This window comes from Thalia democratica, chromosome 3 (genome assembly GCF_965202585.1).
Source record: "Thalia democratica chromosome 3, ktThaDemo2.hap1.1, whole genome shotgun sequence".
NCBI classification, from domain to species: Eukaryota; Metazoa; Chordata; class Thaliacea; order Salpida; family Salpidae; genus Thalia; species Thalia democratica.
The window spans coordinates 20,775,812-20,847,900 of record NC_139167.1 but is presented as its reverse complement, the minus strand read 5'-3'; positions in this window follow the sequence as shown (position 1 = coordinate 20,847,900).

The following is a 72,089-nucleotide window of genomic DNA, read 5'->3' as shown; positions in this document are numbered from 1 at the left end:
AAAGTAAAAAAAAAACAAGTATGTTTTATATAATAATTTTATTCATTTTTTAAAAATGTGCTTGAAAAAATTACTTGCAGCTTATTAGTTGCATTTTTTTAAAGTCCGCTTATATCAACAAAAAAGTTTTGAACACTAATCTTAAGCAGTGATTCCTCACAATAAAACAAATGTAAACAAGAAAATAAAAATGTTTTGAAGTGGAATGAAAAATTATGAAGAATTAATGTCTAAATGCTACGCTAACTTTTGTGTCTAAGTTGTGATGTTGTCCTAGCAATATATGTACAATTATAAGTTGAAAGAAAAGTTTTTAGACTTCGTAAAAAGTAACGGTGTTATAAAATACCCGGCAATAGGATTCAAATAAAATGATAATTTAATCCGTATAATTTTTTAACACTTCACAATTCTTATTACTACGAAGTCTTTGAAAGGAAAAGTGTCTCTATTTGTCATAATTGCATTAAAAAACTACTAAAACTTAAAATTGCTAGTTTGAGTTTTATAAATTGTAGGTAAAAAACTCATCTAAAAAAGGTTTCTTTTGAAACTGTCTTGTAACCTATGTTTTAGTTCATATTAAATCGAAATAGTTATAACAAGAAATTTATTCTAACAGTCAATTAGTAATTAAACCCTTTAAAGTAACATGTTTATTGTTCATTCAGTATAAATGATTAGAGAAATAGTAATAGAAAAAAAAAATATATATTATCAAAATATAAATCAAAAAAAAATTAACGGCAACTTTGTTTTTTTAACTGAATAGTACAACACTTATTTATAAAAAGTTATCTTAAACATAACTTTTGGTTCAATTGCTTATATATTTAAACTGATGACCTTATAAATATTACATTCCGTAATTTAAATAGTTGTTGTGTAGGTAACTGAAAAAAAACTTGTTTTCTTTAATGTTTTATAAATAAAAACTGTTTTTCAAGTTAAAAATATCATAAAGTTATGGATTAAATTTGAAAAATAAGTTCAAAATGTGTGTATGTATTGAAAAAGGTTAACTTCAGTAAAAAAATTTAAAAGAAAATCATCATAGTATTTTGTGATATTTATTTATAGAGCACAAAAAAAAACTCTATTTATTTTTTTAAATGATTCTTTTTTAATAGAATAGAGAGTATTAGTTTTATGATTAAAACTTCAAATATGCTTTAACTATGATTGTTCACAGCACAAATAAAAATGAATTCTACAAATTTAAAATGATGATACCTTGTTACAAACTACTTACTTTATATAGTGAGACTTTAAATTAGCTTTTGTGAGTAGGTATACTTACGTAAGTTGAATATTTAAGTAATTCTTTTAGTATAGGATAATTTTATTTAGCTACTTCACAATAAATTTACCTAACTTTTTTTGAATTAAAATTTTGTAAGGAGTATATTAACATTCCTTTTGATAAGCGATATCATTGTTGAAGATAATAGTTTAGTGTTAAATATTTTCTGATTGAAATCTGAGTTATTGTAAAATGATATATATTTAACTAAGTTGATATTTAAAATAAAAGTTACTAGTACTTAGGAAATTAGAAATTTTAATAGTATTATTATTACTATTACCATTATTATCATATATATTATTATTATTATATATAATACATACAGTTTTGAAATTTATTATATTCGTAATTTGTCGGAAAAATAACTTTTATTGTTTCCTAAGTTTTCAGACAAGTTAGCTTAAGAGAATATACTAAGATTAACACTTTTTAACTAAATAAATAAATAAAAAGTATATTAATTAATTAAATCGTAACACACAACACGCTTAATTAAACACCTACACAATACGTTATAGTTAAATTATTTGTTGCCAAAACGGTAAAAAAAAAACAATTATTTTATCTACAAGATTTACCTGGTTAAAAGATTACAGAATTTTTTATTTAGTGTAAAAAATTTGATAAATCAAATAAAAAATTTTTGATTTAAATTTAAATTTTTTCAGTTTTTTGATTCATAAGGTTATTTTAAATGAAAATTTAGGTATTAAAATCACCTTTAAAATAAAATCAATTGATAAAAACACGAATGTAATGAAATTTAAAACTAATCAATAGGTCAATACTTGTAAATAAGTTAAAAGTTCAGTTCAATTATTTTTTTTTGTTTGACAAATATTTATGCACAAACAAATACTTCCGTTACGTTTATAGTTTTTTTGGTTAGACTTGCTGAGCAAATTTTTTATAAAATAACAACAGCACCGATAGTATATATAAAAAGTTTTAGTTTATTTAGTAATATAATTTTACTTAGTTTATTTAAAATAGTATAATTTTAAAAACATTGTTTTTGAAAATTTAAATTGAAATTATTTATATTAACAAAACAACCTTAAAGTTTAACATTTAAGTCAAGTTCGTAACAAGTAAACAATAAAACAAGCAAGAAGCTTAGTTACTTTAAACGTAATCAAATTCAAAGTCTTTATATTAATAAGTTGTTTATATGATATTATAATATATGAAACATGTAAACAAGTTTAAATTTCTTTTTTTTTTGTTGGTTTAAATGCTGTACGAGTAGTTCATTTACAATTTACTTTTAAACTTCTCTATTCTAAATTAAAATGTATACATATCATAAAGAAATAGAAGTTTAATAGATATCTTAGATAAAAATTATATTCATCGTTTAGTATCATATTAAGATAGTTCAAATACGTTTAAATACTTTCACTAGGTTATATGTAATTTATAAGGTTTTGTTTTTAATTAATTTGAAAATATTTGTATTAGTAAAACAACATTTTAACTAAGTACGTAAATCAAGTATAAATAGTGTCATAAAAACAATAAAATAAGTAAGAAACATATTTTACTGTTTTTCTAGCAGGCAGTTCAAAGTTCAAAGTCCAAATTTATAAATATAAATATCGATAAATAAATATAGATATAAATGTGTCGTTTTTAAAAACTTTGTAGATGTTTCAACAAACTTATTGTACACAATTATCATTAAGACTATTTTTAATTCGTAAACTAAAAAATATATATTAAAATGCACATTTAGTAAATTGCGAAAAACTAAATTTATAAAGAACAGCACGTATATTTCATAATAAAAGTTTTTTTATCCTTAACTGTAGGTCGAATTGAATTGCACTTTGTTGTATTCTTTTTTTTATTGTTGTTTAACAAAGTTTAATTCAATTCGAACTGAAGCTGAATTTCATTGCTTTTATGAATATTTTTTATATAATATTATATAGAAAATATATATAAAATGTATATATGTTATATTTTTTATGAAACAATATCGCTTTATGTAAGTAAATATTATTATTGTGACGTATTGATACACCAACAAACGTTCGTTTTCAAAAATATAAAAACATGAGAGTTTTTGTTTCGTCCAGTTTTATCATTACAAATCCTTTTTTCTATTTTTAGGCTGCTGTAAACACGGCCAGCAGTTTATAAAAGAGTAGTAGTATAACGATTATTTATATTTGTTCTAGTGAAACTATCTAAATTTTTCTTTTATCAGAATAAAATCATACTCGAAAAAATTGCGAAAGGAAGTTGCAAAAGATTTTTTCTACATGATTAAATAAAAACATTTTCTTTATAGTAAACAATTTAATAATGATTGTAATAACGTGAAAGTATTTCACAAAATTCTTTAATCATTTTTCTTAATACTTGTTATTTCTATCAATATAAGTATATCATTTTTAAAATAATATTGTCTAGAAAAGTTCCAGTTGTTGAAAATAAGTGATAAAATTTATTGTTTTTTCAAGATGTGAATCTGATTTTTTACTACTTATTAAAATGTTACAACGTGTATTGTACATAATAGGATCTAAAGTTTTCAAAATGAAGATTTTATTACGTTATTATGTAGTTTGTACCAGTTATAAAAACAACTTAAAACTATACTAAACAAATAATGTCAAAAAATATATATATTAATTTACAGTTATTTTGTAACATATTTTTTCAAAAACTTATACTCTCGATTTCTAAACAAATTAAAAATTTACGTCTAAAAGAAACTATTGCCAAACAGTTAGTTTTATGCTGACAAATTTTCATTTAAATACTAGATAGTTAAATAACGTTAAGGGCATCATGAAGTTTAAATCTGCTGCGTTTAATCACTGTACAAAGTTAAACTTGTAATTTAGTAACCATGAAAACTATTAATAAAAGATTTTGACTATCAATAAGAAATAATTTCGTGATCGTGTATATGCTAAATTTACGCAAGAAGAATTTACTAAATTTATAAACTTATAAAACATTTTTATTTCAATAATCAACTAATATTTTTAAATGACTAAAAACTTAATTCTTAAACTAAAAAAGGAACATATCTCACTATAACAGAAATACGACTAAGAAAATTAATGCGTAAAAGATCTAAGTGATATTTTTCACAGTTTAACAATTTTAACGACGAAACATATTCAGCTATTTGAAACAAGTTTTTTTAACATTATGCTGTCAGCTTAAAAATTATTTTACTTTAACTTTTTTTTTCAATAATATTTCTTTTTATGGACATTTTACAGCCTTAAAGTCTGTTGTTATTTTTGTTTACATTGTACACAATGTTTGTTTAGACATTTGGTTTGAATTGTTAACGCTTTTAGCTTATAGTTATTTTATTACTAGTAATTTATATTAATACAAACTTCATTTTAAAAATTTAAACTATATCTTTAAAAAAAAAAACTTAATAGTTATTGTTTTACTATTAATACTTAAACTATTTAGAAAGGAAGTCTTTACTGACTCTAATTCTCAAAAAAAAAAGTTTTGAATTAATTTCATTTGAATTATTAAAAAAAAAAAAAAGTGTTTTAACATTCATAGCTTAAAAAAAATATTCAAAAATCGGAGAAAATAATATATTTAGTTGCATCTTGAAATATTATTTTATCAAAACTTTCCTAAAGTTTAACTGCATCTAATTTTTTGAAGCTTTTTATATTGATAATTTTTTTTTATTATTCATTATAGATATTTATTATTAATGTTATTAGTATGACAAGTATACATAAAAGGTATTATACATATAATTTTTTAATAATGATTACTCTGAGTACAAATAAGATGAATAGAAGAAGAAAAACTTAAAACAATTTACTGAGAGTTTTTAACGTTTATGTTTTTATTTTGATTACCATGTATTTATAAGTTTGTTTCATAAAAATACTTTTTTTTAAAAGAAAAAGCTGTTAAGTAGTTTTTTGTGTAACGTAATTTTTTTTTATTATATTTGACTTATTTTTATTATTCTAACTGTTTATACACTCTTTTAAATAATATTGTTAGTAGAAAAATGAGTTAAGTGTCAAATATTTCTACTTATAGCATAAATCAAGAAATTTATTTTAGGTTTACAGTTTCAAATTTTAAGCTTAATTGATGCTCATATGACAAACGTATATTTTCATATTTGAAAACTTATGAACGAAAATGAACGAAAAGTTTTGTATTAAAGTTTTTAAGTCATATAAACTACTAGTAGTTATTAATAATAATTGTTATTACCTGTAAAACCAAAAGTTAAACTTAATTAAATCTTACAAAAAATTCACTAGTTTACGTATAATTTGTAAAGTTTCGTTGATGTTAAAGTTTAAAGTATTTGATTTTTGATACAACAAGTAAATTATTGTGCAGCAATTAAAAAAAAAATAAGCAACAATCATTAGTAACTTTACATGTAAACAGTTCAAAGTCCATAATTTTAATGCTTTTGTTTAGACTTTAAAATGTATGACATACTTAACTTACTTATGCTTTATCAAAAATATTTAATTATAATGTGTAGTTGTAATTGAAATTATTTATATATTTTGATATTTCATTTAAAAAATTATGTATCAAAAAATATTTTACACTGTTTAATTCAGATCAATTTTAAATGGTGGTTAACAAAATTCACATAAATAGCCTTTTTAACCAGTTTACTGCGAAAACTCGAATTAAAAAAAAAATAGTACATATGTTTAATAAAAGAGTTGTTTTTAATCCTCAGCTGTATTTCGAATTCAATTGCTCTTCAATAGTATATTATTGTTGTTTAGCAAAGAACGAGTCAATTTTAAAGTGCAGCTAAGAATCAAATACATTTTGTATTTATGTACTTAAAAAAGTTGAAACATATTTTTTAACATTACATTAATTGTTTTATATCATTTGACTAAATTTTATTATTCTTAAAGTTTATACTACTTTTTAAAAAGTATTCTTATTAGAACAGTAAGTTAATTGTCAAATAATTTCTACTTGAGGTATAAATCAAGACCATTCATTTTAGCTTCACTATCTTAAATTTAAAACTAATTTATGCCTAAATGATATACGTATACATTTATATGTAAACAAACTAATAAATAGAAATAAATATGTTTCAAACTATTTAATTTTTTAATAGAAGATAAAACAACCATCTTACAAGTACTACTAATTATAATTATAATTTTAAAGTACGTAAATTACTAGTAATTATAGTAATTGATGTTACCTGTGAAAACGGAAACGTAAATTAACTAATGTAACTAACATAATTATTAGGATGACATATAAATTGTTATCAAACTAAAGAACGATCAAGAATCTAATTTTTGCATTTTATTTGGTAATTTTATTTTCAAACTTTATTTCCAGTTTGGAATGTTATCAAAAATTTTTCAACATGAATGCTTTTGTATCACTACTATATTATAAATTATTTAAACATTTTAGTTGCTAGTTACTATACAACAAAATTAAATAACACGTTATTGTATTTTGTATCTGTATAAAAGTTTAAAAACCAAACTTTTAGTGTTTTATTTGTTTTGTATTTGTACAAGATATTTCAAGGTCAACCAGCTTAAAATGAAACTTACAAATTTTTTTCAGTAAAAACTTGTAAAATTCAACTGAAGTATATAATTTTTAAAGCGGTGAGTTTAAAATTCAAATAATTTTGCTCAATTATGACCATTTTCTGTTGTTAAAAATAAAAAAAAAAAAAAATTAAATACGAATTGTAGTAAACAATTAAAACTCATTTTTAAATAAACTTATGATGTTTTATTAATTTATTCTAATAACTAATTAAAAATTGAAAAATATATTTTTTCTATAATCAATTAACATCAGATAACATATTTACACTCATACAATTTTATTATCATATCCATTAAAGCTCATATCCATTAAGAAATGTTTTTACGAACCTATCAGTAAAACTAGAAAATAAATTCTAATTGTTTATAAATGCCTTAATCTAGTTTTTTCATCATTTATCAATACAGCCTAATAACAGTACGTTTCTCTATTTTACTTATAAAATAAAATTTGTTACAGGACAGTTTTAAAAAGTAACACTTATCTACAAAATTAGAAATAAATATTTATGTTTATCATGTAAACTAGATAAAAATAACTCCTTTGTTTCATTAATGACTGCAATTAATTCTGTTTGTGTATATTTAGCATTAACTTGTATTTAAAAATGACATGTATTAATTGTTTTATATGATAGATGCTTGTATTGTTAGTAAAGGCATTTTGATAAAGTTTAAATATCTAATGAAAATTTAGATAAATGCATAAAAAATTAAAAGTTTTATTTGTTATAGTTAGTTTACGTTTCTAATTAATTTTTTTTAATGATGTTTTGTTTTTCAATTTGATATACTGTTGGAATTCTTAGGCTTATGAATGCTTAAGGCATAAAGCATCAAAAAATAATCACCTAAATAATAAATGTTTTTCTTTTACATAATTTTATTTTACAGATATTTTTTTCAGAGTTATAAAATTTAATTTTAACTGATTACCGTTATTTAACACATTTGTACTTTTTTAAGATGAAAACTATATGTTATTCAAGTAACAATTGGATTGTTAAAAAAACATTTAAAAACTGTTGTTTGTTATATGATCTCAAAACTTTATTTAAGTTGACGTTTGTATAAAGATTAAAATAAATGAGATAACAAAAAATAAACATAAAAGTATATCAGAAAACTTTTTCATTGGTTAAAAAGACATACCTGTATGAAAAGATTTTTATTTAATTTGCGCTTACTTATTTTAAACTATAATTATTTGCAGTACAAATATAGTACCAACTGGTCTCATCAGTAGACATTTTTAAAGATATTATGTTTGTATCAATATGATTAAAAATTCGTCTATTTGATACTTTATTTAAATATACTGTTTTCAATGAAAAGAGAAACATTTATACATAATATTGTGTTCAAAGTATATAAGTTGTTTTATTTAAGCAGAGCTCATATATTTTAAACTGTGTTTTACTCACAGTACAAATAAGTATCCAAATTTTTTTAGGCTAGAAGTTAATTTTAATCTTTAAACTTAGTTAATTATATACTTGTATTAAAACATTTGTGTGTAACTTTAGTTGCTAAATTTCGATTTACACTTTTTAATAAAATAAGCAATAAAAATATACGCTTAATTAAACTGTTAAAATATGTTTTTTTTTTCTAGCAAGTATGCTTTATTTAAGCTACTTAAAATATTTGTTCTTATAATGAATAAAATAAAAAATATATTTGTTATGTGCAAGATTTACCACGGTAAAAGCTACTAAGTGATTTATTAAAGTGTAAAATATTTAATGAGACAATTTTAAAACTATTGCTAAAATTTAGATTTTCTCAATTTTTCTTGGAATTAAGTTATTTTTAAATTTAAATTTAGATATCATTTTCACCTTCTAAATAAAATCAAGCGATTAAGTGTGAAGCTGGTGAATATTAAAACTAATCATATAAGATTAAGTTAAGACTTGTGAATAAGTTAAAGGCTTATTTTAGTTCTATTTTTACTTTGACCAACATTTATGTACAAATTAATACTTTTTTTTTCTTTATAGTTGCTTATCTTTGTTAGTCTTGCTTAGTAAACTTTTAGTAAATTGAAATAGTATCTAAAATAAATATAATTTTTTGTATTAAAGTTAAAATTTTATGTATTAACAAAACAACCTCCAAGCTTAACAACTAATTCAAGTACATCACAAGTGAACAACAAAATAAACAATAAACTTAATTACTTTAAATTTAATCAAATTTAAAGTTTTAAACTTTACTTGTTTGTTCAACTTTATGCAATGATTTTATGTGATACATAAAAAGTTCAGCTTTTTTCTTATCTTATTTGCTGTACAACTATTTAATTTACTTTTTACTTTCAGACTTTGTTTGTGTAGATCTAAATGTTTACATAAAACAAAGAATTAGAAAGATAAATACATCTTAAATAAAAAGTATAGTATAGAACACCTTTTAAAGAACTTCACTAAATTAAGTTTAACCTGTTAGGTTTTGTTTTTATAAAAGTAGAAAACAGTTTCATAAAAAACAACATTTCAACTTAAAAGGTAAATCAAATGTGCAGTAATAAAAACAACAAAACAAGCAACAATCACCTTTTACTTTACATGTAAACAGATCAAAGTCTAATGTTTTAATTATCTTTACTAAATTTTTTAATATACGACATACTTATACTTTATCAAGTTGAAATTATATAAGCATACATATATACTATTGAACAATAAAACTGTGAATTTGTTTTAATTTAATTTTATTTTATTTTAACTAGGATTATTTATAATTTGTGATCAACAAAATGTATACATAAAACATATTTAAATTATTGAAAAATTTTAATTAAAAAAAAACAGAAGCAAATATGTTTCATAAAAAAAAGTTTTTAATCTTCAGCTGTAAATCGAACTGTATTGCACTTTATTGTATATCTTTTGTATTAATGTTAAGCAAAGTGCTATTCAATTAGAACTTAAGCTGAGAGTTTGAAAAAATATTATTGTTTTTATGATACATAAGTACTGTTTTTCTTTTAATTCGTTCTTTTAAAATAAACTACTGAAAACACTTAAAGTGGGTTGTATGTGGATGGTTTTTTATTATTCAATGATACTTTTTTCTAAATGTTTATTATTATATACGTAGTTTTAATTACTAGTAAGGAAGAATTATATTTTTTTTCTCTATAACTTAACAGAAAGAATCAATTGATAAAATAATAATAAAAGTTAAAAACAAAAATCTGTTTATGTAAGTAAATAGTATCATAGTGACGTTTTGATTGTACCAACAAACGTTCGTTTTCAGTGAAAAAATCAAAAACATGAGAAATTTTGTTTATTAAATTTTGTCCTTTGATTTTCTTGTTTCATTTGTAGGCTACTGTTAACACAGCCAACAGTAAAAAAAATTATATTTTATCTAATGAAAATATCTGAATGAGTTTTTTTACTTGTAAATAAAAAAAACTGAAATATTTTGAAATCGTAAAAAAGTAGTAGATGGTAGTAGTTTAGTTTTTTTCAAGAAAAAATACTTTAATACTCAAAAAAACTATAAATAACTCAACCAACTTTGAAAATTTTAATAATAATTTTTTTTATTTTAATTTCTAAAATTAGTTATTTATACTTGCATAAATATATCAATCTTGAAATAAAATATATATCTGTAAACATTTTTTATTACAAAAGAGTAAGTTTAAGAACTTAACAAAATTAATTTTAATTTTAGCACTATTCAGTTAAACAACGCAAGGCATTATTGATCTTCTCTTTTTAGTACAACCTTCTAATGACTTCTAATCTAGTCATTAAAACCTTTTAGGGTAAAATTTTTTTTAATATTTTATATATTCAATAAAATAGTGATTGTGTGTACGCTAAAGTTACGCAGGAAAAATTTTACTAAGATTTAAAGGTAGTTTTTAAACATACAACTTAATAGTAAACAAATATTTGTTTTTAAAACCTTAAATAATTAACTTAAACTAAAAATGAAACACTTTATTGATATTAAAATTCAATGGTTCAAAATTACTATGCATATAAATTTCAAACTGTTATAACTTACAGTACAAATAAAATGCCTAGGTGGATAAAAGCAAAAACAATTTTTTGCTTTACGTTTTGCTTTACAATTTAAAAAAATGCGTTTTTATTTTAAAAAGTTGTTAGGTATTTTTTTAGTGTAACCTTAATTTTTTTAAAAAATTTGACTATATTTTATTATTTGAAGTGTTATATTCTCTTTTTAAAAGTATTCTGATTAGATTAATGAGCTAAGTATAAAACATATTCTACTCATAGTACAAATAAAGTCATTCTTTGCTATATTAAGCTTAAAACTAATTTAATGCACCAATTATATACATAAACATTCATAATTAATTAAACTAATAAAAAAATTAAGTTAAAATTTTCAAAGTTGTAATAATAGAAACATCTATTATTTAACAACTAAAAAGATGAGTATTAAAGTTTTTAATCTATGATAAATTCTAGTAGCTACTTATAATAATTCGTGTTACTGTAAAGACGGAAGTTTAAAATAACTAATTTAAACAAGTAATAGTATGATTAGTAGACTATAATAAAAATTAACAATAATCAAGATTATCTTTTTATTACAGTTTTACGCAAAAAGCTCTTTTTTCTTTTTTTTTTTTTGCAATTTGCAATGTTATTACTAATTTTATAAACAAAAATAAATTACGGTTTTGAGTATTGAGACAAAGTTAAAAACAAAGTTTTCAATGTATTATTACATGTATTTATATATAAAATTGTCAAACGAACAAAGTCCACAATTTAATTTTTTTTATTGGACTTTTGAATTCATAAAACATTCAATTTAACTATAATAGTTTTATATATTTGTTTTATAATTTGAAATTATATATACATATAAATATATCATTTTTAAAACTGTGTATATGTTTAAACAAACTTTTTGTACACAATTTGTATTAAGATTATTTTTAATTCGTAATCTAAAAGTTATATATTTAAATGCACATTTAGTATATTGCTGAATTTTGAATTTGAAATGAACAGTACATATTTTTCATAAAAAAAGTTTTTTATCCTCAACTATAGGTCGAACTAAATTGCACTTCATTGTTTATCTTTTTTATTATTATACAGCAAACTACAATTCAATTCGAACTGAAGCTGAATATTAAAATGAATTTTATTGTCTTTATTAAACATATTTAAAGTTCTTTGTTTTTAATATTTGCAAATAACTATTTTGAAACCATTGAAGTAGGCGCTGTGGAAGGTTATTTAGTTTATTTGATCGTACTATTTTCTAAAAAGATATTAATATAAACGTACATTACTTAGTTTTAATTTTTTAATTACAACTAAGGAGGAACTGTAAATTTAAAATAAATTTTTAACAATACAGAAACATTCATATGATATAATAAAAACAAGAGTTAAAAACATAATCGCTTTATATAAGTAGATAGTGCTACTGTGACGTATTGATTAAACCAACAAACGTTTGTTTTCAGTAATGAATTAAAATCATGAGCGTTGTTGTTTTATCAGTTTTGTACTTTCATTTTCTTGTTTTATTTGTAGGCTTGTGTAAACACGGCTAACCGTTAAATAATTTAAATTTTATATTTATATGTAAATTTTTATATAATTTATATTATCTGATGAAACTATCTGAATAAATATATCATTATTTTCTAAGTTCAGAAACTACAATACTTTAAAAATGTTGCTAAGTAGTAGATAATAGTAGTTTAAATCTTCTTCATAAAAATACTTTAATACTAAAAATTAATAACAAATATTTATACATTCTTTAACCGTTTTTATTAGAAATAATGATTTTAGTGTCAAATACTTCTACTTCGAATATAAATAAAGATTTTTTTAAAGTTTAAGAGTTTTAAATTTTAAGCTAATTTAATGGTCATATGATATACGTATACATATGGCTGTATATATTACTGTATAAAAAAAATTAATGAACATAAATAATTATATTTTCAATTATTCAAAGGTGTAATGAAGGGTAAAACAATTATTATAAAAGTAAAAAATTATATATGAAAATTTATAAGCTACTTATAATAATTGTTATTACCAGTATAATCGAAATTAAACAAATCTCCTAAACAATATGCATACTTATTATTTTTCATATTATTATAACAATATCTAAAACCTTTTCAAAACTTCACTAGTTTATATATAACTTGTAAGATTTCGTTTCTGTTAAAACTGAAAATATTTGCATTTTGATTTAACAACTAAACCAAGTGTGCAGCAAAATTAAGCAACAATAATCAATTGCTTTACATGTAAACAGTTCAAAGTCCAAACTTTTAAATGCTTTTTATTGGACTTTTAAATATATGACATACTTACTTACTTTTGCTTCATCAAGAATATGCAGTTGTTATGTGTAATTGTTATTGAAATTATATACACATATATAATATATATATATTACATATATAATACACATATATAGGCGTTTTAAATAGTTTATTGCGAAAAATTAAATAAAAAAGAACAGTTCATAAGTTTCATAAAAGAGTTGTTTTTAAACTTAGCTGTAGTTTAAACTGAATTGCTCCTTATTGTAAATTGCTGTTCTTTAGCAGAGAAGAATTCTATTCGAAATGCGGCTAAGAATTGAATTTATTTTGTTTTCATTAAACATATGTACTTTTTAAATTCATACTTACGCAATCAATTATTTAAAATCCCTTTAAATGGGCTCTGTAAAAGATGATTTAATTTATTTAATCAAACATTTTTCTATATTGATATTTATATAAACGTAATTTTAATAACAACTTAAGAAAAATAAAATTAAAAAAACTATAACAAAACTGAAATACTGTTATGATAAAATAATTACAATAATTGAAAACAAAAACGTTTTATGAAAGTAGATAGTATCATTTTGACGTATTGATTTTACCAACAAACGCTCGTTTTTAGTAAAAGAAGTAAAAATATGAGGATTTTTTTACATACGATAACCTTTTTTCTAAAAACTTGATATTTTTTTATTTGTAGGCTGCTGTTAACACGGTCAACAGTTTAAATATTTTATAATTATTCTAATAAAACTATTCGAATATATGTATGTTTTTTTTTAAGCTCAGAAATTACAATAGTTTAAAAATGTAGTTAAGTAGTGGATGATAGTAGTTTAATTTTTTTCTTAAAAATACTTTAATACAAAAAGTAATAACAATAAATAATTTATCAACATCAAATTACTTATAAGTAGTTCTTTTCAGCTTATTTTTTAAAATTTGTTATTTATGTTTGTATAAATATATTAAACTTAGGTTAAAGTTAATTCAAAACATTTTAATTGTTCAACAGTGATGATTTGAATATAGTTTACTAGTAATCAAGTTCAAAGTTTATCTGTTATATTTTACTAATTTCTATAAAAAATGAACATTAAAATGTCTTTGATTTATATCCCTAAATTTTTATATTGTTTTATACAAGTTATGGGTTTTTTAAGAAAATATAATAAAACAGCTTAAAATTATTTACAGCTAAAAAAGGTGGAAAATAAATCTTTACAGCTATTTTGTAACATGGTTTTATATCGTAGACTTTCTTTTTTAAAAAGTAATAAAATTTAATTTTTTTTTAACAATTATTTAATACAAAAACGTTAATTTAAGAGCTTAAGAAATTTAATTTTAGTTTTAATGATGTTTAATCAAACAACGAAATGCATCATTATATTTATACATGCTGTGTTTAATCAGGGTACAAAGACTTTTAGTTTAGCCATTAAGACCTTGTAAGTTAAAACTAAATTCATTTTGATATTGACTCGTAAACTAGCGATTGTGTGTACGCTACATGAACGCAAGAAGAAATTTACTAAGCTTAAAAGGTTTCTAAAAACAACAATTTAATATTTTTGTTGCATAAATGTTTAACTTTAAACAAACAAAAAAATAATGATGTTAAAATGTAGTTATTCTAAAGATTTAGTAGAACATCAAAAGTATAAAAATTATTAATAACCGTTTAACTTTTTAATGATCAAAAGTATTCATGAAAATTTGTTATGCATATCAATATTTAATTGTGATAACTCACAGTACAAATAAATACCTAGATGATGAGAAGCAAAGTACAAATTATTAAAACTATTTACTTGATATGTTTTTATATTCAATTGAAGTTGTGTGTAAAATTGTTTAAATAAAAATACATATTTACTTAAAAGTTTGTTAAATATTTTTTAGTGTCAAGTTAATTGTTTTATAATTTTGACTAAACTTTATTATTCAAGTGTTAATGTACGCTTTATAAAATATTCTTATTAGAATGATAAGCTAAGTATAAATTATTATCTACTTGAAGTAAAACAAATTCATTTATTCTAACTTCGCTTACACTATATTAAATTTGAAACTAATGTTTATGTACAATTGATATGAATAAATATTCATATTTGAACAAACTTATGAACATAAATAAAATAATTTTTAAGTGTTTAAATTTTAAATAAAGGAAACATCTTTTATTTAACAAAAAGCTATTAAATTTTCTAATCTATGATAATTGCAAGTAGCTAATTATATTAATTCTTGTTACCTGTAAAGACAGGAACGTAAACTAGCAAATTTAAAGAAGTATTAAAATGATTAGTTTACTATAGATAATTTTTCTTCTTGCTTTTAATACTGTTTAAGTAGTTTAATTCTAAATTATTCTTTTAATTTTACTTTTATGAACTGTATTTTTTATAAAAACTATTTTGTTTGTTGTTTTCTAGTAGAAGTAAAACAACTACTAAAAATCTTTAAATACATTTGTATACAAGTTTGATGTTTAACTAATATTTCATTTAGTTTGTAATTACTAGCATTTAATATTTTTTTCAAGCATTACTTTATCATATAAGTTGTTTATTTATATTAATTTAAAGTATTTCATGCTTTGAACGTAAAATATCAAAACATAAGTTTACAAGTTTCTTTTTCAAAATCAATGCATTTTTATCATATAAACTTTTACTATTCAATAAAATTTGTTTATATATAATTATTTGTTTCGCAGTATTCTAAAAGTTAAGCTTCATTTGTTTTGAAAAGTACTTAGAAAACATTTTACTTTATAATTTTTTAAGTATTATATTATTTTATAAAAAGAGCTGATAAAAATTAAAATAACTTATGAAAAGCTAAATTATTGAACTACAAACTAAAAACACAATTCGTTTGTTACAATAGAAAAAAAATTGATTTACTTATAAACAAGGGGTAATACAAATTTCAACCACATGATACATTAGTCAACAAAGCTTGCATCTGAAAAAATCTTTTAAATAAATTCACGAAAATATTTTGATTTAATAACGCTCACTTCTTTAAACTATGATTCCTCACAATACAAATAATATTAAATTATAATTAGAATAACTTGGTTATTTTGAAGTACTTTTATTATATTTTTGTGTGTTACAATAATTTTCTTCGCTTGTTTTTATATTATAAATTAACTGAATAATTTACTCATTGCCTTATAAACTTTATCTAAAACAATGCTACACTTTACAATTAATTATAGTATCATTGTTTAATGTGCAATGTTAGACTCAGGCATTAAAACCGGAGTCACATAAAGAAGAAACATGAAAAAAAATGGAAATAAAATTTAGTGATAAAAGTAAGATAAAATGATTTTTAAAAATATAAGCATAAACAAGAATATATTTGTGACGAACTCAATTTACAAAGTTGTAACTTATGCGTTCAAAATAAAAAGCGATAGTTTAGTGATTTCATCATTTGCTGTGACATAAGGATATTTTATTTATTTTTAAGTTCTAAATTCCAGTTGATTACATTTGTGTTAGGTTTTTTAATACTTTATTACTTTTAGTTTAAACAAAAAAATTATTAACTTGATATAAACTGATAAAAAAAAATAAAAAAAAATGATAAAAATAGAAATTTATTGGTTATTACAGTCTATTTACTAACTGTGTTAGCAACAAGCTTTGACATTTTTCAAAGTTGAGTCATAAAATTCACTTAATATATATTTAGTAAATGTTTGTATATTACTTATTTGCAATGTTACTTATAATGTTTGCATTGATTACGATTTTATATAAATAAACACAAAGTTTTTGTTTGAAAAATTTTCAAACAAAATCAAAAACCAAAAATTTCACTTAGTGTTTGTTTGTAAAAATCTTTATTCAAATATTTCTAGGATAACTATACACTTTGAGTTTATAAAACTTATATAAATCATTTTGATTTTGATTTTTTAAATGCAATGAAAGTTAAACAAAAATCAACTTAACAAATCTGAAACAAAAAAAAACACTTTATACTTTTGCACATGATATATATCTTGTGTAACCTTGAAAAAAAAACATTATACATGTTTTTCATTCTATTTTTTCTGGAATAAAAATCAAAAAGTTGAGATTTGTTTTTTAAGTATTTATGAAACTGTCTAATTTTTTCTAAATAAAATTAAGCTAGATCTATAAAGAAAACTTTATACCAATTTAATTGTAAAGCTAATAAAATGCATAATACTAATTTTAAATCTATAAAATCTATGAATTCTCTAATAAACCATGAGTTCAAAAAGAATAATAAAAAGTTTATTTTAATTTTTTTTTCAAAATATGTACATTAAAAAAGTATTTTGTATAATACTAAACATATTAAAGTACAAAAGAATAAAATTTGAAAACAGAAACAACACAAGTGCTTCTAAAATATTTTTTTTAGTTTTGCTAAATTCGGATGTAGAGTTTAATATACTTTGATGGCTTTAAATATTAGATGTATGAAAAAAAAAGATATTTCGGACAGCAAAAAAGTTTACTTAAACAAAGTTCTAGAAGGGTAGTGTACTTTTATAGCTTACAATACTAAGATTACTATACAATTAAAACAATTGTTGTATTATTCTAGAATAAAAAAATAAACTATAGTATTCTAAAAATATACTTTAAGCATTTACTGTTGATCAAAATAAAATTTCAATTTCATCAAACTAAAACTCACAGTACAAATGACAAAGCCAATGATCAATCAACAACAAATCGTAACTTAATTATTTAGAAAATTTTATCAAAGATTTATACACGCTTGTAAGCACAATTTACGTAAGCATAACTCTTAGCATAATTAGAAGCGTTTTGTTATTACTTTATACTTCTTTTTTTTGTTTACTTGTATTCTTGACTATTCAATAATCTTTATTTTGAAAACGGAAATAAAATATATTAACTTGTAATATCGTTGTTTTTATGCAGTTTTCCAAGTTTGTATTTATGTAGTTTACTATAGTTTTCACAATATAAAAGTTTTACAGAATATAGTTTTTATTTTTAATTTTACTATTTACCAAAAATTTCAATTTCATGTCTAAACTTACATCTATATTATTGGTACTCAATTTGCTATATTTTTAAGTGAAATCTACCTAGAATAAGTTTTTTTTTTTAGATATTTAACGTAGATTTTAAACGAACAATTGTTTTCGATAAATAAGCATAGTTTTATAAATTAAAAAAAAAGAATTATATAAAACTTATTAATTTAATTAAAATACATATACTTTTCTTTTAAAATATTTGAAAGTTTTTTAGCGTGTTTGCTGATAAAATTTAAGTAGTATACTATTTCAAAAGTTATTTTAATAGAACTTAAACATAAAGTATTAAAAAACTTTAGAAACAATATAAATTAATAAACTAAGAAATTTATTTTAAGATAAATAACAAAAATTTTATGTAAATAAATAAGTCCAAAATCTAAGTTTTTATTGCTTTGTTTGCTACTTAAAAATCTATTACTTCGTAAAAGTTTATATTAATTAATACATTATATCAAACTTTTTTTAAAATGGTGACTTAGTATTGTATAAAAAGTGTGTTAAACAACTACATATGTCATTAATGTACAAGTAAAAATACTTGTCGAAACTAATTCAAATTTAAATCTAAATAAAATTATAATTTATACTAAAGTTTTTTTAAAAACTATTTCAAAAAATATAAATCTATAGTGAATGTTATAATACTTTACGAAATGTTTTGTTAATACTTAGTAAAAATGTATTTATTTTTTTAGACAATTATACCTAGTTAAATTGTTGTTCTTTAAGTTCACTTCATAATTTTTGTTTAACGTTTAAAGCTATTAGATCTATAAAATACTTAATAGTCTTGTAATAAATAGAAGAAATTATATTTAAGATATTTTATAAGTGAATATCTATAACTAAGTAATGCAATAAATCTATAAAAACACAAAAAAGGAACATATAATAAAAGCCTAAATACAAATCAACTGATGAACTTTGAAACGTAAATTAAATAAATATTGAGTTTATCATTAAGTTTTATTAGTTGTAAAGTAAAAACTAGATGACTTACTTAATTTTTGAGGTGTTGCTAAAACAAATGCATTTAATTAAAAACTAGTTACTTAAGTACTGTTAGAACCTATAAAATAAAATTTTATAAAATGCTTCTTTGAAAACTAAAGTATTTTATATAGATTTATGTATTAAAATTACATTAATGTTAAATAAGCTGGTTTAAATTTTGATGTTCAATAATAACTAATTAAATAAGTTATAAACAAACTAACCGAAACTAAAGTCCCGAAAATTGTAATTTTTCAACCAATTCTTTACTTTTGTTTGTTTTATCTTACTCAAAAGTTTAAAGTTCAAAATAAACGTAGATTAAATTAAGAAAAGATGTTAAAATGTGTAAAAGATATTTCATACTAACAAATTTGACTTCTTAATTGACATAAAACTAATAAAATGTTTCGATAATTGAGTTAGTTATAATACTAATTTTAAACTCAAAGTTAATCTTTTATCTATATGTATTACATTCTGTTCAACTCAATTTTTAATGCAACATAAGAGCCAAAATCTTGAACTTCACTCTTAAGTTTTTATCAATATTTGACATAAAGTTTTTTGTTCTAAAACAATATTCTTATTAGGTATAATATCAGATTTTCTTAACAAAATTTACATTTTAATAATTTTTTATCAACTTTATTTACTGCTTTAAAAAAAAAAGAATAATATAAAGAATTAATAGAACTGCTTAGATTACAAAGTTTCTTTTTAACTTTTGTCAGTAAATAATTCTTCATACATATATAAAAATTCAAAAGGTAGTCTATAAAAAACCATAAAAACCATAAAATAAATAATCAATTTCTATTTAATTTAATGTTTTATCATCACAAAGCTTTTTATTTGTACTTTAATTGGTTATAGATTTGGATATAAATTAAACTTTAAGTATAGCAATTTTTTTTATAAAACCAGCTTATTAAAAACTAAAGATTTATTTAGTTATTTGATTATGATTTAAGTTGTTCAACGAAACTTATTTGAAACTTTTAAGATCATTATACAAAACTTAATAAAAAGAATTAATAAAACTGCTAAGGTTACAAAGTTTCTTTTTAACTTTTGTCAGTAAATAATTCTTCATACATATATAAACATTCAAAAGGTAGTCTATATAAAAAACATACATTAAGTAATCAATTTCTATTCAATTTAATGTTTTATCATCACAAAGATTTTTATTTGTACTGTGAGTGGTTACAGATTTAATTATAAATTAAACTTTAAATATAGCAAATATTTTTTGTTTATAAAACCAGCTTATTAAAAACTAAAGAATTACTAAGTTATTTGATTTTGAATTAAGTTGTTCAACGAAACTTATTTGAAACTTTTAACATCATTATACAAAACCACTTTTTTTTCCTGATGTTTTTGAAAGTATGCTTTAAAATATTAAAATGTTAAATGAATTTATAACTCAATAACATTATAACAAAAGCCAAATACTGATCAACTTTTTACGATTAAAGTTGGTAAAAGGTTAATTTTATAAAGTTAGCTCAACCGAAATTTTTGTAGATATAAAAATTGTTATGAAAATGGATAATGTTATAGTAAAGTTTTTATTTTACTTTTAACATTCGTTATTAGTTTTAAACATAGTCAATATTTTTTTAAATACTAAATTAATAAACTAGTTTAGTTATTGGAAATATCTAATTAAAAAGGTAAAAAAAACTTTGATCACATAAACATATTAAAAGCTAACTGTTTTTTTTTTGTTTTTTGTAACTTATTTTTATGCTGTGTAAATAACGTTGCTTAATAAAAAAATTAACATTTTGTCCAGTAAATTGTTCTTTTGATGAAGTTTTATTTTTAACCGAAATGAAATTTACACTAAATAAAAATTGAAATACTTAGTAGAATTTATAGTTTGTTTTATTGTTATTTAGCATTATTTGTAGTTTTAATTTAATATATTTATTAGTATTAATAAAATACTCACATACTAGAACCTTAAATTTTTTTTTTACATCTATACAATTTTGGACACTAATTTTAAACTGATTTTTTAAAGCTTAATCTGTCAAAAACAAATTATTTATTAACTCCTAAGTTTTCTGCTAATTTAGCGACAAAGAATATACTTGAGCTTTCACCTTTTAATAATATAATAAAAAAGCACATAAAAATGCCTTATTATTTAAAAAATAACAAACAACACGCTTAATTAAACAGCTACAGTATGATTTTTATTCTAGCAAGTATGCTTTAACTAAGCTACTTAAAATATTATTTTGCTGTAACAGAGAAACAAAAAACTAACATTTATTATGTACAAGATTTACCATGATACCGATTACAAAATGTTCTACTAAAGTGTAAAATACTTAATAAAACAATTCTTAAACTACTTCTTTAAATTTAAATTTTTTACATTTTTATTGCACTTAAGTTATTATATGTTTTGGTTTTGAAAAAACAATTAGAGAGATCTCAACTACTGTAGGAGAAATAATGAATTTATTCTTTCAAAAACTTATTTTACAACCTAAGTTTCGGTCCGAAAGTTAGTTTGTAAAATAAATATTTGAAAGGATAAATGCAATTAAGTTTTTTTTAAATTAAATCTTAGGTATCATTTCATCTTAAAAGTAAAATCAAGCAATTAAGGGTAAAGTTATTGAAAACTAAAACTAATCATAGAAGTTTGGTTCAAGCTGTGTGAATAAGTTAAAATTTCAATTTAAATTCTTTTTTACCTTACCAATATCTATGTACAAATCAATACTTATTTTACTTTTATAGTTGCTTGTTTTTGTTGGTCTTACTAATTAAAATTTTGATAAAATAGAGATAGCACTTACAGTAAATACAATTTTTTGTAGTTAAGTTAAAACATTATTTATTAACAAAATAACCTTCAAGCTTAACAAATTATTCAAGTGCGTAACAAGTAAGCAACAAACTTAATTACTTTAAATGAAATCCAATTCAAAGTCTTCAACTTCTTTTGTTTTTTCAACTTTGTTTATTTATATGAAATGATATAATATGATAAATTTAACGAGTACAAAGTTCCAAAGTTGTTTCCAAATAAAAATCCAAAAAAGTTTCCAAAGTTGTTTATCCAGTCAGATAAGTGCCTAGCTGAAAAGTTGTCTAAAGCTGATAAGGAAAATATGATAAAGTATTTTATGTCAGCTATATGTCCAATCGAACAAAAAAAGGAAAGTTGAAGAAGCTTTTACGCTTAAAATAGATGATTTTTTAGTGAAAATTGAACAGATTTACTCTGGATCTCACTCGGAGATTTTAGAAAAAGCTCAAGAATTTCGTTATGAGCAAAGATCGCAGAATTTTCATAAAAAGAAACAAAATAATAATAAAAATTCGCATGTACAGCAATCTTCGCGTCGCCCTTATAGACATAATCAAAGTAATCAAGTTGAATTCGATCAACAAAACGATTATAATAATCAAAACACGCGTTACGACAGTAATGTAAACTATCAGAACGTAGCGAACAATAACATGGGGTTCGGCAACGTTCAGCCGAACCATATGCAGTATCAGAATGTAATGCCACCAAACGGCCAAGTTTTTAACCAGAACCCCGTTCAGGTTAACAATAGATATAATAATTCAGGGGTATACCCAAGGTCCAAGTAACTTCCAAAGTCAAGGGCCTCCATTCAATCAAAGTTTTCATAGTCAAGGGCATTCCCCAAACAACCAAAATTTTCATAATCGGCAGGGCCCCTTTAATCAAAAAAACGGGCACCCCTCCTCCCGACAGTAAGAGGTAGGGAGGAGAGGGGAGAGCCACCTCTTGCTAAGACAGTCGGCTGTGTGTTTAAAACATCTGAGCAAACTGATTTCGACTCAGAATCAACCGCGTTAAAGCACCTTAGCGGCGATATTAGTAACCTTAAGACTTCTTTAAAATCGGGAAACGAGTCAACAGAAGCAGAAAATTTTAGCAAAACAGATGATGTTCAGGTTGATGTCGAACGACAGTCGACTTCTTTCGCGCTGGTTACCGATAGTCATAACGACAGCGCGAACGCGTATAGTGACGTCACAAAAGTACAAAAATGGGGATTCCAATTAGATCAATGTTTTGTCGATAATCCAAAAGACCTACCACAACACTTAACGTTCGTTGTGGATAGAGGGTCTAACTTTCTGTTTATGATAGATACCGGCTGTGAGGTTAGCATTATACCTAAGTCGTTCGTTAGTAAAGTAGAAAAAACTTTTCCTCCTTATAGTTGGTCGATCAAGGGTATAGGAAACGGCAAAATGTACGCTATAGGAAGTACAACTCTTGAACTTCAATTAGGCGATTTACCATTAATAAATCATGAGTTTTGGGTCGTAAAAGGGCAAACACCTTTTGGGATAATCGGAATGGACGTCCTTAAAAGTAATAAATTAGTAATAGATCTCGCTAACTTAAAGCTAACAAATAATATTTCGCTTAAGACAGCAAAGCTTTTTTATCCAAATGATTTACCAGTTTCGATTATTAGAACAGTGAACTTCGCCGCAAAACTGTCGAATGACAACTACCGCGAGTTAGAAACTAAATGTCAACAGTTGGTTAATCAGTTCCCAGAGTTAATCCAAACGCCAAATTATAACACACCGCCGAAGCATAATCACAGGCTCGAAATTGTGTTAAATGATTACAAACCTAGAGTAATAAAAGCACGTAAGCTAAATAGAATACGTCAGTAAGAAGTAGATAAACAGTATGCTGAACAAGTAAGAAGAGGCGCCTTAGTGAGAACTAATCTCAATTCCGGTATGAGCGTATCACCTTTACGTGCGTAAAGAAAAAAGATGACACGTTACGAATTTGTGTAGACTACACCTACATAAATTCGTTCACGCAACCTTTATCTTATCCTTTGCCGCGCATCGACTCAATTCCGGAAAGAATCCCGGGGGGCACACGTTTTTTTTCAAATTTAGATTTAAAAGAAGCGTTTAGGAGTTTACCACTGCACCCAAATTCGCAACGTCATGCAGCGATTATTACATTGTCAGGCGTCTTCGTACCTTTACGGACACCTTTTGGACTGCGAAATGCGCCCGCAGGGTTCCAAAGGTTTATGGAGGACATCCTCCTTCCGTGCCAACATTTTGTAATGGTGTATATCGATGACATATTGATATTTAGCAAAACCAAAGATGAGCATCTTGCTCATTTGCGTCAAGTTTTAGTTATATTATCTAACAATGGACTTTATTTAAATTTAGAAAAGTCTAAGTTTGCGAAAGATAAACTTTTGTTTTTGATAATACTGTAGGAGTTAATGGTATAAATGTAGTAGATGAAAAAGTTAAAGCGATTAAGCAATTGCCATACCCAACGACACGCAAAGAATTAAAGCGTTTCGTTGGGATGGTAAATTATTATAATCGATGGTTGCCTAATATAGCTCGTATAATGGCACCTCTAAACGCGCTGACAGGTGGACCAAAGTCTGCAAACAGAACACTGATTGTTATGGGCGCAGTAGAAATGAAAGCGTACGACGAAACTATTTCAGAATTAGCAAATGCAACCACGCTAGCTTTCGAAAATCACGAAAAGCCTCTCTGCTTGTATACGGACGCCTCAGATACTCATGTTGGGGCTGTCCTACAACAAGAGAGTGAAGAAGGCGTAATGCGTCCATTAGCGTTTTACAGTAAGAGTTTAAATATGCTGCAAAGAAGCCGTAGTGTTTTTTATAAAGAATTGCGTGCCATTCACCTCGCGTTAAAACACTTCCATCACAGAATAATAGGACGAGAATTAACAATTTTTTCAGACAGTTTATCGGTAGTAAACGCAATTCAAAAAGGCCCAACTACGCAACCCCCGAGTGAACAACGTTGGTTGTGCGTAATAAGAGAATATAGTCCGCACGCAGAACATGTTAGCGGCTCAATGAACGTAGTTGCTGATTGTTTAAGCAGACCACCACAAGTATCGATAATGTTCGGCAATGCCAGTTACGATAGTGATTACGCGTATACTTCTGAAAGTGACAACGATTCAGATAGTTCGGCAAACGACTCTATAGGAGAGAAAGAAGAAAATTTAATAATAAACACAGATGATGACACAGTGGCGACTGATAATCGATTTTGAACTTGTGACGTCGCCGCAATAACAGAATTACAAACCGAAGATCCGGAAGCTATTAACTCGGCCGAAATGCAAGATAAAGTAATCGAGTATGTCGGTCCGGAAAAAATGGCTGTCATCAACGATGATAATAATCGACGAGTGATTGTCCCAAAATCATTACGATTAAGCGTTTTCGATAGTATTCATAACCGTTTCCATTTAGGTATTGATAAAACAATTGAGAAAATCGCGCAAAATTATTGGTGACCTGAGTTAATTAAAGATGTGAGTCACTGGGTCCGTAGTTGCGTTATTTGTCAGGCATCGAAAGTAAAGCGACATAATAAGCCAAGTATTGGCTTTTATCCGCGAAAGACGCAGCGATTCCAATACGTTCATATCGACCTCATGGGCCCGTTAAATATTGAATCCAGTGGGTTTCAATATATACTAGCAGCTAAAGATAGGGCTTCAGGGTTTCTTGTAACCGTGCCCATCGCGAATAAAAAAGCCAGTACAGTAAAAGACGCGTTTTTACAAAATTGGGTAGGTCATTTAGGAATTCCACAGATTGTGGTTTCCGATAATGGTAGGGAATTTATAAACACTATCCTAACAGAAACTTTTGATATGCTCGGAATTGATCATAGACTTGTACCGCCGTATACTCCGCAGTGTAACGGCTTTATCGAGCGGCAACATGCCGTAATAAATGTCTATTTGCGTTCCTTGCGAAATAAAAAAGAGTGGGCGTCGCACTTGCCATTGTTGACGGCTAACATAAATAACACACTCATTGAAGGTTCTCCATTTACACCATCGCAGTATACCTATGGTACAGGTACGAACTTGTCGGGTCGAGTATTATTTAATCGCATATACAACGAAGACGACCTAAATCCAATTAACGACGATAGCGACACAAGAATCTTTCTATATAACATGTCTAAAATTTCTAGAAATTTTCAGCGACGTAGTAGTGAAAACGTATACTATGAAACAAATATTTTTAATTGTCAGTATGTTTGGGTCAAGCAGCATAATAGGACTAAGTTAGAGCCTCTTTACCACGGGCCTTATAAAGTTCATGCGAGACATAATCAGAGTTTAATAATTTGTAAAAATTCAAGGTTAGTAAAAGAGAATATAAGGAATTTGAAAGCATTTGTTAAGCGGGAAGAAATTTATAATAAAACAACAATCGATTCTTCGACGAATTTACTGCATGATTATAATTTACGAGAGCGAAAAATTAATATAAATTACGCTGACGAATCGAGCGAAAACGAGTTTTAGTTAAGATAACATAGATCGAATAAGCACGTGCGAAGTTTTAAATCACCCTTAACACTCGCAAGTCGTTTCTCAAAAATGCAACATCGAACGCACTTGAAATTATTTCCTACAAACAAGCGTTACTAACAGCTTAGTCTTAACGTAATCAACACTATATATTTTTTTTTCATTCTCCTCGAATGAAGGGTCAAGTTTTTCAATAAACTAGTATTGTTAATTGTTTGTGTTATTTTTTTTTTCTACCTTTTAAATATTAGTGTTATATTCTTCTTTTGTTTAAACGTTATAAATTATTTTCTATACACTTTTAAACATATAATTAAGCCTAAAATAGGTTTGAAATTGTTACAATTTTAAAGTGTAATAATTAAGATTTTTCTTTACCTTGAATTACCAAATTTTTTACTACTTCAAAATTATGCTATATATAAATAAAAATTGCTAAACAAGTCATGTAAGAAATTGATAAGTCTATGTACGTAAGTAAACAAGCATATATTAAGACTTTTTTGTTTAAATATCAAATGTTTACTTTTGATCTATTTTTTAAATAAATAGGAGTTGTTGTTCAATTATTGTTTCAAAACAACTTATTTCCTGTACTTGTTTTAAAATGCAAAAAAGTGCTTTGATTTTACTCCCACATTTTATATACTATAATATGTTTTTTGACAATTTATTTCTTAATTGTTGTTTTACTTCTGATTATATGAAATAAATTAAAAAGTAAATATACTATGAAATTTAAAAACCTATTTGAGAAATATATCTAGTCAAAAAATTTAATATCCTGCATTGTTGTAGTGAAATTATGCAACAATAATTCTGAACTGCGATCGATGAGAATTCTAACTGAGTTAATTAGGAGCAGTGTTTTTACCAAAACACAATTTTTAAACATTTTTGTAACAAATGACTTTCTTAACTGTTAAGGTCTTTAAAAAAATCAGTTAGAGTTTTTTCTGTTTCAGTTCAAAGTCTATAAAATGAGTTGTAAATTATTAACCTTTTTGTCATAATTATCATCTTTTCTTGTATAAACGTAATATTGCGAGAAGGCTTCAGCAATAAGATTTTTTACGACGTGTAGCAATAATTGTTGCTATTGTTAAATAAATATCATACCTCGTTAAGTAAATTGAAAGCTAATTATTGTTGTGATATTTAGATAACTGTTAAAAAGATAAAACTGAAGTTATTTCAAAAACAATAAGGCTACATTTTAATTTTTAAAACAAAAACTGTATCGGCCGGTTGAAGCATTCTTCAGTTATTGTTTGACATCAGTGCTTACTTCATTTTTTACGTTAACGATAAAATAGTAAATGTCATTATAAATACTATGTTTAGTTAATAAACTAGCCGATTTTATTAAACTATTAATACTTATGCTATATTTAACGCTTTTTGTTTGCATATGATTAAATAAACATGAAACATGGATTATTACGTCATATCAACACTCCCATGTTCTCTCAACATGGAAAATTTTCTTCTTCTCACCGATTAATATATAACGTAGAATTTTCAGTTACTCCATTTATTTGTTCATCGATATCATGATAAGAGTAGCACTATTGTTGTTCATGTTAACAATGTCAGTGAAAGCTGAAACATCTTCACGACGACACATACTTCCAATGTGCACAACCGAGATTATCCGTAATTATAAATTGGATATGCCAGGACGATGTACTCCAAAAAAAAATGTTACGAGAATTGAGGGTATCACAATCTACAAACCGCATAAAGTCACGGTTGAAATTCCAGCCATTGCATGTAGGAAAGAAACCATCATTAACGAGTGTACTTATTATTTTTTTGGATCACAAGTTTGTGTTGAAACAAAACGAATATTTTCCGTTGTGGATACTAAATCATGTAAGCTGGCAGCAAAGACCAGATATACTACGGGGGGAAGTCTTGTTCCTTCCAACGACAAGACCCTTGTCACCAATAATCAATTGAAACCAAGGTATCAATATCTTACTACGCTTACAATTGCTACGACTAATTTTCGACTGGCTTCATTGTCGGTAACAAAAAACATTGTAACTGAGAAAATTTCGCACCTTATTATGGGTGAATTAAGTTGTGAAGGAAAAGCATGTACAGCAGAATCGTTGAGAATTGTCTTGCTTTCAAACAAAACGCTGTCGTGTGACACCATAACGAGTTTGAGAAACAAAACCTTGATAATTCATTCCGTTTCTAACGGCCATCTCTTTGAAATTGAAGGGTCGAATATCATCGCAAATAAATTGATTAGCTGTGACAAGAAAGCTACTCAATGTATTAAGCTTGAGCAGAATGAAAGGTCACTCTGCACTTTTTCTGGACATGTTTTGATTGTCCAGAAAAACACTAATATTTCTACTAGCAAACTTGAAGAAAATGAAACAGCAGCGACAGCAAAACAACTGGGTGCTGCAGTCTCAGGAGTTGCCCATGGTAGCCTGTTAAACATCAATTTACTGAAGAATTTTTTCGAGATGGCTTTATGTGAAAACGCTCGATCTATCCTGATTTCGCTGAGAGGATCTCAAAGGCTAAACCCTTCGGAAGTCCTTTCCCTGTTGTTAGAGCGTGAGGTGCAAGCAGTGTATTCTGCTGGGAGTTTGTGCCAACTTAAATGCTCCATGGTTGAAGCATATCTCTAACCAACTTTGATGCTTAACGGCAGAGAGTCTGATCGCCCGTTGTTCAGGACTTACACTGGGCTTGGTACGACACTGTCATCATTACGTCAAAATAGATATCTCTCAACGAAAATAACATTTAGCGCCTCTAGATCAAATAGCAGAATGTTTGAGTTCAAGAACAAAATTTTGCTGTTCAATAATTCTGTGTTGACTGAAACAAAACCATCAGTAAAAAAGTTATCGTTGAAAAGCTTAAAAATTAAAGAACAACTTTTTACAATAGATGATCAAGAGTTACTGAGAGATTTCCAACAATTGTCATCGTCTCAGGAAGAAGACACCAAACAACAAATTAGAAATTTAATCTATCTGGAAAAACGCAGATATGCTGCAGAGGGACTTGACATTACTCGTTTCCTATCAAACACAGATGATACACAGTCAAATGTTTTTGCAGATATCATTGACGCTTTCAAAAGCACCATATGGAGTAAAACGGAAGATGCACTTGATACGCTATCCAGAATCTATACGATCATAGGATCAGTATTGTTGATTGTTTTCATCGTACAAGTCATAAAACAATATATAAGAACAATTCGGAGAACTGAGAAGAATGCTGCGTAAACCATATTGACTATTTGGAACGAACAATTTGAACTTATAGGTTTGTAACAATACTAGGGTTGTATACTTTTAAATTTTTAACTACATTATTTACAAAACTTGTATGTTACTACATTTTATATTTTAACTTGTGTTTTTTAATTATTGTATTTGTAAAAAAAAAAAAAAAAAAAATTTAAAAATAGAAAAATAAAATAAAAATTAATAAAAATAACTATAATAACATAAAAAAAAAGTTTTTACAAAAAAAAAATAAAAAATAAAAAAATATTTTTTTGTGTGTTGTTTTAATATTAGTGTTAAGTGTTACTTTTTACATAAAAAAAAACACAAAAGTATCGTTGCATGTTACAATATCTATTTTACATTTGATAGTATGTTTCCTAATAGAAGGATAAATTGAGCCAATGTGACTCCCTTGTATTTTACTTTTTATGTTTTGTCGCTTAAAATTTTTTGTACATACAATTTTTTTAGCTTATATTACAAGTAAACACTACATCAACGTTATTTTTAAGCTTTATGCTATGTGTATTAAACTTGTTTAGTATTGCACGTAATCGAATTTCGTGGTATAAGTGATAATAACATCCTTAAAATTTCCATACTCTCATTTAATTCAAAAAAAATTGACTGGAGTGGGGAAGGGGAGCGCTCGGAAAATGCGTTATTGAAATCCCTAAGCCTCCACAGTCATTTCTTCTTCGGGCTAGACGGAGTGTAGCAGTCTAACAGACATGCTCTGTTATAAATTGAGAGAATTGGGAAAAAGGGGTTGTTAAAGCACTATATATGCTACGCATGAACGATCACGTCGCTTTTTATCGCATGCGCTTCTTGATCGCATAGACGAAATAGACAAAAGTAAGTGTTTACTTTTTGCTAGTTTAGTATTATATTATACTTGTGTTCATTTACTTACGATTATAGAGTGTATTTGGTGTTTTATATTTTATGTTGTGAGTTCTTTTAATAAATAATTGTGTTTATACATTTTTGTTGTTTTAGCTTATACTACTTGACCATTCATTCGCGGTATATTAATCGATAAGTAGCGCGATATGAATTCTAAACAAGTTGCCAAGAAATTGGCCAAAATGACTACTCGCTCTGAGTCAGCCAACGCGCCTGATCCCGGTGTTAGCGAAACAGAGAAGTCTCGACCGCCGGCTCCGTTTAGGGAAAGTACCGAAGGGCCGAGCGATCGTCACAAGCCTACAACATGCATATGTATGATTTTTTTGTTCAAAAAAGATTAAATTGTAAGTGTATGATCTTAAATTAAAAGCTTAATTTTCGTTTGTATATATTTTTTTGAATGACTATAAAAAAAAACTTAAATGAAAGTATATAAAAAATTAAAACATACACTTTAATTACTGTGTAAAATATTGCTGAAAGAAAAACTTATAAAAAGCGGTAAAAATAACATTTTTATTGCATTTTAAATTATAAAACTAATGCAATAAAGAATTAACTTTCAAGTAAAACTAAATATTTGCAAACTTTTAAATATATATTGTAAGGTTAGCATTGTATTTGTGTGAGCTATATCATGATTATTAACTCACTAATAAAAATTACTTGAAATTAAAACTTTAAGTCTTTCAAAAAATTTTAACATAAGTATATTGCTACATTTAAACTTTCAAGTATTAATAAATTACTTTTACTGAAAGGTATAAAAATAAACTATTTAATACACTTAATATTTTAACAACACTTTTTTATCTAATTAATGCTTTTATTAAAAGAGTTTAATTAATTTTTAATACACAATAGAAATATTACCTACTATTTTTTTAAATTAAAATTTTTTTTTTTTAATTTTAAAAAATCTAAGACAATAATAGTTGTAACGAAATGAATAAAAAAGTATTAGTTACAATTTTTCAGATTTTGACCAAATTTTTTTTTTTATAATTTACCTGCTCGAATAAAAAAATACTAAAAATTAAGTTTTAGTGATAACTAGCATTTAGATAATGTTCATTTGTTTTTTAACTTTGATGAGGAATTTTTTTCATCAATCAATATGAAATAGAAATAATTTTTACTTTCTACCATAAATAAATCAGTTTTGTGAGAACTTTTTTAATTAATTTTATATTCTTATTTTAAGTGTTTTTTAAAACTGTTATTTGTACTTAATTTAAAATTCTATGTGTTAAAAAAACAACCTTCAAGCTTAACAATTAACAAAAACAAAACTTCAAGTACGTAACAAGTAAACAACAAAATAAGCAATAAACTTTATTACTTTAAAATATTCAAAAATTCAGAACCTTTAACTATACTTGTTTATTCAACTTAATTTATTTATATGAAATGATGTTATATGATTCATGTTAACAAGTTTAAAGTTCAATTTTTTCTTAGTTTGTATGCTGTACAACCATATCGTTAAAATTTTACTTTTAAACTTGCTTGATGTAGATTTAAATGTTTACAAAAAATAAAGAACTGAAAGTTCAAGAGATGTTTTAGGTAAAAAGAATAATTATCAGTTTTTCATGTATTTAAAACAAATTCGAAGACCTTTTAAAGAACCTTACTAGTTTATGTTTAATTTATTAGGTTTTGTTATTATTAGAATAAAAAATGTTTTGATTAAAAAAGCAGCGTTTAACATAATAGGTAAATCAAGTGTGAAGTAATAAAAACAACAAAACAAATAACAATCACCAATTGCTTTACATGTAAACAGTTCAAAGTCTAATGTTATATTTTTTTATTTAACTTAAGAATATATAACATACTTATACTTTATCAATTAAAAATCGTATAAACATTCAAATATACTTATATTAAAGAACAAAAATGTGTATTTGTTTTAAAGAAAATTCGTAAACTATTTCAATTAAGATTATTTATAATTCGTGATCAACAAAATAACTATGTAAATACATATTTAAATTGTTGCGAAAACTTCAGCTTTGAAATCGTCAGCTTTAAATCGAATTAAATTGCACAACATGGTATATCTTTTGTGGGAACGGGTAACTTTTGCACGAGCGTCACTTTTGCACGAAGACACTTTTGCACGAGGGGACACTTTTGCACGAGCGTCACTTTTGCACGAGGGGACACTTTTGCACGGCGACTCTTTTGCACGAGCGTCACTTTAGCACGAGGTGACACTTTTGCACGGCGTCGCTTTTGCACGCAGGGTCACTTTTGCACGAGGGGACACTTTTGTACGCAGGGTCATTTTTACACGTCAAAACTTTTGCACGACGTTACATTTGCATGACGACATTTTTGCAAAGCGTCACTTTCGCACGGCGTTATAGTTTCACGGGTATACTGATGAACTGCAAAATTTTAAATAATCAGTCAATTTTGAACGGAACTTCACTTTTGCACGCTTCTAATTTTTATTTTTTCAAATAAAAATATAAATAGATTTTTTTTTGTCAATTTAAATAATATTCGCTTTTAAACGCAAGTTGTTTTGAATCAATAAAATGTTGTAGTTTTTTAATGAAATTTTAATGTAAAGTTTTTATGAAATAATTGTTGAAAATTTATTTTACAAACCAAGTTTCTGTCTAATACCTCGTCAGTGCTTAAATAAATTTCTTAAATAAAATTTTTTATGTTAACTTTTACGGAGAACAATATAATTACGTACCACAATTCATTTATTCATATTTATAATATTAATCAAAATAAACTAGATGAATAACAAACAGTTTTGAATAACTTAAATAAAAATTATCTGAATCTCGTTAAATTTTAAAGAGAAAGATAACCTTAATTTAGTAAGGCTTTGAAACACGAATCTTGAGTATTATTTTTTATTTATATTCTCTTGATGTTAAAATTAGCAATATATAGTTGTTAAACAAATGGTTAAAATTTATTTTAATTTTAAACGATTGTTAAAATAAAATAAAAGATTTAGTTAATTTTTGAATTGTAAAGGTATTTCAGATTTTACTTGACGTTTGTTTTTTAGTCTATTTTTTAATTTAGCGTGAGATTAAAAAGAGCAATAAAATGATTTGAACTTGGATTATTTCAGCATTATAACTTTGCATGATCATGATAAGCCAAAGAGAAAGTAACATTTGGAAGTTTGAACTTATGTTAAAAGAAAATATACCATATTAGTCTTCAACTGCTGAACATTTCAATAATGAGGCTTGGCAGAATTTTTTTTTATCGGTCAGTTGAAATATGGAACAAACTTACAAATGAATTAGTTTTGTGCAAAAATTTTAAAGAATTTTGATTGAAGTTAAAATTTTCTTATCAAAATTATACTTGTGTTAGTAAAATTATAAGTAATTTTTATCAACCGTTGATTTAATTTTAAGATTAAGCTTATTTTATAATTCAATTTATTATATTAGCAGCACCTTTACTCTATTAATAATGAGTCCTTTTTCAATGTATTTAATGATTACTCATCTAGCCAGTCTATTTTTAATGTCTTTGGAGCGTTAGGTTTTTATTTTTGTTGTTAATCAATGCGTTTAAATATTTGACGTACATCGTTCTTCATCAAAGCGTAAATAAGTATAAGTTTGTGCTTAACATTTTGCTTTTTATGTTAACCCATAAGTTTTATATCAAACTATGTTTTTATTTTTGTTTTAATAAATAAACTTCTTGTATTAATTTTATTCTATTATTATGTTTCTTTCAGTTTAAGTGGTCTAGGTTTTGAGGCCTTGGTCCATCATATGGACAATAAACTTGTAACTGTGTAGTAAAATATATAATATGACATAGTTGTTGACTAATATATTAAAGTTCAAAATAAACTAGAACAACTTACTTACACTCAAAGTATTTTTTATCCTAGTTTCTAAATTAATTTTTTTTTTGTCCCTGGTATGAATTTTTTATAAATATTTATATTTTATCTTTCCTTAGTTTGTTTCTAACATTAACTTCTACTGTTTAAGATTTTAAATCTTTCATTTTTTGCCTTCAATATAAGTATGTTAAAAATTTGGTACTAGCTAAAGAACTTTTTACCAAAATGAAAAATTGATGTTCCGTGCAAAAAAATCATTGTGCCAAAATGTCGCTGGGCAAAATCTTCATCGTAAAAATGTGACGTTGTGCAAAAGTACCGTTGTGCAACAATGCTGCCGTAACAAATGTCGCCGTGCAGAAGTGTCTCCTCGTGCAAAAATTACGCCGTGCAAAAATGACCCTGCGTGCAAAAGTGACGTCGTGCAAAAGTGTCCCTTTGTTCAAAAGTGACCCTCTGTGCAAAAGAGTCGCCGTGCAAAAGTGTCCCCTCGTGCAAAAGTGTCCCCTCGTGCAAAAGTGACCCTCCGTGCAAAAGTGACGCCGTGCAAAAGTGTCCCCTCGTGATAAAGTGACGCTCGTGCAAAAGTGACGCCGTGCAAAAGTGTCCCCTCGTGCAAAAGTGACCCTGCGTGCAAAAGTGACGCCGTGCAAAAGTGTCCCCTCGTGCTAAAGTGACGCTCGTGCAAAAGAGTCGCCGTGCAAAAGTGTCCCCTCGTGCAAGAGTGACCCTTCGTGCAAAAGTGACAGTCGTAGAAAAGTGTCCCTTCGTGCAAAAGTGACGCTCGTGCAAAAGTGACGCTCGTGCAAAAGTGACACCCACCCATCTTTTGTATTAATCTTAAGCAAAGTGCTAACAATTAGAACTACAGCTGAGGATTTATAAAAATATTAATCTTTTAATGATACATATGTACTGTTTTTTTTTAATTCGTACTTTCGAAATAAACAATTTAAAAGCTCTTTAAGTGGACTATGTGGAAGATTTTTTTATTCAATCATACTATTTTCTAAATGTTTATTATTATAAACGTAGTTTTAATTACTACTAAGGAGGAATTATAATTTTTTATTTTATTTATAATGCAATATAAGTAATCAATTGATAAACTTATTACAAAAAATAAAAAAAATCTTTTTATGTAAGTAAATAGTTTCATTGTGAAGCTTCGATTTTACCAACAAACGTTCGTTTTCAGTGAAAAATAGAAAATTATGTTTCATTATATTTAGTTCTTTTATTTTCTTGTTTCATTTGTAAGCTGTTGTTTACACAGCCAACATTTAAAAATTTCATACATATTTTATCTAATGAAAATATCTGAATGAGTTTTTTACTTGTAAGTTAAAAAATTGAAATGTTTTGAAATCGTAAAAAGGTAGTAGATGGTAGTAGTTTAATTTATTTAAAGAAAACATTTTTCAGACTAAAAAAACTATAAATAAGTTAACCAACCTTAATATATCTATAAGTTATTCTTTTTGTTTTACATTTAAAATCAGTTATTTATACTTGCATACATATATCAATCTTGAAATAAAATGTATATCTGTAGACATTTTTTTATTAAAAAAAAGTTATTTTAAGAACTTAAAAAAAATTATTTTAATTTCAACACTAATCAGTTAAACAACGTAAGGCATAATTATATTTGTATCTGTTCTTTTTAGTACAATCTTCTAATGACTTCTAATTTAGTCATTAAAACCTTTAAAGTTAAAAATATTTTCCTTATTTTATACATTCAATAAAATAGTGATTGTTGTACGCTAAATTTACGCAGGACAAAAATTACTAAGATTAAAAGGTAGTTTTTAAACATACAACTTAATAGTAAGTAAATGTTTGGTTTTAAAACGATAAATGATTAACTTTAAGCTAAAAATTAAACATTTAAATGATATTGAAATTCAATAATTCAAAATTATTATGCATATAAACTTCAAACTGTTATAACTCATAGTACAAATAAAATGCCTAGGTGTATAAAAGCAAAAACACATTTTTGCTCTACGTTTTGCTTTACATTAAAAAAAATACGTTTTTTATTTTAAAATTGTTAATAATTTTTATAGTGAAACCTTATTTGTCTTACAAAATTTGACCAAACTTTATTATTTGGAGTCTTATATTCTATTTTTGAAAGTATTCTCATTAGATTAATGAGCTAAGTATAAAATATTTTTACTTAAAGTACAAATAAAGTTATTCTTTGCTATATTAAACTTAAAACTAATTTAATGCATAAATTATATACATAAACAATTTTTTCAAACAAACAAATGAGCATTATTAAATTAACTTTTTTAAAGTTTTAATAAAGCAAACATTTACTATTCAACAAGTAAAAATTGAGAATTAAAGTTTTTAATCAATGTTAATTGTTAGTAGTTATTTTTTTCACCGACATGTTGTGTGTAAATTTGTTTAAATAAAAATACTTTTTACTAAAACAATTGGTAAATATTTTTTTAGTTTAACCTTAATTTTTTTATATTTTTGACTAAATGTTATTATTCTAAGTGTTAACATTTTCTTTTTGAAGTATTATTATTAGAATAATGAGCTAAGTACAATATATTTTCTACTTAAAGTAATATAAATTCCTTCATTCTAACTTCACTTTCACTATATTAAACTAATGAAATGAACAATTGATATACATTAGTATTCATATTTGAACAAACTTATGAGCATAAAAAAATAAATTTTAAGTGTTCATATTTGTAGTAAAGGATACATCTATTACTTAACAAAAATTTTCTGATCTATGATAATTGCTAGTAACTACTTATAATAATTCTTGTTACCTGTAAAGACGGAAGCACAAACTAAATAATTTAAAGAAGTATTTTAAGATTAGTAAAATGTAATTAAAACAATAAAGATTATTGCTGTTACAGATTTACTCAAAAAGGACTATTTTCTTTTTTTTTGCATTTTGCAATGTTGTTACTACATTTATAAACAAGAATAATTTATGGTCATGTGTATAGCGATAAGTTCAAAGTCCAAGTTTTTAATGTATTATTACTAGTATGTTTATTTAAATTCTTTGTTATTTAATAAGATGTAAGCAAAAATTAAATACTTATTATAGTAAAGTGTTGCATATTTGAAGGTACTTTTTTTAAATGTTTAATACTTTTAAAACAAAAAAGTACATCTACAAAAAGCAGGTTTCATTGTTCTTGGTTATTCATTAATGTAACAAAATACAACCAGTGAATATTTGTTTTTGTTTATAGATTGACTTTAATTTAAAGTTTATAGTCAGATGAATTTTATTGTTTATAACTTAATTCAAACTTTAAAACATATAATTTTTATATTATTTCGTTTAAAATTTTTTATTTAAGTCTTAGAGTAGTACTGTAAAAAGATTGTTTTAAAACAACCATTCTTTCTAATTTTAATAGTTTAAAAATTATGCCAATTATAAAGTATTGTCTTAATAATATTTACCTTCAAAATTTAACAGTTCTGATTTATATTTCTTAAGTAAACAAGTTAATTTACTATTTTTCGTTTCTAGCTTTAAAGACTGTTTAACTAATTTAATTCTAAATTAGTTTTTAATTTTTACTTTAAGAACTATAATTTATATATAAAATATTTTGTTTGTTCTATTTCACTACAAGTAAAATAACTACTAAAAATCTTTAAATACATTCGTATACAAATTTAACGTTAAATTTCTAATTCATTTAGTTTGTAACTTCTAGTATTTAATAATTTTTGAAACATTACCTTAACATTTGAGGCATGCTGTTCATTTATTTTAATGTAAAGTGTTTCATGCTTTTTGCATAAAGTTTCAAAACATAAGTGTAGAAATTTCTGTTAAAAAATGTTGCATTTTTATCATAAAAACTTTTAATGTTCAATAAAGTTTTTTTGAAAATATTTTTTTTTTGAAAATACAAAACGTCACGAAAACCTACATAACTTATTAAGTTATTCCTTAACTAAATAGTTTTATTTACCGACTGTGTTATAACAGCCTTCAAATTGTTAAAAAATTAAGCTTGAATAAAAATAATAAACTTCTCATATATTTATATCATATCTATATTTAAGCGTTTGTTGGTTAACAAGTTGATAATATATTTGTGACGTTTTGATTACACCAACAAACATTCGTTTTCAGTAAAATAATTAAAAACATAAGCGTTTTAGTTACATCAGTTTTTAACTATATTTTTTTATCTTATTTGTAGGCTGCTGTAAACGAGGCCAATAGTAAGGATAATTTAGATTTTTCAAATGAAACTTTCTGAATGATTTTTTTTCTTAATATTTTAAAAATTACAATGTTTTAATAGTGTACATTATCATTGATTATTGTAGTTTATTTATTCTTCAAGGACAAATACTTTAATACTAGAAAACTTATACTAATAAATAACTTAAATAACTTTAAATTCTATATCAGTAATTATTTATATTTTATTTTATAATCTTAATTATTTATATTTGCATAAAAATATCAACCTTGAATTAAAGTAAACTCAAAAATTTTAATTGTTGAACAGTAATGATTTAAACAAAATTACTTGTAAAGAATTTCAAAGTTTATTTGTTTATCAAATACTCTACTACTTTTCCCGAAAAATGTATAAAACAAATATTTGATTTCTTTTCTATTGAATGTTATGGCTTGTAATAACAAACTATGATTTTGTTTTTTTTTATGAAAAAAAAACTCCTTAGCATTTTTTATAACTAAAAGAGATGATAAAACAACTGCTGCAAAACTTGCACTAATGATTTATAACTTAAACTTTTGTTTTTTAAAATGTAGTAAAATGTATATTTTTGAACATGTTATTGTTACAAAAGAATTAGTTTAAGAACTTAACAACATAATTCTTAATTTGTTTCTATACGGTTTAACAACGTAAGGCATTGTTATGTTCCTGCTTCATGTGTTTACTTACAGTCAAAGTTAAACTTGCGTTTTAATCATTAGAACCTTGAAAATTATTTATAAATGCTTTTAATTATCCGTATTTGATAAACTAGCGATTGTTGGTACGCCAAATTTCCGTAGGAAATAGTTTAATAAATTAAAAGGATTTTCATAAAACATACAATTTAATAATAATTGAATAAATGAATTTTGGAATTTAAATCGATAAATGTTAAAACTTAAACTAAAAAAATAAAGATTGAAACAATATAAAATTTTATAATTAATCAATTATTCTAATGTTTTTTTCTTTTTTAATTCATAAAAAATTATTATCAGTTTTTAACTGTGATTACTTTCAATACAAATAAAATGAAAAAATGGATTAAAGCTATTAGAAAACAATTGAAAACTTTTTATTATCTGAATTTTTATTTCAAACGACAAATTGTGTGTAGGTTTGTTTAAGTGAACATACTTTTTTACTTAGAAAAATGTAAAGTATTTTTCTAATGTTACCTTAATTATTTTGTAACGCTTCACTAGATCTTATTATTCTAAATGTTTATATTCTTTTTTAGAAAGTATTTTCAATAGAATAACAATTTAAGTGTCAAATACATCTACTTAAGGTATTTCGTATTAAATTTGCCACATTAAATTTAAAACGAATTAATGAATAAATGACGTACCTATACATTCGTACTTAAACAAACTAATGAACACAAATATAAATATTTTTAATTAATCAAAGGTGTAATAAAGGGTAAAAAGCTTACTTTACAAGTAAAATATTACATATTAAAATTATTAAATTATATTATATATTAAGTATTTAGTGAAAAAAAAAATACTTAGCTTATTTAAATAACTATAACTTTAAAAACATTGTTTTTTTTAAACTTAAATTAAATTTTTTGTATTAACGAAATTAGCTTAAAGCTTTACAACTAATTCAAGCACTTAACAATTGAACGATAAAATAAGCAATGAATTTAATTACTTAAAATGTAATCAAATTCAAAGTCTTCAATTCACTTGTTTGTTTAATTTTATTTATATGATATTATATGAAACATGTAAACAGGTTGAAAGTTTCTTTTCTTTTTTCTTATTCTAAAAGATGTCAACTAATACATTTACAATTTACTTTTAAACTTATGTTATGTAGATTGAAATATTTACAAAATATAAAGGATTAGAAGTTTATGAAATATTTTAGAGAGAAAGTATATTTATCTTTTAGTCACATGTCAAGATACTTTAAATACTTTTAAATACCTTCACTAGTTTATACGTAATTTGTAAGACTTTGTTTTTACTAAAAAATAGAATATTTGTAATAATAAAACACATTTAACTTAATACGTAAATAAAGTATGCAGCTATAAAATCAACAAATAAGCAACAATCAATAATTACTTTACATATAAGCATTTAAAAGTCCATAGTTTAAATGATATTTTTTTGGCTTTTCGATATATGACATACTTAGCTCACTCATGCTTAAAAAAGTTGAAACTATAAATTCATATAAATAGATTATGTTTAAAAACTGTGAATTAGTTCAATCAAATTTTTGTACACCATTGTACATTAGTTTGATTTCAATTCGTGATTAACAAAATAAATATATATAGGCTTTTTAAATAAATAATTGCAAAAACACGAATTTAAAAAGAACATTACATATGTTTCAAAAAAAAAATTGTTTTTAATCTTAGGCTGTAGTTCAAATTGAATTGCTCTTCATTGTATAATTTTTGTATTTATGTTTCAAAAAATGCTCAACAATTCGAAATACAGCTGAAATTAAAAATAATTTTGTTGAATTTATAAAACATATGTACTGTTCTTTTTTAATTCGTACTTTTGCAATAAACCATTTAAAAGCATTTTAATCGGGCTCCCTGGAAGTTGGTTTAGTTTATTTAATAATACTATTTTCAAAGCATATATTTATACATACGTACTTTTAAGTACAACAAAGGAGTAACTGTAAATAGATTTTCAAATTATAACATTAAAGAAACAATTATTTGATAAAATAATCAAAATAGTTTAAAACTAAATTTGTTTTATGTAAGTAGGTAGTGTTATTGTGACGTTTTAATTATACCAACAAACATTCGTTTTCAGTAACAAAATTAAAAACATGAGCGCTTTTGTTTCATCAGTTTTAGTACATCGATAATTGTCTTCTTCTATTTGTAGGCTGCTGTAAACACGGCCAACAATTAATATAATTTATATTCAATCTAATACACATTGATCAATTAAAACTATCGGAGTGATTTCACTAATTTGTCAGTAAAAAAATTACAAATTTATAGTTTTTCTAAAAGTATTATACGATAGTAGTTTAATTTTTTTTCAAGAAAAACAAAAATATACTAAAAGAAGATAATAAATAACAAAAATAACCTGAAAATATTAATCAGTAATTCTTTTAATTTTATTTCTTGTAGTTATTTATATTTGCATAAATATATCAATTTTGAATTAAAGTAAACTCAAAAGTTTTTAATAGTTAAACAGTGATGATGTAAACATAGTTTACTAGTAAACAATTTCAGAGTTAATTTGTTTACTAGATATTTTACGAATTTTTATAACAAATTTTTATTAAAATGTGTTTAATTTATACTCTAAAACATTTTTCTAACTTATTTTATACAATGATGATTAATTTTTTTAATGAAAATGTAAAAAAACGGCTCAAAACTACTAACAACTAAAAAAGATGATAAATAAATATTTACACCTATTTATCAATAATCATTTAATTTTTATGAGTATGAAAAGTATATATAAAAGGTTTTATGCATATAAATTTAAAAAATGTATTTACTCACAGTTCAAGTAAGATGAATAGATGAAGAAAAACTAGAAACAATTTATTTGAGTTTTAATATTATATTTTAATTTGAATTGTTTAATTTTATATGATTTGTTTTTATTTTGAACGACAAGTTGAGTGTAAGTTTGTTAAGTTTGTTAAAAATACATTTTACTTTAAAAAATTTACAATTATTTTTTTTTTGTGTAGCCTTAATTGTTTTATAACATTTGATTAAGTTTTGTTATTCTAATATAAGTGTTATATGTTTATTCCCTTTTAAATAATATTCTTGCTAGAACTGAAAACAATTAATACGCAGATGATTTTTAAACTGTGATTACTCACAGTACAACTAAATGTCTAAATTGATGAACGAAATGAATAATTTGTTTAGCTTTTTTTTAATTTATACTTTTTTATTTTAAACGAAATATTGTGTGTAAGTTAGTTTTTAAATACAAACTTGTTAAGCATTATTTAGTGTCATCTATTTTTTTTTACAATTTGAATAAGTGTTGTTATTCTAAGTGTTTATACACCCTTTTAAATAATATTTTATTAGAAAAATAAGTTCAGTGTCAAATACTTCTAATTAAAGCATAAATCAAGATATATATTCAAGCTTTAAAAAAAATAAATTTAAAACTGATGCAAATATTATCTACATTTACATTCACACTTCAACAAGCTAATAAATATAAGAAAACAAAATATTCAGAAATGTAATAAATGATATTCTACAAGTGAAAAATTAAGTATTAAAGTTTTCAAATTATGTTCAACACTAGAAGTATTTATTTATAACAATTGTTTTAACCTATAAAGACGGAAAAATAACTAAAGAATTTAACATATGAATTATAACGAAGATAATTAAGTTGTTTACAAAGTCAACAACAATAATTTATGTTTATAAAGTTTTACTTTTAGTTATACTTTTTCAAATATTATGAAAGTTTGCAATGTTGTAAATATTTTTAACAACGTAATGTTTATGTATCATATAGGTTTCTAAAATTAAATAACCTGTTTAGTTTACAGTTTGTAAATAACAAAACTAGTTCAAAGTCCAAACTTTTGTTGTTTATTTGTTTTGTTTTTATTTAAGTTATGTTTTTGTCAACCAGCTCGAAATAAAACTTATAAACTTGTTACAGTTTAAACTTAAAAAATTCAACTGAAATATTTGACTTTTATACCATGAATTGAAGTATTTATAAAACGTTTATTAATAAAGATTATTTTTTAACATAACAGATAAGGAGAAAAAAAATCGAAAAACGAATGTTTACAACACCTGCTGTAAACAATTAAATTTCATTTTAATGATAGATTTTATACGGTTTTATTTCATAAGTTTATTAAAAAATGAAAACTAGTTTGTTTTCATGTTTGACTTAGTAGCAACTTTTAATTTCAAATTTGTTAAACATATTTATGTTTTATAACATAATTAATAATTAAAAGCTCATAAGGATTTTAAATATTTTGTTAAGTTTTTCTTACTGAAACCTATCAGTACAACTTAAAAAGTAGATTAAAATGCAGAAATTTTTCTAATTTTGTTTTATTTTATTGTTTATCAATACAGCTGTATAAGATTCTTTTTTCTATTTTATATATAAAATAACATCTATTTCCAGAAAGTTTTGAATATAAGCATTTATCTACAAATTTAAACAATAGACAAAGATTTTTGTTATGTTAACAAGTTCAAAGTCCAATTTTTTTTTCTTAATTTATGCTAAACTTTTTTTTATGTTTAAACTAGTTTTTAAATAATGACATGTAACATTAATTATATATAATAAAAGCTTAATTAGTTGTATGAACGCTTGTATTGTTAGAAAGGGCATTTTAATAAAACCAAAGTAACTAATAAACACTTTTTAATAGCTGCATAAAAAAAACAGTTCAACTTTTGTTATAATTAGTTCATGTTTCTAATTTTTTTTTTGCACTTTTTAATTTTAAAGTTAGTGTATATTTCGATAAAACACTAAAGAATGCTTGATACATAAATATCAAAAAACATTTCTTTGTTTTAAGTAATAAGTATTTTTATTATAAGAACTTTTATTTTTCGGATTTTTTAGTAGATATATTAGAATTTAACTTTATCTGTTTACTAATTACCTGCTTTAAAAAAAAAACTTATATGTTTTTGAAATGAAAACTACAAATGATTTAGAACCTATTTCTATTAAAAAGTTAACTGAAATATTTTTTATTGATTATAATAAACTAGTAGAAATGATAAAACAAGGTAAAAAAACCACAAATTTATTAGTCAGATTTTCAGTATTTCAAAAATTGTTTGCGCACACTTTAAATTGCAATAGTCTTCCTGATTAGTATGCACTTTTGAACAAAAAAATTTGCGTTAAAAATGCATCGTTGCAATATTTTTAATTATGCACATTCGGTTAATTAGGTCAAGGTCTAAAATTCAGTAAGATTTTTGTTTTAGTTAATGTTATACTTCAGATAAGCATATTAGTAAAAATTAATATTGCAAATTAAATAATTAAATTTGAAATTTTTTATTTGTTTTACTTACAAAATTTGTAGCATTAATGTTTGTAATTAGAATATTTTAAAAGTACTAATTAATATATACTTTTATACCTATAAAAACTTAATTCAATCAACTATTATAAAACTTTAAACTAATTTAGCTTTATTAAACTATAAAAGTTACAGTTTTCTTTTGCTTTTATGGCCTAAAAGAATCTTACTAAGCAAATTGTGAATATTCTTTATTAATTAAGCAGCTAGATTTTATATATTTCACAGTTTATTTTAGATTTATTTTTTCTATCTCATTACTGTTTGTATTAAAGATTAAGAAGTGTGTAAAACGTGTTTGTAAACTTATATGATTAGTTTTAAACATTTTTTTAGACATTTGAAGTCTGTTTGAAATACCTAACATAAAACAATAAAACTTTAGATTTAAGCACATAAAACATTCAGTTCTCACACCTTTTAGAATATACGATGATTCAATATAACAGTAAAATATTTTAAAACCTTATGTTATCCAACTATAAACCTTAATTTTTAAAACAGGTCACTAACGTATTTAAACACTGTTAAAAGTTTTTAATAAAACTTTTAAATAACAATTTAATTTATAAACAGATTTTATTAATCATTTAACGCGTTATAAAGTAACAGCTTATATGTTTCATAGATAGTTAGTTTTAATCTCTTAACAACAAAATAAATTAAAAAATATGTTTTGTTTTGTAGTTATTCTTATGTAGTTTAAGCCTATTGTAAGCTGTTACAAAGTTATTTATGGAATATTATGCTAGCGATTTTATTTAAGGTTACAATTCTTGTTGATTAGATAGTTTCTTATCGCTGGTTTACAAAAAACTTTTGTTAAAACATATTTAAATCAATGAATTTTAGCCATGTCAAGCCTATGTTATATAGTATTACATTTAGTTCTATACTAATTATTTAAAAAAAAATAAAATAGCAACAATTTTCATTTGTATGATAAAAAAACTTAAATAAAAAGTTAATTAAAGTAATCTGTTTGTATTGAAATACAAACAACTTTAAGAAATTCAAACTATTTTTTTTTATCTTTGTATATGTTTAATATCTTGTTCAAAACTGTTTTCTATATTTTTTTAATTACAACCATCGTAAAATTACATTTATTTGTTTAAAATATAGTGTTTATTTATATTAAACCATTTTTTACGTACAAATGTTGTTATTTTAGTTTTAAATTTTAAACTTTTGAATTGTTTCAGCAAAATAAACTTTTTGTTAAAAAAAAATACTTTTGAGTACATATGAAAACATTTTCTGTTTATACAAAAACAACAAACATCATTTAACTAACATTTAAAAATGCTTATCATTTAAATTTTTAATTAATAAGTTAATTTCTTAATAAAAACTTTAGAAACTATAACAGTGTTTATCTAAAATAAAAGCGCTAAAAATGTTTGGTTCTAAGACCTGGCGCACGAAACAACCTTTCGGTTATCGAGTCGCACACCATTCGCATACCTTTTAACGTCTTGTACAAAATATTATGTACCAATAACTATTCAAATTTATATTTTTATAAACAGTTTTAGCATTTATTTTAAAAAACTAGCTACTATAATTCTGTTGTTAACTAATTTTGTGTTTAAGTTTGACAACAACATACTGTAACTACTTAATAAAAAACTTTAATATTAATTTTCTATTACAATTACTTACTTACTAAATTTTCATTAGTAATTATGTTAAGTATCAAGGAAAACTCAAAACTTAACAAGAAATTAACAGAAAAATTCGAGTCTTAGTACGCAAGTGTTGGGCAGTAGTTATTGTAAATAGTTTATTTAGTTATAGGCTCAAAAATAGCTAATGTTTCTATTTGTAGCAGTATTAAACAAGTTCTATGAAATGCTTAATATTTAATTAAAAAATAGTTATTTGATATACTTTGAACTTTTTTAGAAGTTACTAGAATCGTAATATTAAACCAACCGTAAATATTACTTTCTTTTTTCTTTCTCAAACAAGCTAATTTTTTTTAATTAATTTTTGTCTAGATTTAGTTTAATTAGATTTAGTTGAGCAAAGTAACAAACTTTTGTGAAAACAATTTTAAACATTATAATTTGTTATTGCATCATATTTATATACTGTAGTTTAGTTTTGATTATTAAAAAAAACTTTTATGTAAATTGAAAAGGTTTAAAGAACTAAGAAATTTTAAGCATATCTAGAAAAATTGTATGAGTTGAGTTATAAAAATAGTTTTTATTATCATAATAACTTTATTAACAAGTATATATTTTATAGCTCAACAAATATTATGTAATACAGTTTATGTTCGTGGTTGCAATAACAAATATCCAATAAGTTGTTTGTTTTTATAGCATGATTCAAATAGAAATTAGTTTATAGATAATAATTCATACATTATTTTTTTATTCTTAAACGAAAACATCTGTCAGTTCCATGTTATAAATAAAAGTTTAAAATAAGTTCATACTTAAAAACAGTTTATTATTACTAAGTAATACTAGCTTAATTTACTTGAATTTTTTGTATGAATCAAAAATTAAATAAAGAGCTATACAAAATACTAAACTATGTTAATATTTTGTTTAGCTTGATTTAGTTTGAAACTTGATATTCGAAAAGTAAATAAATATTTATTTAAATTTATATTTTTCAATTTAATATATTTAAAATGTTTCTTTTTTATGTTTATAAAATTTAAACAAAGTGAACGGTGTTATACAGTTTTTGGTTTAAAATGTTCAGACTGAATGAAAAACAAATAAAACATTTAATACCAATAATAATTTTTTATAAAGTAAATATATTAAAACAATAAACAGAAAGAAACAAGATTAATATATTTTTTAATTTAAAAATATACTTAAAACAATCAATTTTAAAGTCAACAATTATATTCACTTTTTTTGTAAGTTTTTTTGGTAATACTAGAAGTGTAATACTAGCCACCGGTATATACTACTTTTTTTTCTCCCTATGAAGCAACAGTTTTTTAGCTCAGATTTAGTTCAACTGTGTTTACTAACTTTTTAAAATAAAAAGTTTAATAGTGAAGTTTTTACTTTGTTTTTAAAAGATGTTCTAGTTTAATCGAGTTTTTTAAATAGAATTTTTTTCGAATTTTACATAGCAATCGAAAGAACTAAGTCTGATGTTTGTAACTTAAAATATTATATACATTAAGTTTAAAAATTATTTTATGAATAACCTTTTAATAACTTGATGATTTTTGCATAACCGATGCAAAAAATTAGTAAAAAAAGTAACAGAAACTACTTCGTGAATGTTGCATATATTTATTAACTCAATAAAAGTTCAAAACTTCAATTTAATCAATTATTCTTTTATTAAGCATAATTAGTGTAATTTAAAAATTTAACTAGCTATTGTTTTACAATCAGAATTTTTATATTTCTTTATTAAAAATATCAAAAATAAGTGCAGTATAAATTTTAAACGATTAAACTTTTAATCAGAAATTATTTAAGCTTAACTTTGAAAAAAATGAATCCAAATATTTTTGTTAAGTATTTGAAAAATTGTCTTTAAAATATTTGTCCAACTGTTAAGAAACTGTAAAAGTAATAAGTTGTAAGAAAAGTTTTGTTTTACAAAATGTTATTTATTTTACATCATGTCGTTGGATTAAACTGTTTTAGCGCTTTGATAAGGTTGTTTGAATTAGTTATAATTTTTTTATACATGCAGTATTAAGCTGATACTTTTGAGTGAGGTTTTGGTAAAACTATTAGAATTAGGTTAAATGTTGCATAAGTAATATCATATAACAAAATTATAAACAATTAAGATAAAAAAGAAGAAGCTTATTTAAGCGTATCGGTACAAAAATTCATTTATACAACGCAAATCTGAAAACTTGGTGAACAACCAAGCGACTCATTTTTTAGTTTTTACATTATAGATGTTCAGGTATTAAATTTGTTAAATAATAATAGGAAACAGTTTAGAATTAAGGTTAAAACTTATTTTTTATCACAAGTTAGAAGGTTTAACAATTTATAATACTTACGAGTGTTAGTACTATAATTACACTTTATAGTAAGATACGACTCAAAATTATGATTAAAAAAAAATTAATCAACAAGTAGTATAAAACACGTGCAGTAGTGATAAAAAATTATTGATTTAGTAAATAAAATAAAAATAAAAATCAAAGATTAACACAACTTACAGACATTATTACCTTACTAGCATTAAAATATGCAAGTTTTTGATAAAATAAGGTTTTCAAAAAGTGCAAAAGTGACTTATTATTTATTGTTTAAGTAAAACAGCATAAAAACTTTAAAAAATATTTTTACTACAGGCGGTATTACCTAACATTAAAAATGAAATACCTAGAAGATAATAAAGAATATAAGGAAAGAACAATTTACGACCAAAAAATATTTATTCGTTGCATTTTATTACAGGAAGAAAACATTGTTAGTTTTTATGAATATAACAAGTATTATAACAGAAAATTGATGTGTTTATAATACTTTTCACTCTATCACCGAAAAACTGCCTTTCTTTATAATTCTATCCACTTCTTTTTCAGATTTTTTATTTGCTATAAATCAAAGAATTAAATTATTGTAATAACAATTTTTTTAAAGTTGTTTATTGATCCATTTCTTAAGTATTTAGTTATATTGGTTTTGTAAATTACTTTTTTAAATTCTTATTTATGTGCTTAATTTGTCAACTAATACCATTACTTAAATTAGGTTGTAAATATCAGTGTAACTTTCTTAATAATATTTAAATAAATATATATCTTAGATGAGAACGTTTGCTTTTAAAGTGCAACAAGAATTTCTCCTAGAAGAAACTACAATGGGAGAAATTGAAGAAGAAATTAAAGAAGATATCGCGGTTCCTGATCGTTAGTCACGTAAAAAATAAGTTGTTATGTTATAATATTATAATCGTGATTTCATATTTAATGTCTAACTCAATGAGCTATTATACAAGATAAAAAGCAACTTTGTGATTCTACTAAACAAACAATTTATTCTTAAAATTGAATAAGTAAATATATAAACAGAATTAATTTATGTAAAAACTTATTTAAACTTTGCAAACTAGTTTCTATTCTAAATTACCCTTTAATAAATAGACTTTAACGTTTACTTTTGTAAACAGTTTTTAAATCTGAAAATGCATTTGGTTTCAGTAAAAAAATAGCATAAAATAAGGAGAAATGCAGTATTTAATGTTAATTAAGCATTTATAATAACAAATCTAACTCTAGCTACTTTTTAAAAACCTGAATTGTTTATAAATAACAGTTGAAGTTTGTTTTTAAAGACGGAATAGTCATTTTTATCAAGCAAAACTACAAAATCAAGTTTTTACCAAAATCTTTAAATTTTTTTTATAACAAGTTTGATTTAAAACAGTAACTGAGTAAACGATAATGTTTATTTAATGAACAAAAGTTTTACCAACACAAAAATCCCTTTATTTTTATCTAATCAACCAGTTATTGTCTTTATAAAGATTTTAAACTGCATTTGAATTAGTTGAAATCAGTAAAAAGAGTGAATAAAAAACCATAAAACTTTAAAGGAATATATTTTTAGTTTATAACATTAAATATTTGTAAAACAGATCTTATCATAGTCGGTTCTTCTGTCGACTGCGATTTCTTAGAAGAACCGTGGTACGAAAAGAACATCCCTAGTCATGCAGATAGGTTTGACTTGGATGACAACATTGTATTAGTTGTTAATGTGTTCTTTCAATCTAACTTGTGTTATCAACAGAACTTGTTCGATTTAATTGATAAGTCCAACGAGGTTGTATATAAAAAACTTTGTTAAGAAATTTATTTCGACTTAAACTTAATACTGCTATAAAATTGTGTCTAGAAGATAACGTTGTATTAGTTGTTAAAGTGTTCTTCCAATAAAATTCGTTTTTTTAACAGAACTTGGTTAAATTAAATGATAAGATCAATGAAGTATTGTATAAATAGATAGGTTTTATTTTAAAATAATATCGCTGTTAGTGTGTTTTTACAATACAAATTTCACTTTAAACGGAACCTGCTTGGTTTTATTGTTATGTCAAACGAGGTCGTATATAAGTAACTTTGTAGAAAATCTTTACTTTGACTAAAATTGATACAACGTTTAAATTTTTGAACATACTATTTTTAATTAATAACAATGACAAATACGTTGAAGTGATTTGTTAAATTTATTTTTTTATATTTTTCAAACGAAGTTTTGTTTAGATGGTCTAGTTTATTTTAATTTTAAATGAATAATTTTAATGAGAAATTGATACAGAATGTTTTTAACAAATATAAAAGCTTTGTAAATAGTATTTGATTTACCTAGCTTTTTTTTTAGTTGTTCAACTATGGAAACAGGCAAAAAATAGTTATGTGCTTAAAAACTTCAATTTTTTTGTTTCAACCTCTTTTTAACCTAATTTATAATATAATTTGCTATAATATACAAACAACCTTTTTAATTTTCATTACAACATATTGTAACATGTTAAACGATGATAAAATTAATTATTTAGAAGTTTTTTAATTAAAATTTTAATTATGCTGGTTAGTTTTATTTTTTACTTGAAATCTTGTTAAATAAAATAAACTATTTACTATCATAGTATAAAAACAATTAGTTGATAGTGTTATATAAAACCTAACAAATTATTTTTTAGGCTAAAGCACATATAAAATTAATTACAAAAATAATTTCATAGGTTTATACCTTTAACACCAAAACGCTTTCTAAAGGCTTAGAAAAGCATATTTTCAAAGAAAAGTCTCGTATTTTTAATAAAATTTTTAAATTAAGTTAAAGTCTTAAGTTTTTAGTTTTCAAACAACTAATCCTATTTTTTGGTAGACAATATTACATACTCGAAAATTTAGTAAATTTATTACTTATAAACAACTTTTTAAGGTATTTTTAAGTAAACTTGCAAGTTCATTAAAAAAATTCTACATTCGAAATCAAAATAGGAAACACTCATACCTCTAAAACTTACTTGACTTCTAAAATACGTAAAACAAGGTTATATTAAATTAAACTCTTCATTTAAATTAATAAATCTAAATTTATTAAAATTTATTTATGTGGTTTTATTTTTTACTGATCAAAGTTAAATTTCTAAAATCAATTACCGATATTCTCAATTTTAAGTCAACTGTTCCAAACACAGTAGTAATACTATATTTCAGTAAATTTGGAATTTAGAAATTTAAAGATAAATCTTTGTATAGCTTAATAGGCATGCCAGTATTTTTTTTTTTGCAACATGTTCGACCAAAACAGCCCCTTATATATTCGGTAAGAAAAAACAAAAGTTTTGAAAATAATGACAACTTTATAATCTCTTTGGACCTGGCTCAAAAATTTTTAAGATATTTTTTATAGCAAAAAACTACCTTTCTGTTTTGCCCTGTTAAATAGTGTTAAACATTTTATTTTTGATATTTATATTCAAAAGCTTAATTTAATTTTTTTCTCTTTTTTGATATCAATAAAAATAATTGTAGAGTTTCAACGTTGTATGGAAGCATCGAAAAACAAAAAAAAATTACGATCAAATCAAAAAATATTTTAGTTGTTAAATTGAAAATAATTTGTTATAATAAAAAATTGATTGTTTGTAAACGCAATCTATCTGTTCAGAAAAGTATAAACTATATTTTAAATATTTATAAAACCACTGTTTACTCATATAATGCTTTTTAGCAATTCTTTCCGCCATATAAAAAGAATATATTTATTGTATTTCGAATAGAAAAAAGAATACTTTGATTAATTATTAAGTTTGTAAAATGATAACAACTTAATATAAAGTATACAATGGACTATGAAATACATATTTATATTACCTTGTAAAAAATTACTTAACTATATACACTTGTTTTTAATGCAGCTAAACAACTTTAAATCTGGTATAATTAATTTATACGACGTTGTTTAATTTTTAACGTTTCATTAGTAATCAAAATCTTAAAAGTTCTTTTTTACTCCTTGGTTATTTATATAGATACCTAGACTAATAAAAGTTTCATTTAACACAAATTCATCTAACGAACTATAGTTATTATGGTGAATGTTGTTGTTCAAAATTTATACTAAGTATCTTCTTCCGAGTGCATAATTTCTGTTACTCCTTTTCAGCTGCTTTAGCCTTTCATCGCAAACACGCTTTACAATTGGATGCGCCGTCTCAGTATCATGAACCGTATCAAATATTCCATACATTGAACACGAACGTTTGCTGCTTTGCTTTCAGGCTTTCGGACCCAAGAAATTTATTGACTAACACACAACGGTTGTGACTGTGTCCATCGTTTGTAAGACTAGACTTTACGGCTGGTTTACTTAGAGGGCAGCCTAATTTGCATATTTTTTGCGTCAGCAAAATAAGAAAATTGTGTTACTTTTAACTTAAATTATTGAAACTTTATTTTCTGATTAACTTTAAATACGTTTTTAGTATAATGGATTATGTAAAAGGATATAAAGAAAGCAAAATAAAAAGCTTTAAAATGTTTGCATACTTACTAAATATGCAAATGCCACTGAACTTTAAGTATACTTTCCATCGTTGTGACTATGTTTCTTGTTTATAAGACTGTAATCACTACGCAAGAACAGTCGGTAATACGCACGCCCCAAACAAACTATCTTTTTTCAGAGAATTTGAACTCTTCTATTAATATTATATCTACTCCTATCCTCTTATGTAATCTTATGCACTCCTTTTTTGGTGTTTTTGATACACTCCTTTATAGTTTTATTCACTTTTTTTCAGAGTTTTTGAAATCTTCCTTTTTAATTTTATCATTTTCTTTTTCAGAGTTTTTTGAAACCTTCTTTTATATTTCTATCCACTTCTTTATTAGAACTTTTGAAATCTTCCTTATAACTTTAACCTATTCCTTTTCAGAGGTTTTGAAATTTTCTTTTATATTTCCATCCAATTTTTTTCCGAGGTTTTAAAACCTTCCTCTTTAATTCTATCAACTTATTTATTAGAGTTTTCTTAAACCTTTTTTAATAATTCTATGCACTACTTTTCGAAAACTTCTGAAACCTTTCTTTAACATTATGTGCTTTTATTTTTGGTTTCGCCATAAAGTAACATTAAAATGTCACGTTCGCCATCCAGTGTTGTTGATGCATTGACTTCTACTAAAATATATGCTTTGAAATCTTTTGTTAATAGCTTTTTGACTGAATTAATGCTGAGATTTTATTTTTGTATGTTGTATTTTAGAAGTTTTTAACAAACTTGTATTCTCCCTATTGAAAAGTAACTCTTTACGTTTGTATTTAGAATTTTTGTTAGATTTGTTTGTTTGTATATCCGTTCAAACAAGTTAAGTTTTACTTATAAAACAATCTTTAAAAAAAGTAAACTATTAATGTTCTAGTCTAAATTTCATTAATTTATCAAAATAATTTATTATGTGATTTATAAAGTGTATATTAACTAAGATTAAACATTGTCCATAATTGTTAGTTGAAGTTTTTTAAAAACAAACAATCTAAAAATCATTAATTAGCTTATCAATTTTAATTGAAAACTACAAATCATTACGATATAAGTTTACAGATGATGACAATTATGTCTTGATTTTTCTATAATGTTTTAGGGTTCTAAAGAAGTGCCGAATAAATAAACGCATATCTCATTCTATTTTATGCTTCAAGTATTCAAGAAGTTATGTAAGTTAAAATCTAAACAGTTTTAGCCTTCTTTACCCTTTTTTCGGTTCAAAATGTTTTTTAAATTGTTTAGAGTTTTTATTAAAAAGTGTCATGCAGAAAACTACATAAAACATTCAGAATAAATGTGTACAACTTTAAATATTAAATTAAAAAAACAAAATTACTTACTTTAAGTATACTTGTTTAGCTGTTTTATTTCTATTTCCTAATTAACCTATTTCTATTTTAAATTATGTGATTCTTTGAATTTTTAACAATGAAAAATTATTCTCTTAGTTGCAGAAAACAATAGTTCTATTGATTGAGCTTTATAAAGATTTTCGCAGGATTGTTGCCTAAATGATATCAACTCAATACTGAACACTTGATTTACGTTTGTTTGATTGAAACTAAAATATCACTCTCAAGTAGTTAATTTAAGAAATACGAAATTCGTTTCATTGTACTTTCAGTGTTTATCTTTTTGTTAGTTATCAAGAATTTAGGAAAACAAAAATTTACTCCTGTTGAAAATATGTTAAAAAAGACATATTAGTTTTGTATCAAAAGTATATAACAGATAAGAATTTTATTATCTAACGTAATTAGGTATTTTTTGTTTCAATATTTAGATTCTGTGAAAACATAGAAGCTTATAACTAATTCATAGAAGTTATAAAAACGACATCTAAAAATTTTTATACTCTTCTTCTTTTTGTATTTTTTTTTATTTTGGCTAATTTTTAGAAAAAATCTTTTTTATATAAATATGTGAAGAAAAATTATTAATTTTAATACAAGGTGTAATACTATTTTACTTGATAAGTTTGTAAGTTTTTTCAATCGAGACCTATAAATAAACGATTTAACTTGCACATTTTTACAGGTAGAAATCTTAGAAATTTTAGATCATGTTTATTTACTTACTTTAGGGGATATTTTCTAAAAAATTAACTTAACACAAAAAAAAAATCTTAAGTAAGTTATAATTAGTGAGTTTAATACAATAAATATATAATCTTTACAAGTAAGGATAAAAACAGAAAAGTAAGATAACCAGATTAATTTATATGTTGTTAAAATGAAATTGGAACTACCTTTATTTTGTAAACTATTTTGTGTTTTTTTAACCTTCAACTAAATAAAAATAATTAAAAATAATTGTAAAGTATCAATAACTCAAAAAATGCATATACTAATTTTTAAACTATAACTTTAATTATTCAGCAACTAGAACACTTTTGAATTTATTTAATAAATAAATTGGCTGATAAAAGTATTTTTTTGTTTAAAACACAATGTAGTATAAATTTTGAATAAATTTAATTAAGAAATCGGTACTCAATTTGATTGTGACTTGTTAGCTAAACTACTTTTAAATCTTACAACTACAGTCTTAAAAGATATTTTAGTTTAGAAAAAAAAAAGGTTAAATAAAATAAAAAGTTAAATGTCAAAAAAAAAATAATAGTACTAAACGACTATTTAGGTTTAAGTTTTTAAAAGTTTTAAAATATTAATCTATTTATTATATTTTATTCAACTTAGTTATAAAATAACTAAAAGTTTACGAAGTTGATGAAGTAACAAATGTTTTTTCTAAAATACTTAAATTATTTCATGTGCATAATTTATTTATAAATTAAACTTAAGTAAAGCATTTTGAACTACTTACTTTATCACATACTATAAAAACTAGAAGTAAATATTATATTAAAAAACAAAAGACTAATAAAGAAGCTTTTAATAGTAGATAATCAATCAAAATTAAAACGGTTTGTAAAATCAAAACAAACTTTTTAACAAAAAATCATAAATTAGCAGTTGTTTAGTTAATTTCTATACTTTTAGCTTTAAATATTATCAAAATATTTTATATTATATTTCAAACAGCTGCTTAGAATAAACTACTTTTATTTGAATGTAACAAAAGTCTAATTTATACATTTTTTTATATTTAATTTAGCGACATGCCAAATTATGTTTAATAAAAGTATTGTGAATAGTTTTCTATTTTAAACTGCAGGTCCTAAAAGATATATCGAATCAAACATTATAATCATTCAAAAATTATTTTTACAAAGTTTATTTTGATTTGTTTAGTACGTGTAGTTTTAAATAAGAAACCAAACTATATTCAACTAAATAGTTTTAATATAAATCAATTATTTAAAAAAGGTTTATTAATTAATTTCGTTTATCAGAACAAACTTGCTAAAAACTGATACTATAATAGTGCAAATTTACTTATAAACAGTAATTTTGAAATACAAAGCTAAAAATTATTACGTCATAAAGCATAAAAGTGTGTTTAAAATTTTTAAATTGTAGTTGAATTTTACTTAGCTGACTTGAAAAATGAAGTTGTTTGTAAAACAAAACAGTTAAACAGCTTTTTTCCGGTGCATAACTTATTTAAAACATAAAAAAATATATATAACTAACATAATCATTTGTTTAAGTTTATTTTAGTACTTTCGTAGTAAGGCTTATTAGATATTATATCTTACTGAGTTTATATGAATAGAAATTCAAATAAAATCATTCTGTAGTTTAAAGTTTTGAAATATAAAATGACTTAATGAGCGAAAGTTAAAAAAAATAACTAAATGCGTATGCTCTATACATTTAGTATACTAATAAAACTCGTTAGATTAAAATCAATCTAAAATAAATCAACGATAAAAATTAACAGTAAAACTACACTATATAATAAAATTTTACAAAAAACTAGTTAATTTATAATCACTTAAAATAATGATTTAAATAGTCTATTTTGGTATACGAATTTTTTTTGCTTGCATAAACGGGGCCTTAAAGATTATACCGTTTTAGCGTTTGTTGTTAAAATTAGTTTAAATTTTAGGTTAACTAAAAATGGAACTGAAATAAAAGAGTTAAAGATTTATCATACAATTATTACAAATAGTTTTGATTCAAGACTGTGTTGATACCAGTCTACAAAGTAAAAACTCAAAAACTTTCAGATGAAAACATTTATCTAATTGTTGGTATTTATTTTATAAGTTACTCTGATGCGAGCGTTTGTTGGTAGTAAAACTACGTCACGAGAAAATATCGCAAACTTATTCTTTTATTTTTGTTTCACTCACCCTAAAAGTTAGTTGTTGCAAATCAGTGAATACTTTGAATATAATATTTTTATATCTTTTGAAACGTGTGCGTATTTGTATTTTTATTTTGTCTTGTTTTAACTATGTTACCTTAAACTGCGTAATAAGGATTTTTAAATTATAAACTTTTATGTTTTGAAACTTTTGCTCGACTTAAAGTCGTTTATTACAAGTTCTATCAACTCTTTTTATGTATGTATTTATACTTTTTCTAACTTTTCTATCTGAATTAATTTTGTTTTCAACAAAATTTCAATGTATAACTTTATAAGCTAATTTGTTTTGAGTATTTTACACACAACTTTACTGTTTGCTTTAGTCAACATGAATGAACTGTTTTTCAAACTAATTTAAAATTTGGCCCGAAAACTGAAAACATAATATAAACTCCTGACAAATTTTTAAAATAATAGTTATTTTGCGAAATTTATTTCTTTTAACTCGTTGTATAAATTTTTTTTATCATAATCATAACCATAACAACGATTAACAGTTATTTTTATTTAATGAAAGTATATTTTTTCTAAATGTAATTTTGAACAGAGATAAAAAAAAACAAATCAACGAATGTATTCAAAACTTATAATAGTATACTAAACTTTGTCAAACTTAAGCAAACGCTTAAGCATTAAAACTAAATCGTTGCGTGTAAACTTTTGCAATAAAATTAGACTACATAAGAATTAATGCTTTTTACATTAACTACAATGTTTTATTAAAAGTTTTGCGATAAAAATTAGCTTTAAAAACAAATTTTCTTTTACTACTAAGTATATTAATTAAACTTTAACGAGTTATTAAAACTTTTGAACTAAGACGTATAAAAAACTCACATAATTATGTTAAGTATTCTTTTTTAAATTGCGTAAAAATCAGTTTAGATTAAAGTTTTCATTCATTTAAATTTTGTTTGTTCACAATTTTGTTGCAAAATCTGCTTACTATCTCAAAATAATTTAAACTTTAATTATTTTTTGCACAATTTATAATTACTAAACTTGCAACTTAGTTCTTGTTTTCAGTAATTTCTTATTGTAAAATCTACTAGAAAAGCTAGAAAAAAATATTTATTCTAGACCTCATAGACGTTTTAATTAATTTCAAAAGTAGTACAATAAAAAAATTTTAAGAATTTAATTCACTTTTTCTATAGTTATTGAAAAATTAATAGAATTCATAAAACGTGAAATTATTCGATAAACTGCTTTTAAAAACAAACCAAATTTAATATTCTAAATGAAGTTACTATTGTTTTAATAACGTTAAAATAAAAAAATTGCAGAAAAATAAATTAATACTCAGTAGTTTTGATAACATTATAAAACATTTGACTTTTTTCTACTACAAATATTTCAACTAATTTATATTATTTTATTCCTCTGAATTATTATTAAGTTGCAAACAAAAAATGCAATACCAAAGATATGTAGCAACATAATATTTTTTTTATGATTTTACACATATGTATGTTTAAGACTGTGAACAGTCTACAAAAGTTTAAGACAAGCTGATGAAAAATAGCAAAAGCTTTTCAATATATACATTAGTTGTAAGCTAAAGTTGTTGGTTCAAAAATTGATTACGTCATTAAGATAACTCAATTCAAATGCGATGCTTTTGAATGTTGTACCGAATATTTAGGGAATAAGTTGTCGCACACTACTTATTTCTATAAATGAAAAATTTAATAATTGCGTTTCCATAAATATCCTTCATTAAAATTATTAAAGTTTTGAACGGTATTAGAAATGTATTTTTTTATCTTTTGATAGAAAAATTAGAGCAAGTTATTAAATTAAATTTTGCAAACGTTTTTTAAGTCAATAAACTTTGTTTTTACTTGCATTTTGATTCATTAGTTTCAGTTTTATACAAATCAAAACATAATATATAAATTTGCATAAACATACTTCAATTTTGTCAAACGGATTTGTTGAACTTACGAAAAAGTATGGTTTTTATATTTAATACAATGCAATAAAAGCGAAAAAAATTCTTTTAGATAGGTAATAAAATACTTTAGTTAACTTTTTTTTGTTAAAAGTTTAATAATTTACTTTTTTTTTTCTATAGTTATTGAAAAATTAATAGAAATAATTAAACGTGAAAAAATTCGATAAACTGATTTTAAGAAAAAAACAAATTTAATTTTCTAAATTAACTTACTATTGTTTTAGAAACGTTAAATCAAGAAAAATGAAGACAAATAAATTAATACTCAGTAGTTTTGATAACATTATAAAACTTTTGATACTTTTCATTTACAAATATTTTAACTAATTTATATTATTTTATTCCTCTGAATTATTATTAAGTTTTAAACAAAAAAAATGCAATACCAAAGATTTGTAGCAAAATAATATTTTTTTTTTATGATTATGCACATATGTATGTTTAAGACTGTGAACAGTCTACAAAAATTTAAGAAAAGCTGAAGAAAAATAGCAAAAGCTGATTGTTAAGTGTTTTTCAATTTCAATATATACATTAGTTGTAAGCTAAAGTTGTTGGTTCAATAGTTCATTACGTCATTTAGATAACTCAATTCAAATGCGATGCTTTTGAATGTTGTACCGAATATTTAGGGAATAAGTTGTCGCATTTACACAAACTACTTATTTTTATACATGAAAGATTTATAGCGTTTGCATAAATACCCTTAATTAAAATTATTATAAGTTTTAAACAGTATTAAAATTTTTTTTTTTATCTTTTAATAGAAAAATTAAAGCAGGTTATTAGATTATATTTTACAAACTGTTTTAATGTCATTGAATTTCGTTTTTATTTGCATTTTGTTTTATTAGTTTCAGTTTTATACAATCAAAACATAATGTATACGTTTGCATAAACATATTTCAATTCTTTCAAACGGAATTGTTGAACTTACGAAAAAGTATGGTTTATACACTTATTACAATACAATAAAAGCAAAAACATTTTTCTCGAAAGGTAATGAAATATTTTAGTTAAACTTTTTTGTTTAAATTGTATGTTAGTTTTTTTTTATTTATACTTATTCATATTTTAGTACTTAGCTCTCAAATTAAAACTTAAAACTGTTGTTGCGTAACTTAAAAAAAATCAGCTTAACTTGTTGGTGTTTTATAAGTTTTTGTATAATCTATTAGGTGGAAATAAAGTCAATAAGTTAGTATAGATTCTAATTAGATTCTAATTATAGATTAGAAAGTTTAATTACTTTCTGTATCAAAGGTGAGGTAATTAACTTATACATTATTACATTTTCTTTTTGCTTAAAACACGATTGTTTTTGAAAAAATAAATTAAATAAAGAGCTAATTCGTTTTTAAGTTAGATTTTGTTTTACAACTAAATAAAGTATAAGTTATCGCATAAAAAAGAAACAATAAAAAAAAATTATGTCATTCAGATTAGAAAATAAAATTATAACATTCAGAACAGAAATTATAAGTTAATATTATTATTCTACGGAGAATATGGAAACTTTTATTTCTTAAGTCTGACTAGTAGCTTACTTTTTATATTTTAGATATATTATTACATGTAGCTGTAGGTTATAATTTTTAGAAAAAGCAATAAGTGTAGTGATAAACTTTTAATACTACTTTTTTATTGCAACTTATCTGTTTTCTTAGATGAAAATCTGCTAGTGAAGCTAGAATTAATTATTTATAAGGAGCTAATAGATATTTTTATTACAATTCAAAAAACTTAAGTTCCTTTTAATAAAATAAACTAAAAAAGCAAAGTAAGTAAGCATTAACATATCAGGCTTAACTTGTTTGCATTTTATAAGTTTATAATATTTTCGCTTTACCCGTAAATTAAATCAAAAAATTAGTCTTTTATTTTTACTAATAAATAAACAACTAATTCATTATTACATCAATTCAAATGCTGAAAACAGAACTGTTTTTGAACAAATAAAACAAAACTAGAAGATTTTCGATTTTAAGTAAATTTTTATTTTACAACTAAATAAAGTATAAGTTATCGCGTAAAATAAAATAACTTTTAATACGATTTAAGCCACTCGAAGTATGTTAGAGTTATCACTAGCTTGTAGTTAAGTGTGTGTACTAAAACCGATTGTTAAAGAAATAAATTTTATTAACTGGCAAGTTGTATTATGTTAAAAATAAAATTTTAAGTCCAAAAACATATACTATCATCAAAACTAAAATATTTTAAGTTCTGTAACTAAAGATACAATTTTCAATAAACCAAATTGTCATGTTTGTAGACGAAAAACTTTTAAAAGTTACTTTTTTTTTATAAATACTAGTTTTTAGTTTAGAAAAATAGTTAGCTGTATTAAAAAAGCTATAAGCTTAGGACGTGTATATAGATTTTTTATATCATATAAGTTGAAAGGTTCTGAAAAATATATTAAGTAGTTTTTACTTCTGATGGTAAAATCACACTTAACTAATACTATCATTTACACAATCTTATCCTTAAAAAAAAAGCGCTCTATCAAAAAAATATATATAAATATTTTAAAATCAGTTACAAAAGTAAAGGTTTTATTTTTTCACTTAAGCTTATTTTGCTTATTATTAAAAATTTATATTTTCAGAAATTAAGGTTAATTAGAAATAAAAACGTTAAAAAAACTAATGACTAAACAAATTCTTTATACTAACATTTTTACTTATTTTTAAACAGCATTTATCTTTAAAGTTAGCATTATCTGTTTTGCGAACGCAACCAAATATAAATTTGAGAATATTTTAACTATTAGTATAAATGAAAATTGAACTGACATAATTCAAAAACAATTCGAAGTTTTATCTTACAGTGATTATAAATGGTTTTGATTTAAGACTGTGTTAATGACAGTCGACAAAATATTTCAAATCAGACGGAGCTGAAGGGTATTGAAACTAATAATTTTATTGTTGTTTTATTTTATATGTTATTCGAATGCGAGCGTTTGTTGGTATTCATATTACGTCACCAGAATATATCGCATATTTATTCTTTTATTTTTTTTAGTTTAACTTAAAAAAAATGTTGCAAATCTGTAAACACTTTAAATATGTGTATTAATATATTTTTTAAGTGTGTTTGTTGTATTTTAATTTTGTATTTTTAAAACTTTGTTACCTTAAACTACGTCACGAGGGTTTTAAGTTATAAACGTTTACATTGAAACTTTTGCTCGATTTAAAGTCTTTTATTGCAAATTTTGTTATTAAATAAGTTAAAATAAACAATAACTTTTTATATATACATAAAATATATTATTTTATATTTATATATGTATTTTTATTTTCATACCTGAATTTATTTTGTTTTTAAATTTACCAAACTTTTAATGTAAAACTTTGAAAATTAATTTGTTTTAATTTTTTGTATAAAAAATTTACTTTGTGGTTTTATTAACATGAATGAACTTTTAATTTTATTTCAATTTAAATCTAAAATTAAAAACTAAACTAAAAAATCCTAACAATTTTTTTAAAGACCATTTATTTCTATTTTTTAAACATTTTTTTTCTTAAGCTAGTAGTACAAAATATATTATTAAAACCTTTACAGTTTTTCTTAGAAACATAAAGAGTTTTGAGCTTAGTAAAAAGAAAACAAATCAATGGTTGTATCTAAAACTTATAATGATACACTAAATTTTGTAGACACTTAAGCAAATGGTTGTATTGAAGCTACAGTAACCTCTCGCATCTTTACGCACTCGTGGTGTTACGCACTCTCGTTTAGTTACGCATTTTAAAAATATAAAAAATTCAAAAACAATTTTTTTTTTTAATATTGCACAAATTAGGTTTATTTTATATATTTTTAAGTAAAATGTGTTTTCAAATGCTAACTCACCTCTCTATAACTTAAGACTTTGTAAACTTATGTTCCTTGACTAATTTATAAACATTTAGTTATACCTCAGTATATCAGAAACTTTGTTGACAATAAGAGATAAACAAAAATTCTGAAATATTTTTGTAAAAGACTATAAAAACAAATTTTAATATAGACACCACACCATTTCTTAATTGAAAACTAATGCTTAATTATAAATTGAATTTGCTAAGTAGAACAGAATATAAATGTTAAGTATCAAATAAGTCATATATGAAAAAAGATATGATAAAATCTACTTATTTTTAAATTTATTATAATTTTCTACAAGTATTATTATTTTATGTAAATTTAAATCTTTTTTTGAATATATGTATAGTTCTATTTTTTGTTTTCTTATTTATAAATAAATTAAATAAATTGTTAAAAGTGGGCAAGTTCCCAGTGTGCTTTAAACTAGAAGCAATATTAAAAAACAGCCATTATAGTAAGTATATTTGGTACCTCTCGTATCTTTACGATCTCTTGTATCTTTACGCATTTTTTTCTGTGGACACAATGTGCGTAAATAAGCGAGAGGTTACTGTAAAGTATTGTGTATTAACTTACTTGACTTATGCGAATTTATGTTTTTTATATAAAATACAATGTTTTAAAAAAGTTTTGCGATAAAACTTAACTTTAAAAGCAATTTATATTTTATTATTAAAGTTTATTATTAGCAACTAAGCTTTAGTAACTGAACTAAAACAACTCGTTAAATCTTTTAAACTGAATCGAAAAAAAGCGTCATAATTATGATGAAAGTAATTTGATGGTAGTAAAGATTGCGTAACTTTAAATTTTCTTTTTTTTAAATATTGTTTGTTCATGATTGTTTTGCAAATTCTTCTTACTATCCCAAAACAATTTAAACTTAAAAGTTTTTGAAATTAATTCACAATTGCTAAACTTGCAACATGGTTTTTGTATTCAGCATTTTTTTATTATAACATCTACTAGAAAAGCTAAAACAAAATAGTTAGTAAGACCTCGTAACTTTCGAAAGTAATAGTATACATAAAAAAGAAGTTGGAAGTAATTAAATGATCTTGTTCTATAGTTATAGAAAAACTAAAAGAGTTCATAAAAAGTTAAAATATTTGAGGATCCGCTTTTAAAAATAAACGCAATGAAATTTTCTAAAATAAATTACTGTATTTAAGTAACATTAAAATAAAAACAAACTTAAGATAAATAAATTAAAACTCTTTAGTTTTGACAACATAATAAAAGCTTTGATTTATTTAAATACAAATATTTCAACTGTATAACATCATTTTATTTTTTGGAATATTAAACACGTTTTTAACATAAAAAGAGTAGCAGCGACAAAGATTTGAAATAAATACTGTTTTTTTTATGATTGTATGCATATGTATATTTGTCACTGTAAAGAGTCTACAAAAATTTGAAAAAAGCTGATGATAAATAACAAAAGTTGTTTATTAAGTGCTTTTAAATTATATTAATTACATTAGGTGTTTAATAATGTTGTTGGTTTAAACGTTAATTACGTCGTGAAGATAATTCAATTTTAATTCGATCCTTTTAAATATTGTACCTAATTTTTAGTAAATAAATCGCATTTTTTTCTGTAATTTTATACAAGAAAGACTTAATAGTAATGCTTGCCTAAATACGCTTAATTAAACTAAAATTTGTAAACGTTTTAAACAAAACTTCAGAAAGATTTTTAAGTCTAAATAAAATAAAAAAAGAAAAAAAATATCAATTTTCTTTTTAAAATAGATTATTTTTAAATCTGCGTAACTTGCAAATGTTTTCATGACTAATAAATGTTGAATTTACCTGCATTTTGATTAATTGTTTTAAGTTTTTTTATAAAAATAACTAAAATTTAAATAAACGAATTCAATTTCTTTAAACGAATTTGTTAAACTTCTGGAAAAGTGTTGTTTCTATCTTTTAATACAATACAATATAAGCAAGAAGATTTTTTAAAGTCGGGTAATAAATTATTTTAATTACACATTTTTGTTTAATCTCTACACTATTTTTTTGTATTCATTCTTTACTCTCATTTATGATCTTAGCTTTCAAAACAAGTTTTCAATTATTATTTCGTAATTTCAAAGATAATAAATCAGATTAATTTGATATAGTTCACAAGTTTATGAAAATTAGTTTTCAATTGCAAAAATTATTAAACAAGAAGTTTTACAGGTTTAGTTAATGTTTAAATCAAAAGTGAGATAACTAATTTATTTATTATTAATTTTTTTTCTTAAAACAGGGTTGTTTTTAAAAACATAAAACAAATTAATAGCTTTTTGGTTTAGTTAGTAAGTTAGTTTTTGTTTTACAATTAGATAAAGTATATAGTTTATCGTATAAAAATATAACAATTTTAACAAAATTTATTCCACTCATATCAGATAAAAAATTATATCATTCAGAACACAGTTTATAATATACTACTAATATTCTACGAAAAATTTAAAAACATTTTTAGTTAAAAGTCTTACTAACAGTTTACTTTTTATATTTTAGAGATATTATTACATGTAGCTGTATGTTAAAAGTTTTAGAAATACTAACTAAAAAAACAATAGAGTGTTGTGATAAACTTATAATACTAATTATTTATTGCAATTTATTTTCTTAAATGAAGATCTGCTTGTAAAGCTAGAATTAAACATTTATAAGAATCTTATAGACATTTCTATCAATTTTCAAAAAATTTAAGTTATTTTCTACAAAATTTAACGAAAAAAGCAAAGTAAGTAAGCATTAAAATGATTTTATCTCACTCTAAAACGTTGATAAATGTATAATTAATTGTAAATCTTAAATATTTGGTAAGCTTTATTAAAAACTAATAGAGATTAATTTTACAAATAAACTAGTTATAGTTTTATTAATGTAGAAATCAAAAGTTAATAATAAACTAATTGAACCTAAGTAGTTTCAATCACATTTGAAGTATCTAAACTTGAAAATTGTTAACTATTCTAAATTATTTTTTTCTTTTTTTAGCACAGATAATTTATATTTTTAACAAAAAACAGAATTGCAACCACCAAAGATCTAAAAAAAATAAATTATTATTTTATAAATATACATGTAAGACTGTAAAAAGTCTACGAAAATCTCATGTTAGTAAGTTGAAAATATTATCGTTGAAATACTTTTTCAGTTTTATTACATACATTTGGTGTACATTAACATTGCTGATTTAACAGTTTATTACGTCTAATGATACTTTCAATAAAATGCGATGTTTTTTAAAATATTCTACAGAATACTTAGCAAACAAGTTGTTTTATATACTCTTATTTTTACTTATTATTTTCAGTTTTTTGCAACCAAGACTTAGTATAAGCATTTGCATATATTTCATATTCTTAAAATGGATTTGTTAAGTTACGAAGAATTGTTTCTTTTAATACAATACAAAAAAATGAGAATATTTTTTAAAGTCTGAGAATAAAGTACTGTAGTTATACTTTTATTATTTGAGTTGTATGTTAATATTTATTTAAATTTTTGATTTTAAGTTTTAAACTAATGTTTAAAACTATAACTATTAGTTAATAAATGAAGCAGCTTAACTTGTTTGCATTTTAAGAGCTCATAATATTTTTGCTTTAATTGTAAATATTATCAAAAAGTAGTCTATTTAGCTTGATTTCTTGTTAATTAAAGAACAGATAAATAATATTTAATTATCAAATCAATTCAAATGCTTAAAATAGAATTGTTTTTGAACAAAAAAAATTTTTAATAGTTGTTCGGTTCTAAGTTAGTTTATATTTTACAACTAAATAAAGTATAGGTAATGGCTTAAAGAGCAAAATTTTAATAAGATTTAAGCCACTCAGGATTAAAATTAACCATATAACATTCAGAACATTGTTTATAATTTAGTACTAATATTCTTCAAAGTGTTTGAAAGCTCTTTTATTCAAAAAACTATCTTATAGCTTACTTTTTAAGTATAAATGTTTTAATAATTACATGTAGCTGTATTTTGAAAGTTTGAGAAATGTCAAACAAAAATAACAATATAGTATAGTGAAAAACTTTTAGTACTAATTTTAAATTATAATTTTTTTTAAGTAAAAATATGTCAGTAAAGCTAGAATTAAACATTTATTAAGAGCTTATAGACTTTTTTTAAACTTAATCGAAAAGCAAAGTAAGTATGCATTTAAATGATAATATATAACTCTTTAAAACATTAAAATAGTATATAATATACTGTTAAATTTTAAGTATTTGATAACCTTTGTTAGAAAATAATCTTTAAAATAAACTAGTTATAGTTTTAGTAATGTGATATCAAAAGTTTTAAGATGAAATAATTGAAGCTTAGTAGTTTCAATTACAATTTAATTTTTTTTATTTCTTTTTCGACTACAAATGTTCCAAATTTTTAAAATCATTGTATTTTTATGTTAAGGTTATTTATGTTTTCAAAAAAAAAGAATTGCAAAAACAAAGATTAAAGTAAAATATTGAAATATGTTTATGTGTACAAATGCATATTTAAGACTGTAATCAGTCTACTAAAATTCGGATAAAAACAATGCCTTGAATAAAGTAAAATGTAATATTTTCAATTTTATTAAATACATTAGATGTGAACTGACGTTGTTCGTTTAATATTTCGTTACGTCAAAAGGATATATAGATTAAAATGCGATGGTTTTTAAAGTTTTTTTTTTGCAATAAAAATCTTGTATTTACTTCAATTTTAACTTAAAATTATCCGACATATCAATCAAGACTTAATATAAGCATTTGCATAAATATTAAATTATTGAAACGGATATTAAAATTACGGAAAAGTATCTTCACTACCTTCTTATACAATACAAAAAATAACAAAAAAAGTTTTCTAAAGCCTGTTAATAAAATACTTCGGTTACACTTTTGAAATTTAAAGTATATATTTATTCTTTATTAACATTTTTATTACAAAAACTAAAATATTTAAAAAACTTAAAAACCATTAATATCGACAATAACTATTATTTTGTCGGAAATGTAATCCAATGAGTAGTTTATTATCAATATTTTTTTTTACTTAAAGGTGGGACAATTATTTTGTTAATTACTACATTTATTCAATTGCTTAAAATAACATTGTTTTAAGATAGACACATTAAAACTAATAATTGTTTGTTTTTTTTTTAGTTAGTTTTATTTTGCAATTGAAAAATGTATAAGTTATAGAATAAAAATTAAAGCAACTTTAATAAATTTTATGCCAATCAAATAAAAAAAAAACCTTCAATTAAATTTTTACCTGACTATTTCTTAAATTTAAAAATCAATTGATTTATCATTAATTACACATAACTTTTATATATGTACAATTTAGTTTTTAAAAACACAACAACGACTTAACACTAACGACTTTAACATCCGTTTTACAAGCTAACTCATTTGTCATTTTAATAGTTAAAAAGCTGAATTGAAATTAGTTTATACTAAGAATAAAATTAAGTTGCCATCTTTATAACTTTATGGTTGCAACGAAAACTGAGAATGCGACGTTTTTGATGATATAAATTTTAGTTCAATTCACAAAGACAATTTTTTATGGATGAGTGCATAATAAGTATTAACTATTATTTTATAAAATTAAAGTCATCTTTTTTATAGTTTACAAAATTAAATTAAGTTTAATTTTAACATATCATTTGTTTTAGTTTAGTAATCTCAAGTTCAGTTAGAGTCAAAAAAATAATAAAGTTATCTTTTGTATGTAAGTATTAATAAACAAGTTTTTTCATACTTATAAAATAAAATAATTTAATAACACTTTTATATAAGATTTTTATCTTTTATACTTTTAAACTTTACTTTACTAATCTTCTAAAAAATATAATGCAAATTAATTCTTATCTTAATTTATAATGTTGTGAATGTTGTTTAATGTTGTTGAACAAAAATGAAGTTGTTGCAAACAATATTTTTTCACAATACGAAATATTTATCCTTTTGAACTACTAAAAAGAGTATACAAAACATTTTCTTGAAAAACTTAAAGTTTTTACTTTTTATAAAGACTGTATCAACAGTCTGCAAAAATTGAGTCAACAGGTAGAGTTATAGTTGTAAGCTGCAGTTATGAAAATTTCAAGCACTTATTAATCCATTTGTTAAAAACTTGCGTTTGCGGTGAAAAGTTTATAACGTCATTAAGATACTTCGATTTTGAATACTTCTTTTTAAATATTTTTTTAAACTTCTGTATTTTGATTTTTTTTGGACGATAAAAACAAACTAAACAAGTATTTTATTTAATTAAAATATGTTTTTATACAGTGAGTAATAATTCTTGTAAGTTAAAAATGTTTTATTTAAAATTCTACTTTTTTTTAGTTAAGTAATTTTTATTAGATTTGTTTTTATTTACAGTTATTGATAGAAAACAAAACCATTAAAGTATTAATTTTAGAACTAAGTTTTTATTTTATTTAAAATGTAATTTTTATTAGTATTGAATTTACAAAAAGTATTATTATAACGTTTATTAAACAAAACCGTTGTAAGGAGTTTAACTAACTATTTTTTAAGTTTTGTATAAACAAATTTAAGTTATGATAAGAGTGTAAACCTAACATTTTTTAATAAAACTTATGCGACTTAAATCAAAATATCTAAACATAAATGCATTAAATTAGTCGTAAATAAATGTCATACTGTTTTAGTACACCTACTTGTTTTTTGCTCAGTATTATATATGTTTTACTTCATTGAATTATTTGCGCTAGAAACTACAAGCTTTTCATTAAATGATAAAAACAACTTTGAAGATATTTTATTTGCTATTTTTTTATCGCAAAAGTGTTGATGCTTAATTTTTATAAAAGTTTAAAACTTTTTATTAATGGCTTTGAGTACATATTTTAAAGTTGTGGCTGAAAAGAAAAGTATTATTTTTTTTAATTTACGAGTGCCTTTTTTAAACATTTAGTTATAAATAAAGCTTAAACAGTTTTTTGAAACATTTTTAACTTAGTTTAAATCTATGATTAATAAAGCTAATCTTTTTTTTATGATTTTTGACGATTATTTTCCACTTATTATTAAAATAGAACGTTACATTTTGTTTAACTTTTAAGCGCTTATTTCGATGTAAAACAAGTTTTCTTTACATAAAACATGAAACTTGTAATGAGCTTAAGTAGAGTATTTTATTTGTAATTTATTACTTAACTATTAGTTTTTTAAGTTCTAATGTCAACTTATTAACAAGCTGTGTTAATTGGTTCATAATTAGAATAAAATTCAAGTTTCTTTAACTGATTTTTTCAATTAGATTTAACAGATAAGAAAACTTTTAAATAAGTACAATTGCTAAAGATAAATTTAAATAAAATATTATAAACAGTTTATCTAATTTAAATTATCTTCTGTTATGAAAATAACTTTCAGTTACAGTTTGAAGTTTTGGTTTTATATATTTTAGTTCAATTATGTAAAAATAAAGTAACGAATAAACAAAGTTGTAAATTTATCTAATTACATAATATTTTAACAAAATTCATCATAGAGAATAAATTTATTTTTATTTATTTAACATGTTATTTTTCTATCGTTTTTACTATTTCACTACAAACTATTCTGAATTCCTTAAACTTCTTAAACTTTTTAAAAACAAAAAAGTTTAGTATTTTGCATTAACAAAATATTTTAAATTTAGTTGTTTGACAACCGTTACCTTGCTTAAGTTAGTAAACCAAAAATTCTCAAAACTTTACTTTTCTTTTGTTTAGAAAAACCAAGGATTTTAAAGTTTTTATAAAGACTTCAATAACAGTCTACAAAAAATTTCAAATGAGATAGTTCAAGCTATGATAATTTAACAAAATGTATGTTTTAATATATTTAATTACAAAAAGCTTACATATGGGTTGAAACAGTTTACTAGGCTACTCAAAACTTTTATTTTTTTACAAACTTTTGTTGTTGATATTTAAAATTTAACTTGCATAGTTTTAAAATGTGAGAAAAAAATACAAAAAATAAAATTAGAAGTAACAAAAGTTAACTTTTCAAGTTGAGTAGTACTTTTTTTACTGCATAACAGATATGCTATGATTTTAAATACAACGTTTTAGTTGTTAATTTAAAGCTTTTAAGTGAATTAAAAAAAAAATTAATGTGAACAAATATTAAATTTAAATATTTCACTAAATAATAAGGAAAACAACTTTTATACTTTTAAGTTTTTATTGATATTTTTAGCTAGGTAAAAACTATAGCGCTTTTAAATTTATTAAGATGTTTGAATTTATACTTAACAATTAAAACTTTTATACTACTTAAAAAAAATTGACTAAACTCCAAATGTAACTATATAAAATATTAAAATTATAAAAATATTAAGTATTAGAGTTTTAATCAATGTTATTGAAAAACAATTACCTTGTATGTTGTTAGTCTATTTTTAAAATGTGTTAGAT